This window comes from Nicotiana attenuata, chromosome 6, assembly GCF_001879085.1.
Source record: "Nicotiana attenuata strain UT chromosome 6, NIATTr2, whole genome shotgun sequence".
Taxonomy (NCBI): domain Eukaryota; kingdom Viridiplantae; phylum Streptophyta; class Magnoliopsida; order Solanales; family Solanaceae; genus Nicotiana; species Nicotiana attenuata.
This window is the reverse complement of record NC_031994.1, coordinates 65,117,814-65,189,902: the sequence shown is the minus strand read 5'-3', so window position 1 is coordinate 65,189,902 and position 72,089 is coordinate 65,117,814. Positions and strand designations below refer to the sequence as shown.

The window sequence follows — 72,089 nt, the reverse complement described above, 5'->3', positions numbered from 1 at the left end:
TTTGGAGTGGTTTTGGAGAGAATTGAGACACTTAGTCTCTTTTGAGAAGACTTAAGTTGGAAAAGTCAACTGGATGTTGACTTATGTGTGAATGATCTCGGATGTGATTTCTGATGATTCGGTTAGCTCTGTTAGGTGATTTTGGACTTGGAAGTGCGTCCGGAATGTGATTTGGAGGTCCGGGGTAGATTTAGGCTTGAATTGGCAAAATTGGAAATTTGGCTATTCTTGGTCGGCAGTGGAAATTTGATACTGGGGTCGGAATGGAGTATCAGGAATTGGAGTAGGTCCGTAGTGTTAGATGTGACGTGTGTGCAAAATTTCAGGTCATTCGGATGAGGTTTGATAGGTTTTGGCGTCGTTTGCGGAATTCGGAAGTTTAGAAGTTCTTAGGCTTGAATCCGAAGGTGATTTGGTGTTTTGATGTTGTTTTGAGTGTTCCGTAGGTTCGGCAAAGTTTGTATGTTGATATGTTACTTTTTGGTATTTTTGGTTGAGGTCCCGAGGGCCTCAAGATGATTTTGGATGGTCATCGGAGAGTTTGGAGATTTGGTAATGGAGCTGAAGCTGCTGATTTTGTATTAATCGCACCTACGGAGTGGGAACCGCAGGTGCGAGGTCCGCAGAAGTGAAAAGGGACCGCGGATGCGGGATTTGGAATCTGAGGCTGGATCGTAGGTGCGGGAGGCGGTGCATACCTACGAGACTGCAGGTGCGGGGAATTGACCGCAAACTCAAGACGTTCGGAGACCGATTCCAGAGACAAGGGCATCCCGGAGTAGGGATTTGACCTATTTGAGGCAAGTAATGATTATAAATCTAGTCCTGAGGGTATGAAACCCCGGATTGCACATCGTTTTTCTATTTTGAAGTGACACACATGCTAGGTGACGAGCGTGTGGGCGTGCACTGTTAGGGATTGTGACTTGGTCCGTCCTGTAGCAACTATAAAGTTGCGTATTTGATTGAAAACTATATGATACTTATGTGTTTTAGTAAGAATTTCTATAATTGGGCTGAATGCCATATTTTGGGCCTTGTGCCAAAGCTGTTTGAACCCTTAGGGGCCTTTTCTTATTATCCTCTCACTGTTTTGATTTAAGTTCCATACTTAGTCATGCTGTGTTTCCTGTTCTCATAATTCAGTCTTTGTTACCCCGTTTTGATGCATAAAATGATATTTTGGGCTGAGCACCCTGTTTTTACTGATCGTCCGAGTGGCTTGAGAGGTTGTGACTGAGTGAGGCCGAGGGCCTATTCTTGTGAGGATATTATGGGATCGGGCTGCGCGCTGCAGCATGTTGTTACTGATTTATGATTTTAAGAGGCCGAGAGCCTGATTGATTTATGCCACCAGGTGGCTTGTTATAGAGATTGGTCTATAGGAGCCCCTCCGAAGTTTGCACGCCCTAGTGAGCGCGTGTACCCCGAGTGAGTGATATGATGTTTTGCCCGAGGGTTTGTTCTTGATTCATGTTGTGCCCGAGGGGCTGTTTACGAGCGATTGTGAGGTTTGCCGAGGGGATGTTTATGATTCATGTTTGCTCGAGGGGCTGTTTTCGAGTAATGTTTTGCCCGAAGGGCTAATTATGTTTCCATCATTTTACTCACCATTTCATCACTTTGTTGGAAAATTGTTGAAAGATGTTTTAAACGGTTTTATTGAAACTGGATTTTTAAACGAGATGATTTGACTCACATACTGATTTATAAGCATGTGTACTTACTGAAATTTCATGATGTGAACTCTATGTGTTTCTTATTGCTACGTCTTTATTTACTTTTATTACTTACTGAGTTGGAGTACTCACATTATTCCCTGTACTTTGTGTGCAGATCCAGGGGTTGCTAGAAGTGCTAGCGATCATTAATTTTTCATCCGTCGTGGATTTGTAGAGTTAGCAGGGTAGTTTCATGGCGATCGCAGCCTTGCTCTTCTCCCACCTATATTCCCTTAGACATTATTAGTTTTTTTTTCAGATTGTATTAGTGTTAGCGTTTTCGGATAGTGTTTAGTAGATGCTCATGACTTGTGACACCCCGATGTCTGGCTTTTCAACCCGCACTTTGTTATTCAGATTTATCTTATGAAATTTTAGTAATTAAATAGTTTGATGAATTCCTTATTTTGAAATATTGGGTTGTCTTTTTAAAAGAGTCGGCGTGCCTAGTTCCACGCCAGGCTCCATCACGACATGGTAGATTTGGGTCGTGACAAGTTGGTATTAGAGCCTAGGTTACATAGGTCTCACGGGTCATGAGCGGGTTTAGTAGAGTCTTGCGGATCGGTACGGAGACATCTGTACTTATCTTTGAGAGGCTGTAGAACCTTTAGGAAAACTTCACATTCTTGAATTCTTGTCGTGTGAATCTTTTGATTTTGGTAACTAAACTTCTATTATTCTATTCTCTCACAGATGGTGAGGAACCGTGCTACCGGTCAGGACAGACGGCCACTAGTACCACCATTTGGGGCCATGAGAGGCCGAGGTCGCTGTCGAGGCCGTGGTAGGGGCAAGGTGTAGCTCGCACAACAGCTAGGGCAGCACCTACAGATCTACCAGCCGCCCCAGTTCATGATCAGGTCCCAGTTGTGGGCGCTCCAGCAGGATCAGCTCAGGCACCGGCTGTGCCTATTGTTATCCCAGGTCTTCAGGAGACCTTAGCTCAGATCTTGACCGTGTGCACCAGTCTTGCTCAGGCAGTCGCGGTTTCTACTGCAGCAGCTACTTCCCAGGCCGGGGGAGGCACTCAGACTCCCGCCACTCGTACACCCGAGCAGGTTCTTTAGGGATTGCAGACACCAGAGGCACCACCAGCCCAGCCAGTTGCACCTGTTCAGGATTATGTGGTACCAATCATGCCTGATGACGAGCAACGTAGGTTGGAGAGGTTTGGTAGACTTCAGCCTCCGACTTTCAGTGGAATAAAGGGCGAGGATGCACAGGGTTTCTTGGACAAGTGTCAGAGGATTCTTCGTACAGCGGGTATTCTGGAGATCATTGGGGTCTCATTTACTACTTTTCAGTTTTTTGGAGCTGCCTTTGCTTGGTGGGAGGCTTATGAGAGACGTAGGCCTGTTGGTGCAGCGCCTCTTACTTGGGAGCAGTTCTCCGTTCTCTTTCTAGAGAAGTATGTGCCGCAGTCTCGCAGAGAGGAGCTGCACAAGCAGTTTGAGCAGTTGCGTCAAGATGATATGACTGTGACGCAGTATGAGATAAGGTTCTCTGAGTTAGCCCATCATGCTATCTGGTTGGTTCCCACAGATAGGGAGAGGATCAGGAGGTTCGTGGATGGCCTCTCGTATCAGTTGTGGATTCTTATGACCAGGGAGAGGGTATCTGGTGCTTCTTTTGAGGAGGTTGTTGACATTTCTCGGGACATGGAGTCTATTTGCCATTAGGAGCGAGCGGAGAGGGAGGCCAAGAAGCCTCGTGGATCTAGTAGTTTTGGGGGGTGCTCCTCATGGGGGTCAGTTTCAGTACGACAGAGGCCGTTCATTCATACATGCTCAATTAGCTTGCCCAGTTCACCGTGGGGCATCATCGGGCCATGGTTCTCACAGTTTTCATCAGGGCCATTCATCACTTAGTGCCCTCCCAGCCCCGAGTTCGTCCCGTGCTCCATCAGTTCAGGGCCCATCCATGCCAGGTTCTTCTACCAGTCATCCTGGTGCTAGGGGTTCCCATCAGTCCCTGTCACCAGCACCAGGGGGTTGTTATAAGTGTGGGGAGTTTGGGCATATATGGAGGCAGTGTCCTCATCGTCATGGGGGTCCGCCTCACAACCATCAACTTCAGCACCAGTTACTTAACCACCTGCCCAACCAGCTAGGGGTGGAGGACAGTCAGCTAGGGGTCGCCCTAGAGGGGGAGGTCGATCAGGTGGTGGTTAGGCTCGTTTCTATGCACTCCCAGTTAGACCAGGTGCTATTGCTTCAGATGCGGTGATCACAGGTATTGTCTCAGTTTGCCACAGGGATGCCTCTGTGTTATTTGATCCCGGTTCCACTTTTTCATATGTGTCATCATATTTTGCTCATTATTTGGATACGCTCTGCGAGTCTCTTGTTTCATCTATTCGTGTATCTGCTCCGGTGGGTGATACTATTATTGTGGACCGCGTGTATCGGTCATGTGTGGTGATTATTGGGGGTTTGGGGACCCGAGTGGACCTTTTGTTGCTTAGCATGGTGGATTTTGATGTGATATTGGGCATGGATTGGTTGTCTCCATGTTGTGCTATTCTGGACTGTCAGGCTAAGACGGTGACGTTGGCTATGCCGGGGGTGCCACGGATTGAGTGGCAAGGTTCGACGAATTATGTTCCCAGTAGGGTGATTTCATTTTTGAAGACCCAGCGGATGGTTGGGAAGGGCTGTCTTTCTTATTTGGCCTTTGTTAGGGATCTCAGTGCAGAGACTCCTTCCATTGATTCAGTTACGATAGTGAGGGGCTTTTCGGATGTGTTTCCTGTAGACCTATCGGGCATGCCAACGGACAAGGATACTGATTTGGGTATTGATTTTGTGCCGAGAACTCAGCCCATCTCTATTCCACATATCGTATGGCACCAGCGTAGTTAAAGGAATTAAAGGAGCAACTTCAGGAACTCCTTGATAAGGGGTTTATTCGGCCTAGTGTGTCACCTTGGGGTGCGCCTATTCTATTTGGGAAGAAGAAGGATGGTACGATAAAGATGTGCATTGATTACAGGAAATTGAACAAAGTCACTATTAAGAACAAGTATCCTTTGCCTCATATTGATGATTTATTTGACCAGCTTCAGGGAGCGAGGGTGTTCTCCAAGATTGATCTTAGGTCAGGGTATCACCAGTTGAAGATCAAGGACTCGGACATTTTTAAGACAGCTTTCAGGACCCGATATGGTCATTATGAGTTCCTCTTGATGTCTTTTGGGCTGACCAATGCCCCAGCAGCGTTCATGTATTTGATGAACAGCGTGTTTCGGCCTTATCTTGACTCGTTTGTTATTGTATTCATTGATGATATTCTGGTGTACTCGCGTAGCCAGGAGGAGCACACTGAGCATTTGAGAGATGTATTGCAGCGGTTGAAGGAGGAGAAGCTTTATGCAAAGTTCTCCAAGTGTGAATTTTGGCTCAGTTCAGTGGCGTTCTTGGGGCACGTGGTGTCCAGTGAGGGTATTCAGGTCGATCCGAAGAATATAGAGGCGGTTCAGAGTTGGCCCAGACCGTCCTCAGCATAGAGATTCGTAGCTTTCTTGGTTTGGCGGGTTATTACCATTGGTTCGTTCAAGGATTCTCATCTATTGCATCACCTTTGACCAAATTGATTCAAAAGGGCGCTCCTTTTAGGTGGTTGGGTGAGTGTGAGGCGAGCTTTCAAAAGCTCAAGATTGCCTTGACAAGAGCTCCAGTGTTAGTTTTGCCATCAGCTTCGGGTTCCTATACAGTATATTATGATACTTCTAGAGTTGGTATTGGGTGTGTGTTGATGCAGGAGGATAGAGCGATTGCTTATACTTCTCGTCAGTTGAAGCCCCATGAGAAGAACTACCCTGTTTTTAATTTGGAGTTGGTTACCATTGTTCAAGCGTTGAAGATTTGGAGGCATTATCTCTATGGTGTGTCTTGTGAGGTGTTTACTGATCAACGTAGCCTCCATCACTTGTTTAAACAGAAGGATCTTAATTTGAGGCAACAGAGATGGTTGGAGCTGCTAAAGGACTATGATATCACTATTTTGTACCATCTGGGAAAGGCCAATGTGGTGGCTGATGCCTTGAGTAGGAAGGCGGTGAGTATGCGCAGTCTTGCATTTATTCCTGTTGGGGAGAGACCTCTGATAACTAGGGATTTTGACGTGTTTCATGCTCCTTCTTGCTTACGCTATGATTATAAATTCTTACAAAATAGTCCCAAAAGGCTCATAAGTTGTGCATGATTGCAGGTTTGATCAACAAAGTGACGAGATGTCAAAGATCGGCTCAAAAGGAGTGAAACCTGCACAAGTACCAAAGACAAGACAACTCACGACAAACAGGCCTAGTGCGGCCGCACTACACTTTGTGCGGTCCGCACTAGGGAGATTTAGAGACCTGGATTTTAAGGCATCAAAGCAGAGCGGCCGCAGTAGATGTTGTGCGGTCCGCACTGAAGACACCGCGGCCGCACTACCATTTTATGTAGTCCGCGGAAGCAAACTTCAGAGAGATGTCAGGTGCCAAAGTTCAAACCTGTGCGGTCCGCGGTCGTGTTTGTGCGGACTGCATTAGATTCCTTCGCGGCCGTAGTCCATTCTGTGCGGTCCGCGGAGCTTGGGTTCAGAGAGTTGATTTTTCAGAGCCAAGAGCCTAGTGCGGCCACACACTATTTTGTGCGGTCCGCACTGACCCCGCAGGGGCAATTTTGTCCAGTTTTTCCAGCTTAGTATAAATAGAACATTTTTCCATTTTTAGGGTATGAGATATTACAATATGGTAGCTGAGCTCGTGAGACGATACTTCTTAGCCATTTTTGGCATCTTTACCTAGTTTTAATCATTGAAACTTTGTATTTACTTTAGTAATTAATTAATATGTCTTTCTCTTCATCTATTTCTCTGATTTTATCTTCAAGCATGAGTAGCTAAACCCATTAGCTAGGGTTGTGGCTCAACCCTAGTATGGGTAATTGATGGGTGTTGTGAGTTAAGGTTAGATTGATTATGGGTGTTTGTTATTTGGGTCAATTTTATGGTTTAATTTATGAATTAGTGGTTGCAAACACTAGTTTGTGCTAAGTTGACCTAGGCTCTTCTTGAGAAAGAGAGCCTAAGTCTTCAAAAATTGACTCAAAAAGGAACTAGGATGGACTCAAGAGATTTGATAGTCACAATTAATGGGTTAAACCACGAGAGAGTAATTACCCGGCTTGAACCCTAGTTGCTTGGGCAAATGTGCATACCTAATTGGTCTCGAGAGAGTCAATTGGGCAAAACCACTCTTTCTACCGAGAGGTGTAGAGTGGGTAGTATCGAGCAACGGTTATAACATATTTCCCCAATCATGTCAATCGTGCCTTAGATGCAATTACCCGTCAATTAGCCACCTAGCTGAAGGTCACTACCCTAGTGCCTTTTAAACCCTTAGATACAACTTGTAGCAATTTTCTCTTAGTTTAATTTAGTTGCAATTACAATTTGTAGTTTGATCATAGTAGAATATAGAGAAAATCCCAAAAATTATGAGAAGTGCAATTAAGAACACACACGCAATCCTAAGCTAAATAGATACTCGATTCCAATCTTAGCTCTCTATGAATTTGATCCCGACCAACAAATCAGGTAAAAGCTATTGTGACCCTCTCTCGCTACTTTTTAGTGGTGCGGAGTTGGCTGTGATCACTTTTTGGCGCCGTTGCCGGGGAGCTAATGGTTTTGGCTATCTATTTAGTTAGTTTGTGTGTTGTTCTTCTTTCCTTCTTTGTTACTAATTTGTGTGTGTGATTACCACAGGTACCAAATGGCTTTAAATGCTAATGACCCTCTTGAAAATGTGCTTGCGGGGGAGGAGGTTGATGAAATTGGAGAGGATGAGGTGCCTCTTGTACCTCCCGGACCATGACGAGGCTGTCAGGCCAATGCTAATGAGAACATTCCAGACCCTCCCCCGCCACCTCCAAGAGTGGCTCCCAGAGTATTACCGTATCAAGGGTATGCGAGTGCTATTGTCCCTCCCCGAATCCGGGCAGGGAATTTTCAAATAACCAATGTGATGTTGACCTTGCTCGAGCAACGTGGGTATTTCACGGGCGCTGCGGATCAAAATGCCTACAAACACCTAAAAAGGTTCGTGGATACATGTTGGGGTAGCAAGCAGACGAATGTGTCCGAGGATGCTCTTAGGTTGAGGCTTTTCCCATTCTCACTTCGGGATAAAGCATTAGATTGGTTGGAGAGGCTCCCAACCATTCCATCACAACTTGGGATGAGTTGGCGGATAAGTTTATTGCTAAATTCTTCTCACCCGGGCACATGGCGGCACTTCGAGATGAAATATTGGCTTTCAAGCAAGAGCCCATGGATCCTTTGCATGAGATTTGGGAGCGGTTTAGAACGATGGTGAAGGAATGCCCCAATAATGATATGACCGAGGCGATGATTCAACAAACCTTCTATCGGGGCATCAATACTACAAATCAATCAATTTGCCGAGGGTAATTTCATGAAGTTGCCTTATGACGAAGCTTGCGAGATTCTTGATGAGATGGCGGATACATCCTCCGTATGGCAAAGTAGAGCCAATGTTCCTCAAGGTGACCCTACGATTATTCATTTGCATAAGGAGTTACATGACCATGGACAAGCTATAGCGGAGTTGACAACTACTATGAACCAATTAGCTAGGGCACAGTTGCAACAAGTCCAAAACCCTCGCCAAGTGAATGCTATGGAAGGTGTTAATATTCTTACCAACAAGAGGAGGCAAAGAAGGCAACAAAACTAAGGGAATTCTGAGCAATTTGGTGATGATTGTGATGGGTTTCAAAATGATAGTCCCGTATGAGCTCTCTTCTAACCAAAGGAAGAAGCTCAAGCGGGATAGTTTGGACTTTTATTGGGATGAGCCATACTTGTTCAAGATCTGCACGGATGGTGTGATTCGAAGGTGTGTCCCGGAGGAAGAGCAATTGAGTATTTTGGAGGCTTGTCATTCCTCTCCCTATGGTGGCCATCATGGCGGGGCGAGGACGGCTTCTAAAGTTCTTAGTTGTGGGTTTTATTGGCCAACCTTGTTCAAAGATGCAAGTGATCTAGTAAAAAGATGTGATCAATGTCAACGAGCGGGCGGGATTTCCAAGAAAGATGAGATGCCTCTAAACACAATTCTTGAAGTTGATATCTTTGATGTATGGGGTATCGATTTTATGGGCCCTTTTGTTAGCCCGTGTGGTAACACTTACATTCTTGTAGTGGTTGATTATGTGTCAAAATGGGTTGAGGCCGTGGCCTTGCCCAACAATGAAGCTAGGAGTGTGGTGGCATTTCTGAAGAAGAGCATTTTCACAAGGTTTGGTACACCTCGGGCAATCATTAGTGATGGAGGATCGCATTTTTGTAATAGAGCCTTTGATGCCTTGCTTTCCAAGTATGGTGTCAACCACAAAGTCTCTACGCCTTATCATCATCAAGCAAGTGGCCAGGTTGAATTGTCTAACAGGGAGATCAAGAGCATTTTGTCCAAAACTGTCAATGCCAATAGGACCGATTGGTCTAAAAAGTTAGATGATGCTCTATGGGCCTACAAGACCGCTTACAAGACCCCAATTGGTATGTCACCGTACCGGTTGGTGTTTGGGAAAGCATGTCATCTACCAGTGGAGTTGGAGCATAAGGCTATGTGTGCCTTGAGGAAGCTTAATCTTGAGTGGGATGTTGCGGCCAATCTTCGTGTTGAACAACTCAATGAACTTGATGAATTTCGGTTCCACACCTACTCGAGTTCGTCCTTGTATAAGGACAAGATGAAGTACCTTCATGATAAATATGCTCGTGGAAAGGAGTTCAAAGTTGGTGATTTGGTTCTCTTGTTCAATTCCCGGTTACGTCTTCAGGGAAAGCTTAAATCAAAATGGAGTGGATCGTTTGAAGTTGTGTTGGTGACCCCCCTTTGGTGCTCTTGATTTGAAGAAGAAAAGTGGTGAAGTTTTTAGAGTGAATGGGCACCAGGTCAAGCTTCATCTTGGGAAGTTTGATGATAGCCATGTAGTGGCTGTTGTTCATTTCAAATGATGTGATGGTAACCCGCGTCGTGCCGCGACGTTAAATCAGGCGCTTCTTAGGAGGCAACCCATGTGTTTTCTTCTTGCTTTCTTTGATTTTCTTTATAGTATAGGATTGATTTTTGGGCTGACTGGTTGTGAGATGTTGTAGGGATGGTGTTGATGCAGTGCAAAACATAATGAAGAAAATGTTCAATCTCTGAAGTTACCAGCGCGGCCGCACTACCCTTTGTGCGGTCTGCATTGGTGAAGGCCAAAATGGCACCTCTCTAAAGTTGGCCACTGCTGGCGCACTATATTTTGTGCGGTCCGCAGTGGACCACTGGGGCCGCGGTCTGTTCTGTGCGGACCATAGTGGGATAACTGGCCAAGCTTGATTATTACAGCCCAGTGAGGACCGTGGTCCATTTTGTGCGGTCTGCACTCGTGGGTGAAAATGGGCCCCAGGGGTTTGTCTATAAATAGACCCTGAGGGCCTCCTTTTACCCTTTTTTGCAAAATCGAACCTCAAAGCTATTATTTACCGTTCATCCCTTCTTTCTTGTTCGTAATTCTTGCTTGACATTGATTAGTTGCACTTCATCTCTCTATCTGGTAACATTTCACTCAATTCTTCTTTGTTTAATTGTATATTTCATTTTATTTTCTGTTTTCATAGATTATAGTTCTTCTTCTTCTTCCCGTAATTAGTTTAATTTTTAGGTTAAGTTAGTTTAAATGATGATTCATGTGGACTTAGTGAGTATAATGGACTGGATAAACATTTAGGGACATAAATTAGGGACCAAATTGACCTTAATTGCATAATCTGATGAACCCTAGTTTAGTGCCAAAAATGGGCACCCTGTGCGGACCGCGGTCACTTCTGTGAGGTCCGCGGTGCCCCAGTGCGGCCGCAGTTGCTTTTCTGCGGTCCGCACTGCTGAGATTAAGAGACTTTGTTTTTGGAACCCCCCCACATGTGCGGACCGTGGTCGTTTCTGTGCTGTCCGCGGTGGCCCCAGTGCGGCCGCAGTTGATTTTGTATGGTCCGCACTGGGTACTTCTGCAATATGTCTGCTACAATTCTTGTTCTGCTTCTGCCACTTTACTCTTAAATGATTACACTAATACTAACAAGTTGTTTTAACCATGATTGCAGATAATGGTGAGACAAAGGGATAAACAACCGGGTAGAGGAGAATCCTCCCGGGGAGGGAAAAAGAAGATGATAAAACTCACTCCCCAAGCTCGGGAAAACATAAAAAGGACCAGAAAACTAATAAAAGCTGCTGATAGAGCTGCCTCCCATTCCTCGAGGAGTGAGCACCAACCGTCAAGGGACATTTCTTCAGACTCCGTGCCGGAGTATGTTGAAGACTGGCCGGAGAGGTTCAGATTACGAGACACTCCTCCACCATCACCCACTCCCCAAGCACCAACTAATGTCATTTCTGAGTCGTCTGAGGGCTCAACAGCAGGTAGTGGGGAATACTCCACCTCTCCTACAGCTTCATTATCTGGAGAGGGTGCAGTAGGTGCGGAGGAAGAAGTTGGGGGAGATAAGGAAGTGGAAGAATGAGGAGAACCAAAGGTTGGGGGTGTAGATAGAACTAGAAACTCAGAGGTTTGGCGAGATAGGTTCGTGAGTGAGGTAGCGTACCACAAATTTAGGGAGTGGTGGCCGGTGAGAAAGTTGATACCGGAGCGGAGTTTCATTGACAGAGATTTATTATCCCACAACCCTGACGTGCAGAGACAATTCAGAACTAGAGTGGGTTGGGAGTACTTCTTAGATGATTGTTTAGATGCTAACGAACACATGGTCAAGGAATTTTACTGCAATGTAGCCCACATCAAAAAGGGCTCCAAAGTGACCAAGGTTCGTAATAAGACAGTGTTGTTTGATGGGAAATACCTCAACGAGTACTTGGGCTTTAACGGGGAGGATGAAACTTTGTACATGGCGAAGTGGAGATGGGCGAGGAGGTCCGTCCATAGCTCAGTACCTGGCAATCCCAGGTACCCTTCCTGAGTGGTTGACTGCTGGGGTAAAAATATTGCGGAGGACCTTGAACTTTGAAGCGAGGGGTTGGGAGACATTTGTTTGCAGCCGGTTGGATCCTACTACACATGAACAGACCCTTCCTCTCCACCAGGCTGTATTGGTTGCTTCAATTATGGCGGGATACCCCATAAATGTGGGGAATGTGATGTCCCGCATTATCTAGCTAGTGGGAGCAGAGCATGACCGGAACTACCCTTTCCTAAGTACCCTCACTATGTACTTTCGGGACTTGGAGGTGGACAAGAAGCCCTACGACGTTAAGGTCAAGGCAACAGCCTCGTTCTCATGGTATAGCTTAAAGGGGAATGACAACCCCAAGGACAAGAACTACAAAGCCCCTACTTCTGCCCCAACTGGCCAGTCTGAAGAGCCAGTTGTGGTAGAGGTCCCCACTGAGCCTACCTCCACTTCTGCAGCCATTCCTCCTGGCCCTTCCACATCAGCAGGCCCGGAGATCCCATCTAGCCGGGCCCATCCCATCACTGCCCACCGGCTGAGCCAGGCCCTGCTAAGTATAAACAACTGGATGCAGACTGCCTGATCCAAGTTGTCCATATTGACTACTACTGTAGCGGCTCAGTCAGCTCCACCAGCCCCACAGGTACCTCAGTCAATCGAGGATGTGCTCAAAGAGATACTTGAGGACCAGAAGAAGATCCTCAGCACTCAGGTTGCGCTCACAAAGGCAGTGGATTCATATAGCAAGGCTCTCAAGGAGCTTGCTAAGGAGCATAGGAAGATGCGGAAGACACGGGCCACCAAGGAGTCCGTGAAGGAGCTGCGGGCAGATGTTGATAGACTGAAGGCAGACCAGCTGCCTTTGGACCTGTTGCTTGATGATCCAATCCCAGCAGCTCATCCACAGCCAGAGCAGACCCAGAGGCCTCCGAAGAGGAGGAGGATGATCCCAAGAGTAGATGATGCTATCATCCAGTTGGCGGACCCACCGGAGACCTCCTCCAGTCAGCCACAGGATGTACCCGTTCCACAGTCTGTCGAGGTCCAGGCCCAGGTTCCAGTAGCGGAGGAGCAGACCACCGGGAACCAATCTGAGGTTCCTGAGCACACAGAGGACCCAGGGACCACCCATGATCCTATGCAGACAGACACGGCTTAGGGAGCCCTCTATATTCTTTTTCTATCTTTTTGGTGCTTATTTAGACTAGTTGGCATTGGGGACAATGCCAGCTTTCATTTGAGGGGGTGAGCCCTACATTTTGGATGACTGTATATACTGATACATTTTTATGCTTTATTGATTTTTCATCTTTGGTCTGTATATAATTTGATATTATCGCACTTCTTTTTCACTTTTGGTCTGTATATAAAGTTACATTTCATTGTATATATTCATCTCGTCTATTGTATATTCAAATCCCCTCTTGTATATATTTATTCTATTTCCGCAAAAAAAATTCGTTTTTAGCTTCTTATTTGTGATTCATAGCTTTTTGTTTTCGGAGTTTTTCAATAAACCTTTGGTTTTCTTAATGCCACGGTTCTTTCCAAAGGTGGAATGTTGTGTGAACCGGGTGGATCTTCCCAATGATAGATGGCGTGACAACCTTCTTAAGGGTTTGAGTCCGTTTTTCTTTTTGTTTTTAGTAGTTTGTAGTTAAGGGTACGTCAAGCAAAGCTTCACTTGGGCCTAGCACATTTGCCTTTGATCTTATGGTCAAAAACAAATTGTTGTGTTTAGGATGGTGAAAGTCGTGACCTTGAGACTCTTGTGTTGACCGATAATCGTCAAGTGGTTTTTAGGGACCATTGTGTGCTCAAATCGTATCTAAGGTCGTTGTGGGACCCCGACTCTATGTCTTTAGCAATCCCTTAGCTTGTGGGGTGAGTAATTGAATTGCGAGTCCAAGTCCCGAGCCATTGGTCTAGAACTTGCCCTGAATGTTTGTTGAGGCGAAACCCTAAGTGAATTTTGACTTGAGACGTGATTGTAGGCTCTCCTTGATCCAAATGATAGATTGAACAATTCCATAGCCTACCATTGATAATATCCCTAGTCAACCCTTTTGAGCCTTAAACCTTTTTCTTTCAAGAACCATGATACAAGCCTATACCCGTTCTAAAAGATACCCTCTCTTGGCACCCAAATCTTTCCTTTAGCACATGACAAAAGAATAAGTTTGGGGGGAGAGACGAGGATTGCAACAAAGTGGTAAAAAGGCACAAAAGTGAAGAAAAGGAAAGGCAATGAAAAAGAAAGAAAAGCAAAAAGGCAAAGAGAAAGTTCAATGTGAAAAGTAATGAAAAGGGATCCAAAGAAAAGCAAAGTATGAAAGGTGCGGAAAGTTGAAAAAGGAGAAAAAGTTTGAAATGCACAAGAAACAGTGACAGTGTGTCTCTCTAACCCCTTAGAAAGAAGTGAAATGACTCAAAGAGTCAAGTGAATTGTGCCAAATGAATCAAAAGAAGTGCTTAAGGGAAGATGGAACCCACTTAAAAACTTGTCCCACCCTTAACCAAAAGCCTTCACAGTGACTCCACAAAAGCCCTATATGATCTTAAGTTGAATGAAGCTTACATTAGTGGATACTTACATAAGGGGCAAGCATATGGTACCTAGAGCCGGACTTGTGACCTTTCCTTGAGAGAGATGAGTGAATTTCCATTAATCTAGTTTTGTGTGCCACTATTCTAAAGGTGAGGTTTGCTTAGGGAGAGTTGAGGATGTGTGAGTTTGGGTTCCACAATGACCAAAGTAATTGAAAAGAGTTCTTTGATGTATTGAGTCAATTCTTGATGCTCTTGTGTCGCACTTGATCCATGGTTTTTCATGGTTAAATATTGTTAATGACTCATGTGTGTCGAGGGCAATTGTTAGTCCCAATTGATGCTAGTTGAGGTTGTTTTAGGAAAGCTGAAAATTTCTTGGATTTTCCCTTAAGGGGTGGGTCTTTGTCACGACCCGGATTTCCCACCATCGGGATCGTGATGGCGCCTACTCGTGGTAGCTAGGCAAGCCAACTTATTTACCTTTCATTAATAAATAAATCTGTTAACAATCTTTAGCATCTAAAAGAAATGTGGAATTTAATAATAACAATAGCGGAAGTCTAATTTATAAGTCTGAATCAAAACGCGGAATAGTCAACAATAGTCTCTACCCAAGATTTGGTGTCACATTACTCACGAACCACTAAGAATAAACTAAATACAAAGGTCTGAAAGAAATATAATAGCTGTCTGTCTCGAAAAAAATGAGGCAATAGTCAAAAGGAAAACATAAAGAAGAGACGTCGGGCCTGCGGACGCCTGCAAGGCTACCTCAGTCTCGTGATATGAAAGCCTGCTCCCATACTACTGCTGCTGCTCCTCAAAATCCTGGACCTGTGCAAAAATGCACAGAAGTATAGCATCAGCACAACCGACCCCATGTGCTGGTAAGTGTCTAGCCTAACCCCGGCGAAGAAGTGACGAGGCTAGACTGGACACCACATAAATCTGTGCAGTTATAAGTATACAGCGGCAATCGAATATATAAAGCAGTAACCAACATGGGAGGGGAAACATGCTATGGGGAGTTACAACAATAACAATAATCCAGAGTAACAAACTAAAGCAACTTAGAATTTACAGCGAGCAAGAATCTAATACCAACAATAAGCACATTTGTATCAATAACTGTTGCGGCGTGCAACCCGGTCCTTAATTACCATTGTTGCGACGTGCAACCCGCTCCACAATATCATTGTTGCGGCATGCAACCCGACCCATTTCATTTATCATGTATCATTGTTGCGGCGCGCAACCCGATCCTCACATATTATTGTTGCGGCGTGCAACCCGATCCTCAATATCATTGTTGCGGCGTGCAACCCGATCCTCAATATCATGGTACAGTCCGACTCCCCAAACAACAGTCACAATCAAGGGGCACAAAATAAGCAAATATTTGCCAAACATCCCGGCAAGGGAAAGAATTCAACAAATGCAACCAAACATCCCGGCAAGTGAATAATCAACAACGCTTTCTCTTTCTTACTTTCCTTATCTTTTAATTCACTTTACTATTTTGAGCCAACGCTCCAAAGAATCAAGTCATTTCGTATACTTTCAATATTCATATCACAATTCGAGCCAATGCTCCCAGGAATCAAGTGATCATATTACCGTTCACATGTTATTCACAACAAATAGAAATCCTCCGATAAACACGGAGTTCACAATCAAGTCACGATAATCACATTATAAAGACTCACGGTCATGCTAGACACCAATGTATGGATACTCGTCACCATGCCTATTACATCGTACTCGATCACATAACAGTTAGTAACAAGACTCAACTCCTATTTCCTCAAGCTAGGGTTAAACCAAACACTTACCTCAAAGCCTTGAGATCCGCTTAATCCTCAACTATTGCTTTACCTCGTGATTCAACCTCCAATTCAGTGATATCTAGGCATAATCAATTTAATAATATCAATAAAGACTCAATGGTAACATCCCATAGCCTAGATATGAATTTCCTAGCATTATTCCAAAAATCTCAAAATTAGACACCGGGCCCACATGGTCCAAACTCGAGGCTCGGACCAAAACTCAATCACCCATAACCCCACGAGTGCAAATATATAATTTGTTTTAAGATTCGACCCCAAATTGAGGTTGAATCACCCAAAATTCTCAAAACCCTAACTCTACCCAAAACCCATAATTTCTACTTTGATTTCATGATTTAGGGCTAGGATTTTGCTAAATGATAAAGGAAATTGAAGAAAACAAGTTAGATAATACTTACCCAAGGATATTTGGTGAATAATCGCTCTACAAGTCGCCTAGGGGCTGTGGAGAAGAAGAGCTCGTGTATTTTTGTGATAGAACCCGTAGCTACTGTTTCTGTTCTTTTAAAAAAAAATTGCTGGGCAAAATTGCCCTACGCGATCGCGGAAATAGGGATGCGATCGCGAAGGGTACCACTGACTGGTCATCGCGATCGAGTGGAGGGTTACGCGATCGCGTAGAAGAACTACTGGGGGTCCAAAACTTGGTCTATGCGATCGCGACCCTACTGGTGTGAACGCATTGAAGGAAGTGCTGAGGCAGTGCGATCGCGTGATCAAGTACGCGATCGCGAAAGAGCAAAGAGCCAAAGAAACGCGATCACGGGCTGAAGATTGAGATCGCGTAAGAGGAAATCACTGAACAAAAATTGCAGAAAAATCTGCTACCATTCTAAGTGCAAAAACACCCCGAACCACCTCCAATTCACTTCCGAGCCCTCGGGGCTCCTAACCAATCACACACACTAACTCAATAACATCCTACGAACTTACTCGAGCGATCAAATTGCCAAAATAACATCAAAATCATTGAATCAAGCCTCAAACTCATCATTTCTATTTCAAACTTCATAAACTTCCAACTTTAGATAATTAGGTCCGAAACACGTCAAACGACGTCCGATTTCGACCAAACTTCACAGAAAGCACTTAAACAATATATAAGACTTGTGCCGGGCGTCGGAACCAAAATACGAGCCCGATACTACAATCTTTTAATAAATTTTCATTTCCATTTTCCTTACAAAATTTCAGAAAAATAATTTCACAGAAAAATTCATTTCTCGGGCTCTAGACCTCGGAATTCGACTCCGGGCACATGCCCGAGTCCCATATTTTTCTACGGACCTTCCGGGACCATCCAATCTCGGGTCCGGGTCCGTTTTCCAAAAATGTTGACCAAAGTCTATTGTAATCATATTAATGTCAAAATTCTTCAAATTTTTTTCCACAGAATTCACATATTTCAACATAAAAGCTTTCCGGCTATGCACCCGGACTGTGCACGCAAATCGAGGCAAGTAAAAATGAGGTTTTCAAGGCCTCGGAAGCACGGAACGGATGAGGAAACAGGTGATGACCCTTTGGGTCGTCACAGTCTTTTTTTGTTTGCTTGAAGACAAGAAAAAGCTTAAGTTTGGGGGAGTTGATAACTAGGGATTTTGACGTGTTTCATGCTCCTTCTTGCTTACGCTTCGATTATAAATTCTTACAAAATAGTCCCAAAAGGCTCATAAGTTGTGCTTGATTGCAAGTTTGATCAACAAAGTGACGAGATGTCAAAGATCGGCTCAAAAGGAGTGAAACCTGCACAAGTACCAAAGACAAGACAACTCAGGACAAACAGGCCTAGAGCGGCCGCAATACACTTTGTGCGGTCCGCACTAGGGAGATTCAGAGACCTGGATTTTAAGGCATCAAAGCAGTGCAGTAGATATTGTGCGGTCTGCACTGAAGACACCGCGGCCGCACTACCATTTTATGCGGTCCGCGGAAGCAAACTTCAGAGAGATGTCAAGTGCCAAGGTTCAAACTTGTGCGGTTCGGGGTCGTGTTTGTGCGGACCGCGCTAGATTCCTCCGCGGCCGCAGTCCATTCTGTGTGGTCCGCGGAGCTTGGGTTCAGAGAGTTGATTTTTCAGAGTTAAGAGCCTAGTGCGGCCGCACACCATTTTGTGCGGGCCGCACACCATTTTGTGCGGTCCGCACTGACCCCGTAGGGGCAATTTTGTCCAATTTTTCCAGCTTAGTATAAATAGATAATTTTTCCATTTTTAGTGTATGAGATATTACAATACGGTAGCTGAGCTTGTGAGACAATACTTCTTAGCCATTTTTGGCATCTTTACGTAGTTTTAATCATTGAAACTTTGTATTTACTTTAGTAATTAATTAATATGTCTTTCTCTCCATCTATTTCTCTAATTTTATCTTCAAGCATGAGTAGCTAAACCCATTAGCTAGGGTTGTGGCTCAACCCTAGTGTACGTAATTGATGGGTGTTGTGAGTTAAGGTTAGAGTGATTATGGGTGTTTGTTATTTGGGTCAATTTTATGGTTTAATTTATGAATTAGTGGTTGCAAACACTAGTTTGTGCTAAGTTGACCTAGGCTCTTCTTGAGAAAGAGAGCCTAAGTCTTCAAAAACTGACTCAACAAGGAATTGGGATGGACTCGAGAGATTTGGTAGTCTCAATTAAAGGGTTAAACCTCGAGAGAGTAATTACCCGACTTGAACCCTAGTTTCTTGGGCAAATGTGCATACCTAATTGGTCTCGAGAGTGCCAATTGGGCAAAACCACTCTTTCTACCGAGAGGTGTAGAGTGGGTAGTATCGAGCAACGATTATAACATATTTCCCCAATCATGTCAATCGTGCCTTAGATGCAATTACCCGTCAATTAGCCACCTAGGTGAAGGCCACTACCCTAGTGCCTTTTAAACCCTTAGATACAACTTGTAGCAATTTTCTCTTAGTTTAATTTAGTTGTAATTATAATTTGTAGTTTTATCATAGTAGAATATAGAGAAAACCCCAAAAATTCTGAGAAGTGCAATTAAGAACACACACGCAATCCTAAGCTAAATAGATACTCGATTCCAATCCTAGCTCTCTGTGGATTCGAACCCGACCTACAAATCGGGTAAAAGCAATTGCGACCTTCTCTCGCTACTTTTTAGTGGTGCGGAGTTGGCTGTGATCAACCTCTTGCAGTTGATGTTCAGGCCTTGGACAATCGGTTTGTGAGGTTGGATATTTCGGAGCCTAGACGGATTTTAGCTTGTGTGGTTTCTCGGTCTTCCTTGATTGATCGTATTAGAGAGCGCCAGTATGATGATCCTCATTTGCTTGTCCTCAAGGATAGAGTTCAGCACGGCGATGCCAGAGATGTGACTATTGGTGATGACAGGGTATTGAGGATGCAGGGCCGGATATGTATGCCCAATGTAGATGGACTTCAGGAGTTGATTCTAGAGGAGGCCCATAGCTCGCGGTATTCCATCCATCCGGGTGCCGCAAAGATGTACCAGGACTTGACGCATCACTATTGGTGGAGGAGAATGAAGAAAGATAGTGTGGGGTCTGTAGCTCGGTGTCTCAATTGTCAACAAGTGAAATATGAGCATCAGAGACCGGGTGGCTTGCTTCAGCGGATAGATATTCCAGAGTGGAAGTGGGAGCGGATCACCATAGATTTTGTAGTTGGACTCCCATGGACTTTGAGGAAGTTCGATGCGATTTGGGTGATTGTGGATCGGCTGACCAAGTCTGCCACTTCATTACTGTGTGTACTACCTAATCTTTAGAGCGGTTACCTGAGATTTGTATCCAAGAGATTGTTCGCCTGCATGGTGTCTCGGTCTCCATCAGTTCAAATAGAGGTAATCAGTTTACATCGCAGTTTTGGAGGGCCGTGCAGCGAGAGCTGGGTACTCAGGTTGAGTTGAGCACAACTTTTCACCCTCAGACGGACGGACAGTCCGAGCGCACTATTTAGATATTGGAGGACATGTTGCACGCTTGTGTCATTGATTTTGGGGGTTCGTGGGACCAGTTTCTATTACTCGCAGAGTTTGCATATAACAACAGTTATCAGTCGAGTATTCAGATGCCTCCATATGAGGCTTTATTTGGGAGACGATGTAGATCTCCAGTACGTTGGTTCAAGCCGGGCGAGGCTAGGCTTTTGGGTACAAACTTGGTACAGGATGCTTTAGACAAGGTGAAAGTGATTCAGAAGCGGCTTCGTACAACTCAATCAAGACAAAAGAGTTATGATGACAGAAAGGTTCGGGATGCGTCTTATATGGTTGGGGAGAAGGTTCCACGGAAAGTTTCACCCATGAAGGGTGTTATGAGATTTGGGGAAAAGGGAAAGTTGAGCCCTCAGTTCATTGGGCCTTTTGAGGTGCTTCGGAGGATTGGGGAAGTGGCTTATTAGCTTGATTTGACGCCTAGCTTGTCGGGTGTGCATCCGGTATTTCATGTTTCTATGCTCCGGAAGTATGTCGGCGATCCTTCTCATGTATTGGATTTCAGCACAATTCAGTTAAACGGTGATTTGACTTATGATGTGGAGCCAATGACTATTTTGGAGCGGCAAGTCCGAAAGTTGAGATCAGAGGATATAGCTTCACTGAAAGTGCAGTGGAGAGGTCGGCCCGTGGAGGAGGCTACTTGGGAGACCGAGCGGGAGATGCGAAGCAGATATTCACACCTGTTTGAGGCTTCAAGTATGTTTCTAGACTCGTTCGAGGACGAACGTTTGTTTAAAAGGGGTAGGATGTAACGACCTGGCCGGTAGTTTCATGAGTTATAGTCCCATTTCCCCTGTTTCTGCTTCTTTATGTGTTCCTCAGTTGTATTTCATCGTATCGTGTTGGTTGGTTCGGGTTCGGAGTGGTTTTGGAGTGAATTGAGACACTTAGTCTCTTTTGAGAAGGCTTAAGTTGGAAAAGTCAACTGGATGTTGACTTATGTGTGAATGATCTCGGATGTGATTTTTGATGATTCGGATTAGCTTTTCTAGGTGATTTGGCGTTTTGATGTTGTTTTGAGTGTTCCGAAGGTCGACTAAGTTTGTATGTTGATATGTGACTTGTTGGTATTTTTGGTTGAGGTCCCGAGGGCCTCGGGATGATTTCGGATCGGAGAGTTTGGAGATTTGGTAATGCAGTTGTAGCTACTGATTCTGTATTAACCGCACCTACGGAGTGGGAACCGCAGGTGCGAGGTCCGCAGAAGCGAAAGGGGACCGCGGATGCGGGATTTGGAATCTGAGGCTGGACCGCAGGTGCGGGGAATTGACCGCAGAAGCGGTTCTGGGCAGTTAAGTGAAAACCGCAGGTGCGGGTGTTTGGACCGCAGAAGCGGTTGCGCAGGTGGGAGAATAGGGCCACAGGTGCGGAAATGCCCGGGCAGAAGGTATAAATTGAACCCTTCGCGAATTTGAGTTATTTTCTACCATTCTTGTTCGGACTTGGAGCTTTTTGGAGGGTTTTGAAGAGGGAATCAAGGGGATACTCATTGTGGTAAGTTACTTGAGCTCAATACTCGCGATTATGATAATTTTCAATGGTTTAAGCATGTAACTAGTAGAAATTAGGGATGAAATTGAGGGATTAGGGCTTGGAAATTGGAGAGTTTGATTTGAATATTTGAGGGACTATTTGATGTCGGATTTTGATGATTTGTGTATGTATAGACTCGTGAGTGAAAGGAGTTTCTAGTTTTATGATTTTTGTTGGATTTCGAGACGTGGGCCCAGGGGGCCGGGGGTAAATTTAGGGATTTTATTCTAAATTGATAATTTTTCATATGGAATTGGTTCATTGGCCTATATTGATTGCATTGTATTAGTTTTGGTCAGACTCGGGACGTTCAGAGACCGATTCCAGAGGCAAGGGCATCGCGGAGTAGGGATATGACCGGTTTGAGGTAAGTAATGATTATAAATCTAGTCCTGAGGGTATGAAACCCCGGATTGCACATCGTTTTGTTATTTTGAAGTGCCGCACATGCTAGGTGACGGGTGTGTGGGCGTGCACTGTTAGGGATTGTGACTTGGTCCGTCATGTAGCAAATATAAAGTTACGTATTTGACTGAAAATTATATGATACTTATGTGTTTTAGTAAGAATTTCTATAATTGGGATGAATGCCATTTTGGGCCTTGTGCCAAAGCTGTTTGGACCCTTAGGGGCCTTTTCTTATTATCCTCTCACTGTTTCAATTTAAGTTCCATACCCAGTCATGCTGTGTTTACTGTTTGCATAATTCAGTCTTTATTACCCCGTTTTGATGCATAAAATGATATTTTGGGTTGAGCACCCTATTTTTACTGATAGCCCGAGTGGCTTGAGAGGTTGTGACTGAGTGAGGCCGGGGGCCTGTTCTTGTGAGGATATTATGGGACCGGGCTGCGAGCCACAACATGTTGTTATTGATTTATGATTTTGAGAGGCCGAGGGCCTCATTGATTTATGCCACAAGGTGGCTTGTCATAGCGCTTGGGTTGTAGGAGCCCCTCCTGAGTCTGCGCGCCCCCGATTCAACACATAACGAACTCAATCCGCTCTCATCCCGAGTGTTCTTGTATCACGAGACCATGTTGTCTCAAATCCCACAAACCATCTCATACCCTTCTTGTGCGCATGCTCGCATCCTCAATTGATACACCCATTCCGATAATTACTTTACGAATCTGAAGTCCTTTTCTCTCATTCCTCCAAATGGTACACTACAAGCCGAAGATATCATAGAACATTCCGAGCCTTTTTTCATAATCCGCTGCAAAAGCTCGATTCGCGGGCTTGAAATTCCTAGGCACCGCAATTTAACCTTTGAATTCACTAGGACCATCATTGAGAGTCACTCACTCTGGCTTGGTCCCAAATATAATCAACCCCAAGGCTCCGCTGACACATGAACACCCATCTCAATGAAGCACCCAACTGAATCACTTCCCCCGTAAATCACCTTTGTATGAAGCATAAATCCTGAATCTTCCCAAAGCCTGAACATGAGTCAATAAGGCCAACTATAGCACACCTTTATCGAATCATTTGCTCAAATTACCACTTATGTTCTTTTCCCGTAGCTGTAATAACTCACCAATACGCCGACAACCCGAAACCGCATAAGTAGATAACCATGCAACCCAATCGTAGGTGGTGGGACTCTCCCACTTAGATTGGAGATAATATTACGTAACTTTAAAACCCACCAAGATTCTTTCTTCATCGTCGAACTGATCTTGCACAACCAACTAGCCAAATTCCTCCATCCGACCTCCTACCGTATAGCTAGTACAATTCTTCTTAAAAGCTTTGTCAACACCACGCGGCCGCTAACCTGCTCATAGGAGATAACTCACATGTGGAACTTACATGCCGACACCTCCCAAATATGCTGCACTGCACAATTACTGCGAAATCAGTAACCCATCCTAAGCCCATGCTCATTCACTAGTTGCACAAGCCCATTCACTCCTCGTGACATCAACTAAATGTGCTACAATATCGTCCAATTCAAAGTTATGTTGTATCCTTCTTCATACCAAGCAACTCCTTTTCGTCGTATTCAATCTTCCTCCGCATAGCAGCCAATATTCCTAATTAAGCATGTAGACACAGTCACTGACCACCGTGAATCCCGAATCACTCTAAACTTCTCCCAAGGCGTGTGGCTATCTTACTACAGAACTCATATGTTACTCTGCCACTCTCCCACTTCGGTCAAACCCCTTTCCTTAAGTAGCTACTCGATTTTTGCTTCTTACACCTGGACTTCTAGAAATTTAACCACCGTATGACACCTCCCACATGTACTTCCTCATCCTTCGCTGCCCAGTTGTTGCATTAAATAGAAATCTATCTAGCACTTGAACCAACATATCGCCACTAACTTTAAACCTCTTAGAAGTTCATCTTTCTCGAGCCATCAATACTGGAAGTGCCAATTCGATTCCGAAATCGCTACACTACGTTGTCTCTGACATGCGCATCCCAAGCATTATTTAACAATGCCCTGCCTCAAAGGCAAATTGAAGATTACTATAACACCGGCGAATTTAACATATTCAATCAAGGACGACGATATCTCATCACAGGTGAACATTTCACCACGCTCGAAAATACCCAGTCTCGTTACTCCATCAATCCTAATCTAGACATGTATAGGCCAATTGCTTTTCCTCCGCCAGAAATAAGATACTGAATCTCGAAACCATGCTCTGAGTAAACCTCCTTTCAAGTCATCCACTGCCCCAACACGTAGGCAAACATCCTACCATCACATCAATATTGTGCGATAATCGTTCATGAGCATCATAGCAACCTGTGCATAGCCTCAAAGCTCTCAGAAGTACAGCTACTGAGCTGAAATGATAGAATATCCTTCCGCAAGGCGACGACAATAGCCCAATCAAATACGTTGGGAGAAACATCCCGCACCACATCTGTAGTACCATTACAATTCCTCAATTCCCGATCTATAATAAGCGCTTCGAGTCGCATAAGATTGAGTAGGAAAGAAACAAAGGCATAAGCCTCAGAGGAATCAAATCGCACGATGAGGAATCAAGAAAGGAATTGCTCCTAACAGCCCTATAGCCCCTCGAAGATAAGTACAGACGTCTCCGTACCGATCCGCAAGACTCTACTAGACTCGCTCATGACTCGTGAGACCTAAGGGAACTTAGTGCTCTGATACCATGTTGTCACGACCCAAAATCCATTAAGGGTCGTGATGGCGCCGGACACCACTGTCAGGCAAGCCAACACCAAGAAGTTAATTAAATTCTGATTTTAGTATTTTTGAAATCATTTTCTTTCCTTACATTAAACAATAAATAATGAACTTCACCGAGTAAATAATGATGTCTTTAACAAATTTTTAATACTGAATAATCCTATATACATCCCAGAACCCGGTATTACAACTGCATGAGCAATTTCTAGAAAATAAAATGTAATACAATAACTGTCCGGAATACAAATTGCATAGAAAAGAAAATACAATACTCTGAAAGAGACTCTGCTGGCTGCGGGTCGTCTCAAGAGATGCAGCTCACCTAAGTCTCCATATCAACCATGACGATGAGCCCAACGAGGCCACTAGAAATATATGTGCCTGTGCAACAAAAATGCATAGCAAACATAGTATGAGTACAAAAACAACGCGTACCCAATAAGTATCCAATCTAACCTCGAAGAAGTAGTGACGAGAGGTCGACTTCGACACTTACTAGTGGTCCAATAATATAATACCAATAATATGGAATGCCATGGATTTCATAAGGCGACTGCAATCTCAATAATCATGAAGCAGGTAAACAATTCTTTTGTTAATAGAAATCTTCAGACTTATTTTCATCTTTTAACAATTTAAATCTCCGGCCGATGAGGACATATCAATTATAAATACTTCCAAAACAATCAACCGAGTCATGCGCAAATGATGTCAAGGTCGTACGGCCCGATCCAACATAATATTTCAATTGTGCACTGCCAGAGGGTCGAATGGTGCGAACCATAGATGCATCTATTACCCCGCTCGCGAATCATACATGCGACGCAATCAAATATAAAGGAAAGAATTACCCCGCTCGCGAATCATACATGCGACGCGGTTACAAATAGATAAATACGTTCAAACAGTCAATCAAGAATTCATCAGGGAAACAATTACCCAAAGAAATGACAACTTCTCTTTTAACGGTCAAGAAAATGATATTTAGCCCTTTTTGAAATTCATTTACCAAGTTCGATATGATTAAGCATCTAAATCGACAATAGGGTTACAAATATCGCAAGTATAACATGCTTTTGGGTTCTAGACTACCCGGACTTAAGCATAATAGCAGCTACGCACGGACTCTCATCACCTCGTGCGTACGTAGCCCCCACAAATAGGAACACATATTTAATTAATTCACCTATGGGGATAATTTCCTCGTACAAGGTTAGAATGGAGACTCACCTTGCTCCGAAGTTCCATAACCGGCTCCGAAGTCCTTCCGACGACTCAAACCGATGCCCAATGCTCCAAAACTAGTCAATAATTATACAAGCCCATAAATATATGCTCAAACACTCATAACAATTTAATTTATATGGGCTAGTCCCTTAAGGTTTTGGACCTTTTCCCTTCTTCCTTTTAATTACTTGGACTTCTAACTTAGACCCAAACAACAAGAAGAAGAAGAAGAACAACAACAACAACAACAACAACAACAATAATAATAATAATAAATGGATAATTAAACTGTTTGACATGCCTAGCAATGAATTTTTATATTCGATAGCTTTATAGTGCTCAAGTAGAATTATTATAAATTAAAATGGCAAAATCTATTTTAATATGTAACCAATATAAAATGCGTATGCAAATAATATATAAATAACTTAAATAAATATTTTATAAATAAGAATATGATTAATTCAATAAGATAGAGACATTTGTAAATAAAATGTCATTGAATGATTAATTTTGAATAAAACAACTTGAGAAATAATTATAAATCTAAATTGCACTTAAAATATCATATTAAACATTCTTACATCATTAACGATATTAGAAGCTCAAGTAAACAATTTGGAAGAAAGGAGGGACAAAAGATGTCAACACCATTCTTCACCATATGGTGGTCATCATGGTGGAGCAAGAACGGCGACCAAAGTTCTTAGTTGTGGTTTCTATTGGCCTACTCGTTACAAGGATGCAAGTGACTTAGTGAAAATATGTGATGAATGTCAACGGGCCGGTGGAATTCCATAGAAAAATGATATGCTTCTCAGAACCTTCTTGGAGATTGATATTTTTGATGTTTGGCCATTGACTTTACGGGCTCTTTTGTGAGCTCTTGTGGAAACACTTACATCTTGGTCACAGTGGATTATGTGTCCAAATGGGGTGAGGCCATTGCCCTACCCAACAATGAGGCGAGAAGTGTAGTGGCTTTCATGAAGAAGAATATTTTTACAAGATTTGGTACTCCACGTACAATCATACGCGATGGGGGTCACACTTTTGTAACAAGACTTTTGAATCTTTACTTAGAAAGTATGTGTTACTCACAAGGACATGACTCCCTATCATCCACAAGCTAGTGGTCAAGTGGAAGTTTCTAACGGGGAGATAAAGAGTATCTTATCTAAAATGGTGAATGCTAATCGGACGGATTGGTCCAAGAAGCTTGATGATTCGTTATGGGCTTATCGAACATCTTACAAAACACCTATCGAAATGTCTCCATACAGGATAGTGTTCGGGAAAGCTTGTCATCTTTCGGTGAAACTAGAGCACAAGGTAATGTGGGCTTTAAAGAAATTGAATCTTGATTGGGATGTAGCCGCTAACTTATGGGTTGCACACTTGAATGAATTGGATGAGTTCTAGTACCATGCATATGAGAGTTCTTACTTGTACAAAGAAAGGATGAAATATCTTCATGATAAATACATTTGGAACAAAGAGTTCAAGGTGGGTGATCTTGTATTGTTGTTTAACTCAAGGTTTAGGATGTTTCCCGAGAAGCTAAAATCCAAGTGGAGTGGTCCGCTTGAAATTGTTGGTGTGACTCCGTTCGGTGCATTAGATTTGAAGAACAAGTATAATGAAGTATTTTCGAGTCAATGGTCACTGGGTGAAGCACTACTTGGGTAAAGTTGGAGAGATCCACGTGGTGGCGGTCATTTACTTTACTTGAAGATGCTTTGACATTGCGTCGTGCTGCGATGTTAAATCAGGCGCTTCTTGGGAGGAAACCCAAGTTCTTTTCTTTCTTTTTTTTCTTTTGTAGCTAGGTGTTATTTGTTGTTTCTAACTTGATTTGAAGTGTGTTACAGGATTGAGTGTTACATGCAAGAATGGTGGACAAAAATGGCTAAGTGATGAAGAAAATGTGGATCGCACATTCTAATTGTGCGGCCACATAATTAATTATGCCATAGCAGAAGAGCTTGTGCGGCCGCACATTTCACATACATACCGCACTTCTGGAAGCTCTACAAAGTGATAAATTGCAAACTCTCTGAAGTTTGAGCCTGTTAGTACGGGGCTATTATGCGGCCGCGAGAGGAATTGTGCGACCGCACTTAAAATTGTGCGGACTGCACAAGTTACACAAAACACTGCTGCCCAGTTGAAGGAGTGCGGACCGCTCTTGGAATTGTGCGGCCGCACTCAACCATTTTCTCTTTCAAAAAGTCTAAGTATGTTCTTCCTTCATTTTAAACTTTTCACCCACCATAGAATCATTGTTGCTCTACAAGCTTTACTGAGAGATTTTCACTGCCAACCACACACACCTACTTGTGCTCACACATCTAGTGCACTCATCTCATCTAGTATGCTTCACTTCATGTTAGTCTTTTATGTTAGTTTTAATTTTAGTATTTTTTGGTATCTTTTTAGGCCATCTGTTATTAGAGTTCGTCCATGTGTCCATGTGGGGTAGATATGTGTTGGGTAGTCATTGATACATGTTAAAATGGGTTGGGTTAACTAGATTTGATGTGTATACTATGTTGCCATATCAATTTGTACAAGTAATTGCAAAAATATAAAGTGAAGAAAATATGACTATTCGTTAATTTTGAAACTAGCGACCGCACTTGAATTTGTGCGGTCCGCAATTTGGTTATTCTGGGTAACTGGTAAAGGCAAGTGCTTATGCGGCCGCACTTTAATTGTGCGGACCGCAAAATTCTTAGAATGGCCGCACTTCGGTCCGCACTATCTATCAGAGACTTGTCTCTTACGAGAGCAAATGTGCGGATCACACTTAAAAATTCGCGGACCGCAGATGAATGCTACGGCGGTACTTTGCCATCGAACTGTCTTCATATAGGAGGCAACTAAGCCTCTAAACTTTCTTGTCAAAAGTGCGGCCGCACATGAAAATTTGCAGTCTGCACTCCTATTATGCGGCCACACATCAGAAAAGTACGGACCGCAGATCCCATATTCTACAAGCATGTCATTCTGTTGAGACCTTACTATGTCCACAATGTTCTCCCTTGCTTACATAAGTCCTAAATGTGTTGAATGATGACGTGCAACTAACAATCCTCTTTGTTTTGACACAGACAATGGTTCGATCACGAGGCCATGACGAAACTGCCAAGGGTAGAGGAGACTCTTCTAGGGGTCGAGGTAGAGGTGTCTTGCCCCTCAGTGTACCCAAGACTATTCGGAAGAAGGTCACATCAGGCAGAGGGATGGGTGCAGACCTCTCCAAGTCTAGTTCTTATGCCCCGTCTATGGAAGCTTCCGAGGGAAACTCCGTGTCTATTCCGGAGGAGTAGGCAACTGCACAGTCCAGGCCACAAGGGCGATCTGAGCCTCTGGATGTGGCTTCATCATCTCACAGCAGTTCCGAGGATTCGGAAAGTGATAGCTAGTCTTCCGAGCCAGCTGCTCCAAAGCCTGGTTCACAAGATGTTACAGATTATGGGAAAGGAGGAGAAGGCATCCGGGGTTGAGCGGACAAAGAAGAAGCAAGCATGGGAAGACAAATTTGTGAGTTTAGCTGCTTTCACTAATTTCTGGATATGGTGGCCGGCGAGATCATTGACACATGAGAGACAGTTTCTGTTAAGAGATCTTGATAGATACAACCCTATTGTGTTGGACCAGTTCAGATAGAGAAAGAGACGGATGTTGATTACTGAGAAGGTCGTGGATGTCAAGGAGCACCTTGTCCGCGAGTTCTATGTCAACATTTCACACGTTAGCAAGGGGATAAAGGTGACCAAAGTAGGCAACCTTAAGGTGAAGTTTGATCAGCACATGTTGAACGCGTACTTGGGTTTTGAGGACGTAGAGCCAAAGGAGTAACTAGAGAAGTTGGTCTTGAAAGAAGAGGCCCGACTGTGGCTTTCTGAGATCTTAGCACCGGGACCACCTCCACTATGGATCATTACTGGGTACCTGTCACGATCCAATATCCTTTAAAGGTCGTGATGGCGCCGGACACAACTATCAGGCAAGCCAACACTAAGTAGTTTATTAAATTCTCATCTTAATGTTTTCGAAATCATAAATTTTCCTTCAATTTAACTAGTAAAAAGATAAACTTTACAGAATAATTAATAATATTTACAAATCTTAATACTGAATATCCCATAACCATTCCAGAACCCGGTGTCACAAGTGCATGAGCATTAACTAAGAATTTAAAAATACAATACAATAACTGTCCGGAATACAAATTTGGACTGAAAAGAATATACAAGTACTCTAAAGGAGACTCTGCTGGCTGCGGATTGTCTCATAAGATGAAGCTCACCTAAGTCCTCATATCAACCGCGTCGCTGCGCCCATAGAGCCACTACATATGTATATGCCTATACAACAAAATGTACAGCAAGTGTAGTATGAGTATGAAAACAATGCGTATCCAGTCTAACCTCGAAGAAGTAGTAACGAGAGGTCGACTTCGACACTTATTAGTGGTCCAGTAATATGATAATAAAAAATTCTAATTAAGTATGATATGCAATAATAAGACTCAGAACAAGAAATAACTGAACAAGTCTTCACCATATTTAATGACCTAAATCACTTCCTTCCTTTAAAACATATGGTACCAATTATAAAAGGGACTTCCAGTTCTATAATCACACACAAATTCCACCGAGGATGTTCGGCCCAACAACAACAATCCAGTAAAATCCCACTAGTAGGGTCTAGGGAGGGTACTCTGTACGCAGACCTTACCCCTACCCCGAAGGAGTTGAGAGACTGTTTCTGAAAGACCCTCGGCTCAAGAAAACAAAAAGACAAAAGGAGACAATACTAGTATCACCACGGAAATCATAGGAAATTGTGCACTGCCGAGGGTCGAACGGCGCGAACCATAGATGCATCTATTACCCCGCTTGTGAATCATACATGCAACGCAGTCAAATGTAAATTCAAGGATTTTCCCCAATCGTGAATCATACCTGCGACGCGGTGAAATATACAATATAAATTTAAGGAATTACCCCGCTCGTGAATGATACCTGCGACGCGGTCAAATATAAATTTAACATTTAAATCATAAGCCTTTCTTTATTCCTATAAATATAAAGACAATTCAACTTGAAGCTTTTAAGGAAATTACCCCGCTCGCGGAGCATATGTGCGACGCGAAGGTTACACACAGATCTCTTAAGTTATTATAATATTCCTCAGTCCTTTTTCAAAAATACGAAGTTCAATGAAAACTCTTAACATCTTAACTTCCTCAATTTAAATTCCTTTCAACACAATTATTATGCAACCTTGATCTTGTTTCTTCTCAAGGCAAAAATAACCGTAAACCAAATAGCAAGGACAACGAGGCATTATGTAAACCTAAACTACCCGGACATAGGCATAGCTAATAGCTATGTACGGACTCTCGTCACCTCGTGTGTACGTAGCTCCCCATAAATAGAAGCACATATTGAATCATTTCACCTATGGGGTAAATTCCCTCTTACAAGGTTAATAGGAGACTTACCTCACTCTGAAGTTCCATAACCGTCTGCCAAGCCTTTCCAAAATCACCCTCGAGCCCACGTGGCCAGATTCTGAAATATTTTGAAGATAAAAATTACCCATAACATTACGAACTAAATATATAATTTATTCCCAATTTCATGTCCAAAATCGTGGTCAAAATCTAAGAATATAAATTTCTAGATTTTTCTTCAAAGCCCCAAATTTCTCCAATTTCCATGCTTAAATCCGTATATAAATCATGTATTTTAACTTGCAATATGTGGGAACAACTTACCTTGTGATGCTTGAAGAAAATCTCCCCTTGAAGCTCTCCAAAATCGCCCAAACCAATTGAAAATGGGAGGAAAATAGGCCAAGTCCTGTTTATAAAAATCCTCCTCTGCCCAGCGATCCTCGCACCTGCGGTCACTTGACCGCTTCTGCGATTACGCAGGTGCGCAAATGTTCTGCTTCTGCGGTCATCCCCCAGCTGCCCACTTCCGCTTCTGCGCCTTCCTTTTCGCATGTGCAGTCTCGCTTCTGCGGCGAGATGACCGCATCTACGGTCTCAGCACTTCCCCACAAAAATCGCGTTTGCGCCCCTTTGGCCGCTTCTACGACTCCGCACCTGCGGCCAAAACCTCGCAGGTGCGGTTACACCAGATGACAGCAAGCTTAGCAAATCTTCACAAGGCCGAATTCAATCCGTTAACCATCCGGAATCCATCCGAAGCCCTCGGGACCTCAACCAATTATACCAACACGTCCCAAAGCACATTACGAACTTAGTCGAGCCTTCAAATCACATCAAACAACATCGAAATCACGAATCGCAACCTGATTCAAGCTTAATGAACTTTAAAACTTCAAACTTCTATGTTCGATGCTGAAACCTATCAAATCCCGATTGACCTCAAATTTTACACACAAGTCTCATTCGATATTACGGACCTACTCCAACTTCCGAAATTAGAATCCGACCCCGATATCAAAAAGTCCACTTCTGGTCAAACTTCTCAAAAACCTTCAAATTTCTAACTTTCGCCAAATGACTCCAAAATGAACTACGGGCCTCCAAATCCACTTCCGGATGCGCTCCCAATACCAGAATCACCATACAGAGCTATTCCCAGACTCGGAATCTCAAACGGACATTGATAACATTAAAATGCACTTCAACCCAAATTTTATGAAATTCCTCCAAAATTCCAACTTCCACAATAGGCGCCAAAACGCTCCCGGGTCATCTAAAACCCGATCCAGACATACGCCCAAGTCCAAAATCATCACATGAACCTATTGGAACTTCCAAATCCCGATTCTGAGGTCGTTTACTCAAAAATCCAACCTTAGTCAATTCTTCCAACTTAAAGCTTTCGAAATGAGAATTTTCTTTCCACACCAACTCTGAACTTCTGAAATTCCAATTCCGACCTCGCATACAAGTCATAATACCCGAAGTGAAGATGTTTGTGGCCTCAAACTGCCGAACGACGTGCTAGTGCTCAAAACTATCGGTCGGGTCGTTACATTCTCTCCACTTAAACATACGTTCGTCCTCGGACTTGCTAAGAATTGCTCTGGAGTTGTCAGAAATCACTGGTTAACACCTTGTACACCCACCCGTGCTATCACCACTCAGTTGAGCACATTAGCTCTAGCTAATCTGAAGATTTTCCCTTTTACTTAGCCAAATAGGCATTAGAGCTCAATCCCAACATCCAGAATTCTCTGCCAGGCCTGCTTCCATCATACGAACACTGTATCAATCTCTATGTGATGCACCAATACATGTTTGCATACCTTTGATGAATCCACACTATGCGCTGCATAACTCACATAACCATAATCACATCCTCCGATAACAATAGCCGAAATCTCACGAATCCGATGCTCAAAATGCACCTCATGACGCATATAGTCCTGTTCCAACTCTTGCAATACTGCCACGACGGAAGAGATGCGTAGAAACTCATAACCAACTGCCGAGTCAACAAATCATTGAGTCTCTCCTCTTGACTAGAATCATCACCCCATTATGAACCAGATAATGGTATTTGCTCTTTAATATGCTTCATATAATCCGATCGCACTGATCCCAGATCCAATAATCTCATCTTGCCCAGTACGAGTTGCTCAGGCAATAAGCCACCTCATACGCTGCCGAAAGTCTCATATGATGCAATAATGTGCCAATAAGCTACCAACTCGAATGTGATACATAAGGAAAATGAACTATGGAAGGGACTACTCAACCTACGTAACTAATTAGACAACCGACAAGGTGTTATGAACTTTTTCTTAGAAAATGGGAAACAAAACACACAAAATAGATATAGGGGACTGTACTCAACATCACACTATTGCGGCGTGCAATCCGATCCAAACAACATACCAGTGGCGGCATGCCACCCGATCCACACGTAAAATCTATATAAGCAGATACTTACCGAGCTAGAATGCTCATTTCTACAAAATATCTGAATATCCGCCACAAGCACACTAAGTGCATAATTCTATCCCTAGGGAGACAGATAGCGCCATACGCTAAAGTAATCGAGCACAACTAAGGTGCAATATATGATTTGTATCTGGAGAGCCATCCTGCTCACATAAAACCATCGCTACGCGGAACCTCAACTCATAAAAAATTTATCAAGCCGTTTCACAACTCACACGACACAATATAGTATTACATGAAATAGGCGACGACGAAATAACATCCAACGTCCGAATACTCCTCCATAAGGAGCGCTATGCTGAAATGAATACATCCGGCCTGATATAGAGCCCACGTTCACATTTAGATTCATCCACATACCTCAAGCTGATTCTGATCGTACCGCACTAGGCTGGTAACCTTTCAAGGATCCATAATACCCCTTCTTCCCATGACATACAAGAGCAACCGTCGATCTGGAACAACCTCCACAGCCCACGACATAATGAATCGAGCACCCTTCAGGCATAAATTCTCACATCCAAGATAGTACCAAAAATCTCCACACTTGGTTCTAAATCTCCAATCAATCAAGTGACTACATGTCACACATATACAATCTTCCCGTGGGATACGCTCCCACGACCTTCCGCACCAGGTAACAAGTCTGCACATCCTTACCGCCCGCCATATTAATGCGGTAAAGCAAATTAAGAATCCGCAACTAGTATGCAGAGCCTCTTACACAAGACACCGATCTCGGGTGACGCTGAAGACAATACAAGCCTACTCTAAACATCTAAATTCTTTTCCTGCTCGTCCGAGCTCGTGACATCCTTGTCAATATCGAACCGCAACCTCGATCCTCAAATTTCAAATTTCATGCCGCTCACTACACCTAACATGCCCATACGCGATAGTACAAGAATTTTACTATGACTCCTGAACCACTAATAGGGTAAACACTTCATCATGTAGAAACCTTTCACTTAACTTATTTCAGGAGAATCATTGGAACGCGTGACTGAATTCTCATATCCTTAGAAAATACCAACCTCAAGTAGTGGTCTAAACTACCATAACTCTTCCGGTATCCATCTACACATAACATGCCATAATACTCAAAAGCCTCCAAATAAAATCAATTACGGCGACCGTCAAACCTCTTACGTACCGTCACGGATCACATGAGTAACTTATCACGCTGAAGGAACTGCTCATTGCCACCATCGTGCTGATTCAACCATTGCTAACCGATCTGACTTCTTCTTATTTACCCTGGACTTGCCTTAGGAATAATAATAGCTCCATTCAAAACATAGCGAACTCAATCTGCACTTGTCCTGAGTGACCTCATTTCACAAGACCACATTGTCTCAAAACCCACGAACCATTCCATACCCTCATTGTGCACATAATCGCGTCTTCAACTGGTATACCCATTCTGATAATTCTTCTATAAATCCAAAGTTATTTCCTCTCATTCCTCTTATACTACACCGCAGACATGAGATAACATAAAACACCCCAAGCTCATTTATCATAATCCGCTGCAAAAGCTCGATACTCAACCATACTATGGACTCGAAATCCTTAGGCACCGCACTTTAACCCGCCAAATCCCTCGAAATTATTTCTGTTAGCATTTCACGAACACTCTGAATCACTAGCCATATGTACATATTCGACCTCTTACCAGTTGACCAGTAGAATTCTTCGTAGAAGCTTCATCAACACCATGCGATCGTTAGCCTGCTCACAGGAGATAACCCACATGTGGAAATTACATGTCGACATCCTCCAACATCGCTGCACTGGGTACAAATACTACAAAATCAGTAACCCATCCTGAGCCCATGCTCATTCATCAGCCGTACAAGTCCGTTCACCCATCATGGACATCAACCAGAGGTGCGCCAATATCTTCCGATCCAAGGTCATTTTGTATCTTACTTCATATCTAGCAAACTCCTTTTGGTCGTATCCTATCTCCCGTCGTATAATAGCCAATGTTCCAAATTAAGCCCGTAGACCTAGTCACTGTCCACCATGAATCCCAAATTACTCTAAATCACTGCTCGTGGCCTCAAACCGTCGAACGATGCGCTAGTGCTCAAAACGAGCGGTTGGGTCGTTATAGTACCCATTAAGCGGAGTACATTGAGCTTTGAGGCAAAATGTTGGCAGACCTTTGTGTGCAACATGCTTGACTCATGCCAGAATGAGAACAACTTGCATGTTCCGCGTGCAGTTCTAGTGGCTTCTATTATGGCCGGGTAGCCTACCAATGTGGGTGCCCTGATGTCGGCCAATATCTCTTTATTGGGGGAGGGGGGAGGTGTGGAGTTTATTTGAGTAAGCATTATCCCTAATGTTTAACAAAATAAGAGTGAAAGGAGAGAGGGCTTAGAAACTCCCTAAGCATCCTTGAACATCTCAGTGTCCCTAATAAAAGTAAGCATTGTCCCCAATGCTTAACAAAATAAGAGTGAAAGGAGAGCGGGCGAAGAAACTCCCTAAACATCCTTGGACATCTTAGTGTCCCCAGCAGCATCAACTCCTGTTGTCTCAGCCAACTGTATATCATCATCATCATCATATCTGGGAGTGGCGGGAGTGGCAAACATCGCACGCACTGCGTCAGCAAGGCATGGCTACTCAGACTGGCCAGTTGGTGCAACCTGTGCAGATGGATCTGGGGCAGACTGGTGTGGGTCAAGCAACATATCAAATGGTAAATCCCCATCTATAGCTAGTCGACTCACCTATTTCCTCAACTTATCCACTGACTTTTTGCTGGCTTAGGATTTTCCCATCTTCTTCATTTCTTTAGTCAAGTCCTCAATAACTAAACCATAATGTACTAGAGTGTCCGTGATCAACTTCTGGTTGTCCAGAATCTTGCGCAGCTTCTCATCAAGCTCAGTAGAATCATGCAGTGCCTGTGTGGAAGACTGCCCTTCAACAGTACTAGATATCTCAAACAGCTTTGAAGTAGCTGCCTCCATCCAGTTGTTGAGACTCGCCAATGTTTGGGAGACTCGCAAAGCAAAAAATGGGCATGTAGGAATGGGCACCGGCCTCAGAATCGGAGTAGGGATTGCCCTGGGAGCTGCGGGAGGAGTTGTGGACGGAGCTGAAGATGGTGGCGGAGGCATCACTGTTGCACTGGTGGAGGGCTCAACTGATGTAGATGGAATATCAGCTGTATCGGAAACTACCACTATCGGCTCATCAGACTGGCCTGTAGTAGTACAAGGTTGAGCACTCTTCTTCGGGTTGGTCGGATCCTGCAGTGAGTACCACTCATACGGCTTCTTTGGCTTCACCTTCATATCAAATGGAAAGGGCTCTACCTTTGCATCAGTGAGGTACTTTGTAATAGTGATGGGGTAGGGGTAAGTTGTGTTAATCTGCTACGCTACCAAAGAGATGTTGGCCGACATCAGGGCACCCACATTGATCATAAATTGCCCAAAGTAGTAAAGTATAACGGTTACAACACTAAAAACTATAAAACTTGCCCTATAAAAGTGTTTCCCATCTATTTATAGTGGCCCAAAATTTGCTGACAAAAAATGTTCTTCGGGAGGTTCTATGGACGCACAATTCTATGTACGGTCCGCACTTTCCTTAGCTCTGTAGGTGGAGGATTTCTACAATCGCATAATTCAGTTTGCGGTTGCAATTCAGCTTCTGCGGCCGCACTTTTCCTTCTGCGGCTGCACTTTTGGAAAATGCTTCACATTTGGTCATTTTGCACACTCTATGAACTTTTTAAATTCTTGTCAGTGCGGCCATATCTTGCGGCCACACAAATTGTGTGCGGTCCGTGCTTTTCCAATCCTCCTCATAGCTTCAGGTAGTCGATTTGCGTTCGCATAAGTAATTCTTCGGTCCGCACTTTCTTTTACGGACCGCACTTTTGGCTTGCTGCACACCTTCCTGCCTTATGAGCCGAAACACTCCTTCTGGAGTTAGATTTCTTCGTTGTTCAATTATCCAATATTTCAGCAATTTACGTAATTTCATTAGTTTTGGGAACAAAAATCAACACTTTTGGACTAAAACTAAAGCAAGAAGCTACTAATAATTGGTTAAAATCCACACTTATCATAAAGACAATTTTTTTTCTTGGTCTACAAATTGAGGATATGAAAGATAAAATTTTGTCCATCATTCAACATCCACTCAAAATATCTTAAAGAGATTCTATATGGATAAAACACATCGATTGAGTACCCCGGTGGTTGTGAGATCACTTAACATAAATAAAGATCCATTCTGACCTCATAAAAATGATGAAGAGCTTCTTGGTGCTGAAATACCATATTTTAATGCAATTGGGATATTAGTGTATCTTGCCAATAATTCTCGACCAAATATAACTTTCTCAGTAAGCTTGTTAGCAAGATTTAGTTCTTTCCCAACACAAAGACACTGGAATGACATTAAGCATATATTTGCATTCCTCAAAGGGACTATTGAAGGTTTATTTTATTCAAATGAATCCAAGTCATCATTGATTAGTTATGCAGATGCAAGATATTTGTCAGATCCACAAAAAGGTCGATATCAGTTAGGCTATTTATTTATAGGTGGAGGTACAACCATATCATGGCATTCAACGAAACAAATTGTGGTTGCTACTTCTTAAAATCATGCTGAGATAATAGCAATTCATGAAGCAAGTCGAGAATGCGTTTGGTTGAGATCAATAACCCAACACATTCATGAAACATATGGTCTTTCTTCGAAAGGGAATATTCCAACAACATTGTATGAAGACAATGCTGCATGCATAACTCAACTGAAAAAGAATATATCAAAGGAGATGGAACAAAACACATTTTACCAAAATTATTTTTCACTCATTATCTTCAAAAGAATGGTGAAATAGATGTTTAATACGTTTGTTCAAGTGATAGTTTTGTGGATTTATTCACTAAGGTATTACCAACCTCAATATTTGAGAAGCTGATATACAAGATTGAAATGCTTTATATTCGAGACATTAAGTAATGTTTTCATCAGGGGAGTAACTACGCACTGCACTTTTTTCCTTAACCAAGATTTTGTCCTCCCACTGAGTTTTTCTGGTAATTTTTTTAACGAGGCAACAAGCAATGTATATTATAAATAACTATGTACTTCCCAACTGATTTTCTCCTAGTAAGTTCTTAATGAGGAATATTATTTTTACATGGGCATTCAAGGGGAGTGTTATGAATAATTTGTTGATATGGATCCCCATGTGTACGAATAACTTATTAATGGATTCTCATACTTTTATGTTCATCCCATGTACTATTTTACAATAGTAAGTCTTCATATTTTATGCCTATAAAAGGTTACGTAAATGTCAATGGAAGACACACCAGAAAAAGTAAAAAACTAATTTTTTCTATCGCTGTTTCTTATTTAGATTTTATTGCGTTTATTTCATAACATAAATGATTTTTTTTCCTCAGATTTTTTTAAGGCAAGTCCTTCAAAAACTCATTGGCGCCTCGGGAGAAAAAAAGAAAAAGAAAAAGAAATAAACTAATTGGCGCCAATAACTTGACCCGACGGTCCAAATATCAACACTGTTCATTTGTTCTTGAAATAAAATCCTAGGGTTTAAGGAAGAGTGAGAGAACTGAAGCAAAACTGAAAATGTCGGAGCCAATCTCGTTAATGGATATCGACGACGACAAAATCGACCCGAAACCAAACAAGGGTAAAAACATAATCTTTTCAGGCTCAACAGCTGACCCGAAAGCAGTTCCTTGGGTCGAAAAGTTTCGTCCTCAGTCCCTCTCCGACGTCGCTGCTCATCGCGATATAGTTGAAACCAGTACGTTACGTTTCTTAATCTCTGCGAATTATTAGTATTTTGGACTGAATGGAATTTCGTAATTGATGTTTTTTTTTGGGAAAAGTTGATAGGCTAGCGAGTGGTAATAGGTTGCCGCATTTGCTGCTATATGGACCTCCTGGAACTGGAAAGACATCTACAATTCTCGCGCTTGCGCGGAAGCTATATGGGTCTCAGATACACAATATGGTTTTGGAGCTGAATGCATCTGATGATCGTGGGATTGACGTGGTGCGCCAGCAGATTCAGGATTTTGCTAGTACTCAGAGCATCTCCTTTGGGTAAAATTCCTCTTTGATCCCTTAACTTTTTTCCTTTTGGTATTTGAATGGTGGTGCAACTTTTAGTGGTCTTTTACTTGGTTAGCAATTACTTACAGAATTTGTCCTATTAAGATTTGGTGAACAATTTAGCATTCAACTCTGAGTACCTATATACATGTATAGGCATGGGCGGATGTAGAGTAGAAATTATGAATTCATTTGAACCCTGTAATTTTAGGGCAGACCCGCATATGCATTAACAAGTTCACTAAATAAGTACAAATAATAGATTTTGGAACCCACTAAATCAAAGCGGTTGTGGTAGAATTTTGAACTATAACCCATAAGTTCAAATACTGGATCTGCCACTGTGTATAGGCACATCACGTTACCAATTTGGCCTCCACTCAGACTTGTGGTGTTATCACATTATTTCTCGTTGCATATGTGGAATTTTTGTGAGACTAAAAGATGAAAAAATGGGACATATAGCAAATGAGTTAAGGCGTCAATTTTACTTTTGAGGGAAGTAAATTTGAGCTTGATTTTTGTCTTCATTTAGTGCTAAGTCAGCAGTGAAGCTAGTACTATTGGATGAGGCAGATGCAATGACAAAGGATGCACAGTTTGCCCTGCGTCGAGGCAAGAAACAACCCCTTCCTCATGGTGAACTTAATATCTGTGTTATTCTTGCAAAGCTGATTGTTGTGGGATAATTTCCTTTGCAGTTATTGAGAAATATACAAGAAACACTAGGTTTGCACTGATATGCAACAATGTCAATAAGGTTATTCCTGCCCTACAATCACGATGTACACGGTTTAGGTTTGCTCCACTTGATGCAGTTCATGTATCTGAGCGGCTGAAACATGTTATTGAGGCTGAAAGGTGAGTTCCATTTTATCTTTGAAGTCAACTAATTGCTATAATATTCTGCGTTACTTCATGTTGCTCAGTTCCTTTGGAAAGTTGGTAATGTAAAAGTGACCTTGTATTCTTCTGTGGTGGGTGACTGCCGTAGTGATTGGAAATATTCTGAAAATAGGGCATAGATACTTTCTGCTCTATTTAGCATAGGCAACCATTTTGTTCTTTTGTTAATGTAACACATTGTCTTGTTATAGGCTTGATGTCCCTGAGGGTGGTTTAAAGGCACTTGTACGACTGAGCAATGGTGATATGCGAAAAGCTTTAAACATTCTGCAGGTCCAAACACCTCATCTTTTTTCTTGGTTATATGTAGCTTTGAATTATTGTGGCCGGAGATTTCACATTAGAAATCAGTTAATTTGTTTTCTTCTTGCAATCTTCTGGTAGAAATTTCGCTCTCCCCTAATCTTGCTTGCACCGCACTTTCCACCACATAAAGAGAAAAAAAGAAAAGAAAAGGAGTTCTGGAGCTATAGGTAAAAGGGGAAAAAAAGAGAAGGAAAGGTTGTTTGGGATGCTGTTAATCTTCATGCAGTTATAAATGAGACAAAAATTTATTAGCTTCAATTCACCAAGCCTACATTTGGGCCTGTGCCATGTGGAGAACTCTAGGGCAAAAAGTAACTCCTTGTACCTTATTCATGTATGTAAGAAGTGAGAGTTTATAGTTACTTATACCCATTACTTGAGCTTTTCCTCGAGGTCTATCTTGTAATGTTATGCTTGAGGCTAGTTTAGGATGACTTGTTAGGCCATGATAGAGTCTAGAGACTAGAGGTGACACCTGCAGTGAGCTAATTATGGTGATTGGGGGTGGGGTTCTTGCTTGTTTAATGTCCTTTTTAACATATGAAATTGTTTCCAATATACTTTTTATCAGTTGATTTCAGTGAGGAGGACGTTATGCTCTGTTAGTTGTCTGGAGGAGAACGTTCTTGGTGAAAGAAAGAAGTCGTACCTATAATATTGTTTCGGGCATGCAGGAAAATTAATATGTATCTCTAGTACTTAGATTAACTGCAACTACATCATTTACTAACGATATTGAATCAGTCTAGCTCTTGATTGGCATTGATATACCATATACACATTGGTGGAGGGGTTTGTTATACTGACTCAGAAAAATGGGAGACTGTTTTTGGAAAACTGTAAGGTGTTCGATGTGCTATTAATCCCATGCAAGAAATTTTTTAAGCAACTATTTAGTTCGTTTCTCTTCAGGCAAGTGGACTATTATTTGTTTTAGGATTCACTGTCATTAACTTTCAGCTTTATGCAGTCAACGCACATGGCTTCTCAGCAGATTACAGAAGAAGCTGTGTATCTGTGCACTGGAAACCCATTGCCAAAGGACATTGAGCAGATCTCTTACTGGCTTCTGAATGAACCCTTTGCTATCAGTTGCAAACGTATTCCAATGAGTCCATTCTATCTGTACTTTGGTCCATTTTATCTGTCTGTCGTTTGGTCCGTTGAAGCCTGTTAACTTATTTTTGTAAATAATTGTTAATAGGAATATCAGAAATCAAGACAAGAAAAGGATTGGCTCTGGTGGATATCGTGAGAGAAGTAACCATGTAAGTTCACATATTTTTTGGCTCTTCAGTAACAATTATTTGGTTTAGCTCACCTGTGCTCATATAAACATCAGGTTTGTCTTCAAAATTAAGATGCCGCCAAATGTTCGGGTTCAGCTGATCAATGAGATGGCTAATATTGAGTATGTATCCCAGGTCCTCTTTCTTTTTGATTGTTTATTGCCTTTGCCTTGTGCTAGACTAGCATTGCCGGTGGATCTATAGAATTGAAGGCTAGCTTAGGGTCAATTTTCTCATTTACTCCCACTTGTAATGTCGACCAAGTTTATCTGTGGAACTTGTAGCTAAATTATTATGCTACATAAGATGAAATTGGATATTTCTTTAACCAGGCGACCTACTATTATGGATTCTCTGGCTTCAGAATGGTGCATTGAGCCTGTCTCAACCCCCACTGGTCACTCACTCCCCTGCAGCAAAAAAAAGGAGTGAAAAAACCTGTTTGCTTTTAGAAAGAATTATCCGCCAAAAATAGTCATCATTGTCCGGGAAAAAGTAGTCTTCAGTGGTTTTATATTAAAAATTAATGGGAGTACATAATAGTTTTATAAAAGCACTGTGAACAGTTTCTATTCCTTTTAAGTAGTTATTTATTTTGACATGTTAAATATCCCCTTCTTGAAGATGGGCTTAATGTCCTTATTCTTTTCGTCCGCCGTCTTTGTTGGGAATTTAATTGAATTTCCTTGTCAAAAAAATTAATTGAATTATGTTCCTTAGGTTATCCTACAGCACTGTGTAAGTAAATGCATTTTCCGGTTCGCAGGTATAGGTTGACTTTTGGTTGCAATGATAAGTTGCAGCTTGGATCACTGATTGCTGCTTTTACACGAGCAAGATCTGCACTTGTTGCAGCTGCGAAGTAATTGTGCTGGACAACCTGGTGGTTTGCTCTATCGGCTGAAAAATTTGTGATGTTTTAAGATTTTCCCCACGCAAAATATTGAGAGCGTAGGTTTAAAGCTTCTTGAGGTAGTACGGTGGAAAAGTTCCTCCAGATGTAAAGAGCAAATGTTTTACTGGTGCTGACTGTGCAGACAAGTGCTTAGGCGTTCTTGTATGCTAGCTAATTTATTTACAAGCTTTGCTGCGTTATGAGGTTTAATTTGTTTTTCCGTTTAACTTGTATAGTCTGTGCTTGTATATTCCGTGCAATGCTGTCTAGATAATTTGTGCTTTGGGTGGAGCCTTGCTAACTTTACATGGGGAACATTTCATATTCCATTTTGTCGCTAACCCTAAAGTGGAAAATGACCATATTCCATATTGTGTGAGCGCATATAGTGATGAAAGAATATACTGTTGCTTGAAAGACTCGTACGGAAGAAAAGAGGAAAAAAATGAAACCCGTGAACCATTTTGGAAATCCAGCATATCTGTTCTAGGACCAAGCTTTGGCTCTTGCAGTAGGTTTGCTTTGGTAAATGCGATGCTGGGATGTACAATGACCATTAAAGCAATAGATTTGTGAGCCAAAACGGATGGTGCTTTCTTTTCAAGATCTCTTTTAATATTTATATACTCTGCTAAGAGCTACAAGATAATCTGTACGACGTGGAGCTCAAACAGCCAAGACTTAACATTGTGCCACGAGAACTTCTCCCTTGACTTCTTTTTCTGTCACAAATATCTGGAAGTTTTTAACACCAGGGGCAGTAATGCTTTCAGTACTACAAAACTGAACCTTCAGCAGATATCCATGTTTTCTTGCATTAGCCTGTGATGCAAAGAGATTGTTGTTCGTTATGGGATCATATAACATCTCTTAATGCTCACCATGGAATTGTACAACTTCTCTTGATGCTCTATCGAGGGGTTGCCATGTCCAGCTCTGAAACGGGGCCTTAAGTCGCATAATATCTGTCTTGGTTCACTTCACACTTTCATTAGACGTCCTATTGGACCAGGTAATCTCAACATCTAGAGTCTGGGAGGAGCCATCCTTGTCGCGGTCATGGCTGAGGCTGAAAACACCACTGTGTATGCCTTCACTCACAACTTTATCAATTTGAATCGTTACAGTGCCAAGCGTAGTCTGAAAAATAGCAATTTATGTCAAAATTGTGAGAGATTGGTTGCACTCATCTCGTCCTACTGAGAGCTGCAGAAATTTTCGTAAGAGTATTTATTTGCTGCTTTTTGCATATCTTCGTTTTCAACTATTAGTAGTAGTACAATCAGACCTTATTGCACATTGTAGTTGGAGTTGAATTGGATGTTCTAAATTTAGGACACTCCGTAAATAAAACTAAATACCTTTCCAAAAGTAGCTTTGCTTTTGCACAAGATGTGCAACTTTTGTCCCTTCGGTGGAATGTCAAAGGCCCATGTGAATCCTTCGTTCCATTCGGGGGATGTATTGCGACTCACTACCTGATAATATACCAGATTGTTAAAATGAAGTGTATCGCATTAGAATTTCAAACTGAAAAAAAACTTCTCTGTTAACACTTCAAATTTGACGAATAGCAAAAACCTTTTATTTCAACAACAATTACAATGCTGACTCATTACCTTGGTTTGTCGTGCTGGACAATTGCCGATAGTCAATCGACAAAAAGCATTTGTTCCTCCCATGACATGTCTTAGATTGCTTGCACGCTTGATGGTGACGGTCAAACAACCTGGTAAGCAATGTAGCAGGCTGTCTGCTCTTTCATGGAAACCGTGTGGGCAAGTTTTTATCATCATTTGTAGGATGGGAATCGCTTCAGCTGCAACCATTGCTTGAGATTTTGACACATCAATTGGCATGGTTGACCAGGATTGTTTGAGTAAGCATAATGTGGTCAACACTGAATCCTGAGCAGCCTCACTACCAGATTTCAATGCTGCCACCAGATGAGGGATACAAAGGGTCGCAGCTTCAGAAATTTGGAGCTTGGGAAAATTAGAAAATATATTATAAATGCTCGTCAAGATCTCTTCATTAGTAGTTGCTGTGGCACAGGCTTCCTTCTCTAGCGCAGCTGCATACCAATGTATTGCAAATGTTTTAGGCGGTAAGCTGGCAAAGAAACACTTGTACAGCTGTCCATGACTGAACTAGAACATAAGGAATGATAAGAACAGAACAAAAAGTGTAGGTTGAGTTATCTGGACAATTAAACTTGGAAATTGATGTGTCATTCATGAATCAGACTGATTTACTGTGTCAGTTGAAATGTTAGATGTAAAAGTATAGCATGGGAACAAATACAACGCCTAGAAAACATCATACATCTAGTTATTTTCATAGATTGGTTTATTTTGTCCTGTAGCTCTCGGTTTCAGGTCTATTTTCTCCTGTTCTTAAATTTTTTTTGGCAGTTGTGCTGTCCTTTGAAGTAGTAAAAAGGGTTAAGCAGACTGAGTAGCATTATTAGTTTCACGCTCCGACAATCTCATGATGGTCCTCGATCTTGGAAAGCCAACTTATAAATGGCCTATTGATCACTTCCTAGGTGATGCTGAGAAGCTTTAACTTTTTGTATGGGCTTGAATGGAACTCCAACTTGAAGGGACACTTGAATCAAAAGATATAAAAAGTTTCACATCCTTGGGAAAAATATGGTTACACAGGATTAGATTTATAGACTCTTTCTGGTGTTAAGCAGTCGCATATGATGTTCATCTCAAGTAGGTCCTGATAAGTTTCCTGTGCAATTCTATTTGCTACTCATGTTAATGTATTCGACACAACTGGTGACATGTATACATGCTTCAAAGAATCATTGAATGAAAAAAGGAAATAAATAGTTTATTTAATAAGCAAAGTACCTGTCAAAGATCTGATGAGTTCATTTGATGCATAGTCCTTAAGTGTGTGATTTGAGAACAAAAATCTTATGAGCAGAGCTGCCTGCCCTGAAATTTCTGAATTAGGGGATTGAAGCAGTTCTTGAACTACTAATATTCCACCCGCTTCTGCCACAGCTCTCCTGTTGGTTCGACTGTGCATGACAAAATTTTGCAATGCACAAATTGCCACCATTTTCATTTCTTCCGTTGGTTGATCTTTAAGCAAACTTATTAGTGCTCGACAGGCAGAGACAGAATCGCTTGCTCTAGCAAGTCCTTCATGCTGGGAGAGATCACCAAGTGACAGAGCAGCAAGAAGCCTTCCGGATTGCGATTCAGTCTGTGGATCTAGCAAATATTGTGACAGAGGTGCTATTGCATACTTAGATACCTTCAATTCCCGTATTCGGACGTTGTTGAATAGAGCTTCAAGCAGTCCTGCTGATGCTTCTTCAAACTGGTGAGATCTTAGCAGATCTAGAAGAGCATCTACAGCACCAGCTTCAGCCATGAGTTCACCACTTGATAACTCATTCTTTTCATGAACTATCAGAGCATTAAGTGCAAGAGTAACAGTGCTCTCAGCTGTTGAATACAGCATCTTTACAAGAACCACCAGGGGAACCTTGAAGTAGTAATCAGAGTTAGACCGTAGGACATTGCAGAGAATCATAGCTGCTGACTCCCATAATGTATCAGGAGGTTGTGGGTCATCTTGAACGATAATCTTTGCAAGCTCAAAAATGCCACCTGCATCAGCAACTTCCTTTGGCCAGCTTAACGAGATACTTTCCAAAGCACTAATTGCTGTCTGCTGTAAATTCAAAATGCCAATGCCTGCGAGCTGCACAAGGGGCACTACTGCATTTTTTGTTGTTATATCTTGCTTAAAATGCTCTTGGGCAAGGAGATGGGATAGCAATTCAGTCCCAAGCTGCTGGATGGCTTGAGCTGGGGATTCAAGAAAGGAAATCAGAGGTTCAATGACCTGGCTGGGAGTAAGTTTTAGAGTTGCAAGACACTGTGGCTTCTCTAGAATATTTACTAGAGTTTGCAAAGCGCTGTGCTGTCCCCACAATCCAAAATCCGACCGCTGCAAAACCGTAAAGAGAGGTTCTATGATTTTTGCGGCAGATGGACTTCTCGAAATAGCACTACTATTTGTCAAGACACGGAAGAGTTCTGCAATTGTGGAGCACAAGGAACTGGATGAAGTAGGGAGTAGCTCAAGACAATTTTCAATTATTCCTGCTTTCACCATATCCAACTTGCGTGGAGTTCGGTCTTTTCCCAGCTTAATAAGTGCAAAAATACTCGCTTCAATGAGCCGATGGTTCGATCTGGAAATCAGATGAACCAGAATATCAACAAGCTCATACGTTGATGCAAGCTCCACCTGATGCTCATCTTCCAACAACCTCTCGAAAGCACAAACAGCTGATTCCACTGCTCTTTCTACATCTGATTGCATAAGCAGTACAAGGGGCTCTAAGCATTCAGAAGCAATAGGCAATGCTCTGATTTTTGGATCACCAAAAAGTACAAAGCATAATTCAGCAGCATCACTTTTCAATTCCATTGGAGAAGACGAAGACAGAATTTTGTATAAACTCTCAAGAGGATTCCCATTTACATCAGCCATCGCTGCTGCCTTTGATTCATTTCCTGAAGTCAACTTGATCAAGGAACTAAGGGCAGCATATTGTTCACTTTCTGATGCAGTATCAAGCATGTCAGCCAAAGGCTGAATTGCTTGAATTGATGCTTCAGAATCTCTAATGTTCTCATTATCAAAAAGTTCATCTAAAGCCCTCGCAGCACTCAGCCTTGCACTCCTTGACCCCAAACGTAGGACAGCAATCAGTTGAACAGAACAACTAACTGCTGCTTCATATTGAATAAGATCAGAATTGCTAAATATAATCCTCAGTAGTTCAGAGATAGTTGCCTCAGTCAAGTCCTGAGGGCTCAAAGATAGGTACTTCGCTAGAGCATCCAGTGCGCCAGCTTCTGCCATGATTGATTTATTTGCATCATTACCATCGGCAATTTGGGTCAAGAGACGAACAGCTAATGGGGGCGCACCTGGTCTATCTGGAAGTGGTTTTAACAGATCTACCAATAAAGGGATGGTTTTGCGTGCAGCGGAACCAACTCTCACTTCTTCAATTTCAAAGAGGACTTCCAGAGAAACCTGATCGGGTTGTCTTACTAATGAAAATTCTTCAGATAGAGCAACAAGATTTGGCATATCAATTTCAATGTGACCAATCAAGCTTATTAGACCAGTGATTGCACCTGAATTTGCAACAGTAAGATTTATTCCCTTGTTTCGATGACAAACAAGACTGGCTATTGCCTGAGCAGCAAAGAATCGGTCAATCATTTCATCTGATTTCAGAAGAAGTGCAAGGGAAGGTATAATGCGCATGGTTGTTGGAGAGGATATAATGTTCGCATTCTGGAATAATATAGCTAATAGCAGTGCACTGATCCACATGCCTTCTGCATCTTCATACTCTGCCTGCCATGAGAAATATCTCTTCAGTACGGTGAACAAATATAAACTTTAAGCGAATCATGAGAACCAACATTACTTCCAAAAGACTAAATTGAATAAAGGAGACACTCAAAGAAATGTCCTTTATTATCCATCTTTTATTGATTTTATTAGCTGAACTTTCATTGATATCTCTCTGTGCCGGAAGAGAGGGTAACTTAAACATTCAAGGTTGCTAGGAAAAGTTTTCCATTTTACCAACTCCAGTGGCGTTATTAATGATAAGCACACATCAAGAGTATATTGACTATGCGGTGATCCAATGTAATATGAAAACAGGAAAAGGACAGAGAAGCTAATAGAAAGAAGAAGAAAATCTGCATTTCAAATATTTTTGCTCTTATAATGATTTACAAAAAAGGAACTCGGCTTAGCCAGTACTACTTCCTTCGTGTACATTTCTTATATGAATAATATGGCAGGTGATTAGAAGTAGTGAAATAAAATTTTGTTTTTTGAGAAAATTCCAGAAGTAATGAAATAAATGAATTATTGACTTCTTTAAACAGTTTCATCGTGCTGACCGCATAGGCGCAGACAGCCAAAGAGTCTGTTATCAAAAGCCAACCTATAGAAGAAGTAACAGGCCCAAAGCTCAAAAATTGGAAGGACAAAAATAGTTGACGCTAAACAACTTATATTTCCCAAAGTGGAAAACCAACTCTAGTTATCTTAAAGAAGAGGCATTCACACAGCACAAATGGGCCAAAAGGAATGAAAAAACAAACACCAAGAACACCAAAATGGTATAAAATCTACCTGTGGATTGGAACTATGTCTTGCAAGCTTGTCAGCAAGGGCCTCAAGTCCGCCAGCTTCCACTACACTGGATTTGTTCTTCACTTGAAATGATGAAATTATTGAGAGCAACCAAAGGGCAACCGTACCTCCCAAAACCGTTGCTGGATCAGGAACCTCAAACTCATTTCCTTCTCCAAATGGAGTTCTTTCTGTGAAGCCCCTAGGGGTTCTGACTTCAATTTCTAGGGAAGAACAAGTAGAGTTCTGCTTCATCATGTCAACTAATGCATATATAAGAGGTTTCAGGTATCCAGATGCATCAAGCGCATTCATTGACTGAAGTTTGTGCTCCTTGGCAGCACAAATGACCAATGCGGTTCCACCAACTCTTACTTCTAAAGTGCAAGAATTCATTATTCTATCAGCCAATGCACCTATAGACCTTGATTTTGATACTAACAGGTCACCCAGAGAAACCGGTTGATCTCCACAAAGCCTTGATAGAATTTCTATTGCCTTATCTTGGACAAGGGGAGATCCCTCACAAAGGCAATGTACAAGAGGCTCTAAACTAGATGGAACTTCAGCAAGGGCAGTGCATGGACGGTAAGTGGAATCTGTGCTTTGTTTTGTCCTAGCCAAAAGTGCAATAACGTCTAAAGCATTTGCAGCATCAGTGCCATCAACATTCATCTCCTTTAATGATTCCACCATAGCAAGAACAGCAAATCGACATTGAGCACTTCCGTTGAATACATCTTCCACCGGAAAATGGCTCAACAGCTGATGAAGGGCACGTGCCGCATTTCTCCTACCTTCTGATGATCCTTCTCCTAAAACTCTTGTCAAAGCTGAAACAACCTCTTCATCCAGTGCTTGCGCAGCTGTCTCTGGATCAGACAACAGATTGGCTAAAGCAGCCATTGCGGTAGCTGCAGAATCAATGGATGCTGTTTTGGCTAGCTTGATTAATGTTTTTATATGCCCTTCAGCAATATAAGGCATCTTGTTTGTAGATTTTGCTTTTGATGGATGGGATAAAGCACGCAAGGCTCGAGCTGATTGTGTTGCAACAGCTGGAGAATTGCTACCCAGAAGTTTCATGCAAGGATTAACCACTTCATCTGTTGCTAGACTATCACAAATATCATGTCGAGAGCTAAATACATCTGCCAGGACAGAGGCAGCATATACTTGAGTCTTCTCATTTGAGGAATTAAGAACCTGGACAAGCGACATTAGCCCTTGGTTAGCAGCAGCACCTTTATTCACAAGGTCACTATGAGATGCCAAGGTAAGCACATGTCCTAACACCTTAGTTACATGGACCTTTGAGCTTGGTGAATCTCCCAGGAGCAACACTAACAAATGATTAGTGGTAGCTGAATCAGCCTCTGTGATTAGCTTTGTTAAAGCCCTAGCTGATGCTTCTTGCCCCTTTGATTCACCATTTTTGAGAAGCCACAATAACGCCTGTATAGCTCCAGCACTTCCAACACAGGCACGAATGTCTTCACTATGACAGCAAAGGTTATGAATAATATGTGCTGCGTCTTCCCTAGCCTTCTGAGACCCCATTTCTAGTAACTTGACCAGTGGTGGAATCCCACCAGCAGCAGTAATTGCCCACTTGCTCTCGTCAATTTGGTCAGTTAGTATTGCAAGCATTTCAACAGCATACTCTTGATGCTGTTCACTGGATAACCCCAGCAGTGATATCAGTAACTGAATTCCTTCCCTCTTTCCGATTGCTTCCCAAACAGTCACTCCATCACAACATAAACGTAATAGGGATAGTATTAAATACTCTAGTGCATCACCACTTGCCATTGTCGTGAGCCCAATAAGAGCCTTCTTAGATTGTGATTGGTGGACCATTTTTGACAGATAAGCGTTGCCATAAAGGCTTGCCATAGCCTCAAGAAGACGTTCCTGAACCAACTTATTATCCCGTGGCTTTAGGAGCATTGCAAGAATATTCTCAATTTTTGTCGCAACAAACGGTTCTTGTTCTGCGTTGTGCTCAATGACCATAAGAGCATAAGCAAGTGCTCCAATTATATCAGCCACTGGAGCAGCTAACCTTGGAGACTGAGCAAGCTCACCCAGATATAGTAACAGAGGAGACATTCCGCCAGATATATTGGCTAAAGCTTGTATTGCATGCCGCTGAAGTTTCTCTCCTCCCTCACCTTTCATTCTTTCTTTAGAAGGAGAAATAACAGCTCCTATAAGTACTGGGACACCCTGTGAGTCAACAACAACTTTCTTTGCTTTGGCTGATTTTGAAGTAAGAATCTCTAAAGCCTCAGCTGCGCTGGCACGTACAGAAACATCATTTTGCTGAGCTAATAGGCTAAAGAGAGTTTTGATTGCTCCAGAATCAATTACTTTTGGGATGCTATCACTGAATGCGTGCATCATACGGGCCAATAAAGAAGCTGCATTTGATTGAGTGGAAACACTATTAGAAGAAAGAAGTCTAACAATAATGTCCACTCCACCAGCCTCTAATGTTGTCCTCCAATGTCCATCTTTATCACCACAAAGATTTCTCAAAGCCCCAATAAGAAATCCTTCCACTGCTTTGTCCTGCTTCTGTTTTGGATTCAGCTGCTCCCACAAAGTTGGTACAACACCTTCGGTAATGAATATACTCATGCCAATATGATCATCTGAAACTCCACTAGATGACACCGTAAAAATTGCTTCTGCAGCTGCTTTCCTTGCTTCAGCTGAATCTGACTTCAAAAGTGAAAGTAGAGGCGGAATACATCCACCTAGAAGCACCTTCAACCGTATGTCTTCATCTTTACACAATACAGTTAAGGTTGAAGCTACATTGACTTTTGCCAAAGGAGTTCCATTTCTGAGAATTGATAAGAATAGTGGCATTGCTTGGCCATGTGAACCAATAAGATATCGTGCTTCTTTTCTTGCTTTGGCTATGCCTAGAAGACGTGCTGTAGTAAGTTCTTTTTCGTGTTCGGATGATTGATTCACATGCAGCTGATCAATAAGTTGAGTAACCCTTGACAGTGTCTTTTCCGGATCATCCATTTCTGCAGTTTCATTGGACTCCCTGAAAGTAAATAACACCCTTGAATTATCTGGATAACTCATATTTTTCAATAGGTTCTAAAATAATTCATATTATGCCTCATAAATTCATGGAAAAGGATAAAAAACCAAGTTATGTGGAAGTGAAATTTTCTTTGAGAAATTAACTGAGAGGTCATAAAATTTTGTCACCTATATATGCCAGATGCTCAAAGTGTCTCTACCCTAGGTGTCTCTAAGGCAGAGGCGGATCCAAGATTTAAGCTCTATGAGTTTAATCTTTAAGGTTCTTTGCACCGAACCCATTGTATGTTTAAATTTATGGGTTTATAATTACTATTTTTTTTGCAATTTTAATGGATTTTTACACATAAATCTATGTTCCGTGCCGAAAGTACTCTATATCTACCTCTGCTCTAAGCTCCATACAAGGGAACAAAAGATGAATTTAGAAAGCCCAGCTGCGAGATACTGATACGTTCTATCTCTCCAGGTAAAATATAGAAATTGATTTTAACAAATCTATAACCACAAGAACTACAAAAGTGCAGCTAGAAACACAGTAAAGAGAGGAAGAAACCTGCTCTTCTGAGAAGAGGATGAAAATTTCTTGTCCCTTAATTCAGGGAATGAAAACTTTGACATTAGCAACAAGCCTCCACCTTGATACTTTGGTGGTTTCCTACAAAGTGTAACTACATTGTGTTAGTGAAGCGTTTTGTTTAGCTTGGTTACTATATGCACAAAATATGAAAAGTGTCGATACATCATCTCAAAAGTTCTTCATTGGAAACAGAAAGTAGAAGAGCTATTTCTTAATCATTTCTTACCCCAAAAATTTCATAATCACTCTTTCTCTTTAGAAGCATTAAATTTCCATTTTTGTTGCTGCATGCAGAAATATTCTAATTTCACACTCCTATTATAATGAAAATGATTAATTTCCAAATTCCCACATAGTCCAGTTAGTCCACAAAAATACCATTTCACTAGCATAAAATTCAAGAAATCTACTTAATTAAAAACACAAACAGCCACGCTTAAATAAAAATTCCAGGAAATGCTAGGTAAAAGAAAAAAAAATATGAGAAAGAATTTTGCATATTTACCTCACCTCCAAAATTTGTTATAATGCTGCCAAATTCAGCTCCGCTGTTGCTCGCTCTCCAGGGTTGAAAACGAGGAAAGAACCGAAATTTCCCCTCAATTTAAGAAGTACATATAAATAATATGTACGTATATGCACAAAATATATGTATACAGAGAAATATTTATTTACATATACGTATGGTGTTGTACAGGTGAACCAATGGTACAACAACGCTTTAGCCAGAAAATCTGCATTGCATAACCCAAAACAAAATTGTAGAAAGCATCAACAGCAATTCAAACAAAATATATATACATGCAATTGCAGGTAATGAATATATAAATATTCAATGAACTCACATATATTAATGTTTATAATGCATATAATTTGGTCATGTTGTGGTAATTATAGAGATTGAAACCGAATTATGAAAACATTTGAAAAAAAGAAGAAGAAAGATATGGATGATAGAATGAGAAGAAGAGCTTCTGTAGAATCTACAATCTAGCAAATGAGAATTCTTCTAGCAAATGAAATGGAAAAGAAATTGTATTTAATGAATTCTCCTCAAGACATGAAATAATAATTAAAAAAATAAAATATTCGAGAAAAAAGTGGTAAAAAAACTACCTTGGGAAATTCTAGTGTTGAAGAAGAACATCGACAATGGAGTGAGATAGGAAGGTGTAGAGAGAGAAAATAGGAGAGAGAGAGAGACTCTGTATTCTGTTTTTCTTCTCTCTCCGTGTCTTTCACTTTCCTGAGGTGATTTATTTACGCCTATATTTTTCCCTCATTTTTAACTTACTAGCTACCAATTAATTATACATATATTATCTCAAAATTTTAAGGAAATTAATGAGATAAGTTAACATATTATACATAGATGTCTGGTAAATAACTGAATATATGTAGAACAACTCTCTTTGACAATCAAACCTTTTCTCCTTTTGATACTCGCTATAGTTAACTGTATTTTTTTTTAATCTCAAAATTTGCTTCATTTCTTTCATGGTATGTATTTCGAAATAGTTTTATGTAATTTATAGACATTTTAGTCTTCTTTTGTTGTTCAATTACACTTAATATTTAGGTATATGACGAGTACAAGGCATTGAATTTGGCATAAAAAAAATAGATAGAAAAATAGCAATAAAATGTTATATCCTTGATGTACATATTAGTAATCTTTTTTTTTTTTGGCAATAATTTGTGAATATTACCATAACAAACCAAACGATTTACAACCTAGTAGCAGCCAACTGTTCCAATCCACTAGGATCAGACTCTCTCCAGCTCTCAGAAAAGTAAACAATGACAAGGAATATTTAACTATTCTAACTACATATCCTCCACATCAAAATTGGACAGTTTCTAGCTCTTCTAGATCCTACTAGCATGCTAATCCTCTCCCTAAGTTTCTTCTTAATCTGTATCTCTATAAATGCATTATTTACATTGATCTTCCTGAAATGCTTCCAATTCCGAGCTTGCCAAGTGTAGTATATTATCGCCCCAATGATTGCTGCATTTACTTTGCTGAATTGCCTACAGGGCCTGTTCTTTATCCACTGCAAACTCCTGCTAACAGTATAGGATGTGATAGTTATTCCTGACCAACAAAGCAATGTCACCCTTATATTTTGGGTTCAGGTACAGTCCACAAATAGATGTTGGTGAGTCTCAGGTTCTCCACAATCACATAGTATGCAATTTATGCCCCCATTGATAGGAATGTTCAACCTCATCAGTCTTTCTTTAGTCATTAGCTTATATTGAAATGCCAGCTAAGTACTCACTCTATGTCTCGGCAACATTGCAACATTTCATATAAGCTCTGCTTCCCTCAACCTGGTTATGTTTCCCTTCAGTGCTATGTAGCGTCAATGAATACAAACCACTAATGGTTAGTTGGTAAGCTCCACTATTATACCATTGTGCCATAATCTCCTTTAGAGCATTTAGTTTTTTCCAATACCAACTACAATCCTGTGGGGGTTGGTGCTCCCAGATGTTGTGATTGGACTTCATATAGACTTCATTGACCCATTTCACCCATATTACATCCTTTTTAGTAGCTACATGCCATAGTAACTTGCCAACAGAAGCTATATTCCACTGTTTACGTTCCTTGATGTTTAATCCTCCATACTTTTGAGGTATACATGCCTTTTTCCATGCTACCAATGATACCTTCCTATGGCCTATGGAATTTCCCCCATAAGTAATCTCTACATATTCTGTCAATGCTTTTAACTACACTTTGTGGCAAGATGAATACTGCTCCCCAAAAATTAAAAATGGAGAAGAGAACATCATTAATAATTTGTATTCTTCAAGCATATGAGAGTAATTTGGAATAACCATTGAGAACTCTTTTTGTAATCTTTTCAACCAAAATATGACATTCCACTTTGCTCCATTTCTTGGAGGAGAGAGGCAATCTAAGGTATCTTATAGGCAGTGAACCCAAAGAAAATCCTGTGGAATTAAGAATCTCCTGCTTGCATTCCTCATCCATCCCTGCCAGGAAAATATTGGATTTGTCTAAGTTAGCCAGCAACCTAGATACTGCACTAAAGTGGTTGAGTACTTCCATCATCCTGTTAATTGAGGTAACATCTCCTTTAAAAAATATCAAATAATCATCAAAAATTAGATGTGTCAGTTTAGTCGCTTTGCACATTGGATGAAAATGAAAATCTGGTAGCTCACTCATTTTACCAAGTCCTCTTGTCAAGTAATCCATTACTAGAACAAACAGCAGGGGAGACATAGGGTCTCCCTGTCTGAGTCCTCTTTGTCCTTGAAAGTATCCATATCCCTTTCCATTGACCTTGACAATGTAACTAGGAGTTGTAACACAACACATCACCAATTGGACAAATGGTACAGGAAAACCATAGCCTATTAGGACCTCCTTCAAGAACTCCCAACTAACCATTTCATATGCTTTCCTTAAATCTATCTTCATGAGGCATCTTGGAGTATTTTTTCTATTATAATGTCTTAATATATCATGGCATATCAGAACATTATGAATTAATGACCTGCCTTCTACAAAAGCTGCTTGGTTTCCCGCTACTATAGTTGGCAGTACTCCCTTCAATCTATGACAAATGAGTTTTGAAATGCACTTATATATGGTATTACACCTTGAGATAGGTCTGTATTGGCTGGCATTTTTTCGATCTTCAATTTTTGGAATTAAAGCTATGATAGTTGAGTTCAGCTGCTTCAACAGCTCACCATTGTCAAAGAATTCCAGGATTGCATTTGTTATTTCTTCTCCAACCACAGACCAAAAAGCCTTGAAGAAATCACTTCCAAATCCATCTGGCCTAGGGCTCTTATTCACATTTATCTGAAATATTGCAGCTTTGACCTCTGCATTAGTATATGGTTTCAACAATCCAACCTGCTGTTCTACTGATAAACATTTGCCATTCCTCATAAAGCTCTTGAAAGCATACTGCATCCTTCTACTTGTTGATCCCACCCTTCCTTTACTACATCAAGAAAGGATGAGTGAGTAGCCCAAACATTGCAGTACTTAAAAGTAGCTCTATCTCTTCTAGGACCATCAGTTAGCACTAACTTCATAGGACAATGATCACTTATTCCTTTAGGTAAGAATTGAGCTTTGAAACTTGGCAGGTTATTCAGCCACTCTGTATTAATAAACACCCAATCTATTTTGGACATCACTCTTTCATCTCCATGTCTATCATTCCAGGTGTATTTACTTCCACATCTAGGCAGTTCAATCAAACCACAAACATCCACACAACTTTGAAATTCTACTATTTCTAACATGCTAATGGGGTTTCCTCCAATTCTGTCATCTGGTTGAAGTACAGAATAGAAATCTCCCATCACTATTCATGGCATATTGAGTCCTGCACTGATAGACTCCAAATATGGCCATAATTGTCTCCTCTCCTCTCTTGTATTAAAGGCATACACTACTATTGACAAGTATGTAAGCCTTAAACTAAGATGATTAACCGCGCATATGACTACTTGAGTAGTTTTACTGATTAGATCAATTTTGAAAGCAATTTGGTCTACATGTTAGCCATATTCTTCCATTGTAATGTTTCTCTAGATTAGTAATATATCCCCAACCTCCAAATAATCTGTTTGCCAGTTGATCCATCCAATTGACTTTAACTTTTGTTTCTAAAATTCCAATCATACTATATTTTCTTTTGTACAAAGGAGCTTTGCCTTCTTTTGTTTGTTAGGGGCATTAATTCCCCTAACATTCCAACAAAGAATACTATCCATGGGATTAACTATCCCACCCCCATTCTTTACTTGACTTTGTATTCCTTGAGCACTTTGGTCTACTACCTCACTAGGAGCATGAGTTAGTGGTTTGAAAGTGTTCTGTTGATTGATCTGAACTCCTCTATTTTCTTGTTGTTTGCTCATTGTGTTCCTTGCAGTATTAATAGGTGTTACCCATCCTGCTGAGTTTATCTCTTGTCTACCTGCTGGCCCTTTCCTTGTACTCACACCTTGTGTCTCCTCTGCAGCCTTTGTCACTGGTTTTTCCTGTTTCTGAGCTGGTTCTTGTTGTTTTTGCACAGGTGCAGGTTGCTGCACCTTCTTTGCTCGACATTCCTTTTCCTCACGACCATATTTCTTACAAAACTTACATAAAGTAGGTTTCCAATCATATTGTACCTTTTGTTCCATAAGCATTCCTTTTTCATTTTTAAAGAAGACCTTTTCTGGTAGCTTGGCTCCATACCTACTTCAATAAGTAATCGCGCAAAGCTAAGCCCCATCTTTTTTTTGTGTGATTGTCTACCATCAATGGTTTACCAATTAAACTCCCTATTTTGCTTAGCCCCTTTGAGCTCCAGTATTTGAAATCTAAACCTGGTAATTTCACCCAAATTGGAACCGTATAGAGCTTTTCCCTGGTAAATTCCATATCTGGATGCCATGCTTTCATAATAAGAGGTTTGTTATCAAATGGTATATACCTCCTTGAACAACTTCATTCTTCCCTACTACATCATCAAATCTCACTAGGACTATCCTATTCTTCATTATAGAAATCTTATTAATGCCATGTTTGCCCCATATTTTCTAGATATAGCTGTTCAAAACTAAGAAGGGAGGGTGAACCCCCAAAACATAACATATTACAGCAGGTTTCCATTATTCTAATTCTGTACTGATATCCTCTATTTCAATTTCACATACAGGGGTCTCTGCATGCACCTATAGAACTACGTATTCTAGTTTAAAACCAGTATTTGTTACCTTTGTGATATCGAAATTGTCCTAGATAAAACTCTTACTAGTGACTTTATCCATTAGTTTTGACTCATGTGCCCATGAGAGCTTGCTTTGACTCTTTGACGAGATTCATGGAGCTTCTTTTGAGGTGGATGTGACCTCCAATTGCTGAGGTTCCATAGCTGTTGAAGGTCCCCCAATTTCCTCTGAGTTTGCATCCCTCAAGAAGAAGAAAAGAAACCACTACTCTGTGATTTCACTTTGAGATGTTAAATTTAGCTAACTATCAAAAGGTAATTCAAGGCGCACAATGAAAATATATAAGTAATCTAATAAAGAGAAATAGAAATTTTTAAATATAAAAAAAGTATAATACTTAAATGAAAATATGTGAAAAAATATATAAAAAGCATTTTAATTAAGAATAAAGGAATTTCACCCATTCCATATCATATTATGGTTGGTAGTCCCACTCGTAAACTTATTGAGGGTATAAATTCATACTATACTCAAATAGGTCCTATTGTATGTGATGTACTTATTATAACTAGAATATTAATATATTAATTTTTCTCTATTGCAATAATTACATAATGTCTTAATTTTGCTAAAGCAGTTATTAGTTCTTAACCGCTACAAATATTGATTACAACTTAGTTTGGTGCTATCATTATCATTTACTGATTGTCGTGGTTGCTAATTGTACTTTGTAAGTTCGAATCTAACACGAGTACTATTTTATCATTTCAATGACAAGATAAAAGAAATGGCTTGCAACAAAACACACAGAAACATATCAATGAGAGGGAAACAGAAGATTTTCAAGCTAGGAAAATGGGTATCTGATGGTAGTTATCTGCATTATATTAAAATTTTATGCTTAATTTAAAATTATAGTTTACTACTAGTATTTAAGTAAATCAGACAACCGTATACCTGTCAATTAATTTAGCACAGAATTTGTCGTTTTTCTTGGGGCCATGTGATTTTTATATTAATCTGAGTTGCTGATATAAGATTTTTGTCTTAGGGATGTTACGACGATTACTCTGCAACACTATAAGTTTAGTTACATATTTTGAAAGAATTATTTTTTCAATGATCAGCTTTAAAAGAAGTGTATACGGGTAAAGTCGAGCTTATGGTGCACCTGGCCTTCGACAAAGATAAGTCAGGCTCGAGACATGGTGACAAGGGACCGAAATCGAGGCAAAAGTCCCGTCGAGTCAGAATTCGGGGGCATGACGCATGCCCTCGAGAATATGGGGGTCAGGGTTCCGAATCGGTCCTAGCCTCGAACGACTTCAAAGAACATTATCGGACAATCAACCATAGCCAACAGAAGGCCGAAATATCCGTGACCGGCCGGATATCACAGCGGGGATCTCGGCACGTATCGATAAGGGGCCGACAATCAGTTAATCAGAAGATTTTTTACCTTTTATAGAGTTGTACCTAAAATAGGACTCCCCTACTATATAAAGGGGGTATGATAATTCATGACACACATATTGTAACACGCATTCCAAAGAAATATATTATTATTTTCTCTGTTATTAACTCTTCTCTTGTTCATCAGTGCTGGCCATTGAGATCCCGGATCGAGGGTGAATATTTCACTAAGGCTGAAACTATCCTACTCGTGTGGTTTGAATCCGTTTTATCTTTGTTTGTTCAATATTGACTTAATTTATCGTTTTGTATCAAATTAATCCTCGTATCCTTAAAACCACTTACAAATTTAACTGTTATCCTTTTTGAGGGTAAACAGTTTGGCGCCCACCGTGGGGCTGCATAATAGTGGCTATTTGATACAAGCTTCTATAACACACCCTATTTTGCACTTATTCTTTGAAGTGTCTCTAATCTCAGGCCAAAGTCCAAAATGTCGAACTCCCAGCCAGCCCCTCTAAATGTGGATGCTGAGTCCGGTCACCACGGCGAGAACAACAATGCAGCACCCGGTAATGAAGTGCCCCCTGTCGATCTCAGCGGAGTTCCGGCTGCGGACCCAATCAACGCCAGCTCGCGTGTGGCCATCAATGCCAATTTGCCTACCGATCCGGAGAACAACGTTCGCGGGGGAGCTTGATCAATTGCCCAAAATACGCACAACGGTGAAGGTGACAGGATCAATTTGTGGGTGATCTTCGAAATGTTAGAGGCTCAACAGGCAGTAATAGCCTAGTTGCAGAACCAAAGCCGCGCGCCGAGCAGAATTGAGCCCGAGCCATCCCGGTAAGTCACCCGCAGAAATTAACCGGTCACGGAGAGGGCCAACCCCGAGATCATAAAGATGCTCGAGGAGCTGACAAAACGGGTAAAATTGGAGAGAAGAAAATCGAAGCCAATGACAAAAAGGTGGAAAACTACAATTCTAGGGTTGATCAAATACCAGGAGCACCGCCGATATTAAAAGGCCTGGATTCCAAGAAGTTTGTTGAAAAACCTTTCGGTGCGAGCGCAGCTCCGAGGTCGATCCCTAAGAAGTTCCGCATGCCCGAGATTCCTAAGTACAATGGAACGACTGACCCAAATGAGCTTGTGACCTCCTACACATGCGCCATTAAAGGGAACAACTTGGAGGATGATGAGATCGAGTCAGTCCTACTGAAAAAGTTCGGGGAAACTCTGTTAACGGGAGCTATGATATGGTATCACAACCTGCCTCATAATTCTATTGACTCGGTTGCTATGCTTGCAGATTCCTTCATGAAAGCACAAGCCGGGGCTATCAAGGTCGAGACCAGGAAGTCAGACCTTTTCAAAGTGAAATAGAAGGATAACAAATACTCAGAGAATTCGTGTCTCGGTTTCAAATGGAACGGATGGACCTGCCTCCGGTCACGATTGGGCTATTCAGGCCTTCACCTGGGGAATCAATGTTCGAAGCTCGTTAGCTTTACAGCAGTTGAAACAAAATCTGGTAGAATATCCGGTTGTTACTTGGGCCGACATGCATAACCGGTATCAATCAAAAATCAGGGTCGAAGATGATCAACTTGATCGTGAACCAAGATCGAACAGGGATCGGTATCAGCCATACAATGGAGACCGAAGAGGTAATGGGTCTGGGCAAAACTCTGTGAGAAGTGAAAGGAGGAGTGATCGTGGTAAAAACAACCAGGGACTCATGAGCAAAAATAGTTTTGACAGGCCCGTCGGGCCTAAGGAAGCGCCAAGGCTATCGGAGTACAACTTTAACATCGCCGCCCCCGCCATCGGACGCATCAAAGACACCAAATGGCCTCGACCCCTACAGTCCGATCAAGCCCAAAGGTATCCTAACCTAATGTGCAAATATCATGGCACTCACGGCCACAGAACTGAGGATTGTCGACAATTAAGAGAGGAAGTAGCCCGGTTATTCAACAACGGACATCTCCGAGAGTTCCTGAGCAATCGAGCCAAGAATCATTTCAGAAATAGAGACTCCAATAAACATATCGAGCAAGAGAAACCTCGGCACGTCATTAACATGATCATCGGTGGGGTCGATGTTCCCTAGGGGCCGATGCTAAAGCGCACCAAAGTATTCATCATAAGGGAAAATCTAACTCGGGATTACGTGCCGGAAGGAACCTTGTCTTTCAACAACGAGGACGCTGAAGGGATCATGCAGCCCCATAACGATGCACTGGTAATGTTTGTACTCATAAATAAATCTCGAGTTAAGCGTGTGTTGATTGGTCCAGGTAGCTCGGCCAACATCATCAAATCGAGGGTCGTAGAACATTTCGGTCTACAAGATCAAATCGTGCCTGCAGTCCGAGTACTAAACAGACTCAACATGGCATGTGAGACCACTAAAGGGGAAATAACATTACCGGTGAATGTCGCCAGGAACATTGAGGAAGCCAAGTTCTATGTGAAGGAGATATGAGGTACAATGCTCTGTTCGAGAGGCCGTGGATCCATAACATGAGGGCAGTACCCTCGACTACTCTACACCAAGTGTTGGAATTCCCAACGCCAGGAGCGATTAAAATAATCTACGGAGAACAACCAGCCGCAAAGGAAATGTTCGCGATCGAAGAGGTGATCCCGGTATCCGCACTTACAACGATAAAAGGTTCGGGTTCGGTCGCCAAGGAATAAGCCAAATAGCATACCAAAAGTGGCCCCGACCCAACCGGAGAAGCAGGGGACCAATGAAGACGATGACTACGGGGTTCCCAGGTCTTTTATAGCCCCTAATGATTCTGACGCCACAAAATCGACGGTCGGAGAACTAGAACAGGTCATATTGATCGAGCATTTGCCTGATCGAAAGGTATACCTGCGCACGGGGTTAAGTCCCGAGCTCAGGAAAAAACTCGTTAAATTCCTTATAGCTAATGTAAACTATTTCGCTTGGTCCCACCTTGATATGATAGGGATCCCCTTGGAAATAACCACACACAAGCTGAGCCTTGACCCGAAGTTTTATCCATTCAAACAGAAAAGGAGACCTCAATCCGAAGTCAAGCATGCATTCATCAAAGACGTATCTAAACTCCTTAAAATAGGGTCCATTCGGGAGGTTAAATACCCGGAGTGGTTAGCAAACGTAGTGGCAGTCCCTAAAAAAAGGAATAAATTATGAATGTATGTGGACTATAAAGACTTGAATAAGGCATGCCCCAAGGACCCTTTCCGTTTGCTCAACATCGATCGCATGATCGATGCGATGGCCGGCCACGAGATCCTCAGTTTTCTTGACGCCTATTTCGGGTACAACCAAATTCGGATGGACCCGGACGATCAAGAAAAAACCTCCTTCATCACTAAGTACGGTACCTACTATTATAACGTAATGCCATTCGGACTAAAGAACTCCGGTGCCACTTACCAACGCCTAGTAAATTGGATGTTCGAAGAACAAATTGGAAAATCAATGGAGGTTTACACTGACGACATGTTAGTTAAGTCCCTGCGAGCATAGGACCATTTAAAGCATTTGCAGGAAATCTTCAACATATTGAAGAAGTACAATATGAAGCTGAACCCGGAGAAATGCACGTTCGGAGTCGGGTCCAGGAAATTCCTCAGATTCATGGTGTCCAATCGGGGAATCGAGATTAATCCCAATAAGATCAAGGCCATCGAATATATCACTATTGTGGACAACGTTAAGGCTGTTCAAAGGTTAATCGTACGCATAACTGCCTTGGGGCGATTCATCTCAACGTCCTACGACAAGAGCCACCGACTCTTCTCACTGTTGAAGAAAAAGAATAACTTCTTATGGACCCCGGAGTGCTAACAAGCCCTAGAAGAACTCAAGCGGTATCTCTCGAGCCCACCTCTGCTTCATACTCCAAAGACAGACGAAAAACTGTACTTGTACTTAGCAGTATCCGAAGTAGCGGTAAGTGGAGTCCTGGATCCGGAAGAGGAAGTTACGGAATTTCCAATCTATTATGTTAGCAGGACTATAGGCGAGGCCGAAACTAGGTATCCTCACGTAGAAAAATTGGCGCTCGCTTTGCTAAGCTCCTCTGGAAAGCTGAAACCGTACTTTCAATGCCACCCCATATGTGTTGTAACTTCTTACCCATTGAGAAACATAATGCATAAACCCAATCTCTCGGGACGATTGGCCAAATGGGCCGTGGAAATCAGCAGGTATGATATCGAGTATGGACCCCGAACTGCCTTTAAGTCTCAAATTTTAGCAAACTTCATGGCTGACTTTATGTCGTCCCTAATAGCTGAGGTCGAAAGAGAGTTGTTGTTGAACTCGGAGACTTCTTCGAAAATTTGGACCCTCTTTACGGATGGTGCCTCGAACGCGAAGGGGTCCGGACTTTGCATAGTAATGAAGCCACCAACAGGTAGTGTAGTTAGACAATCTATTAGGACTGTAAAATTGACTAACAACGAGGCCGAGTATGAGGCTAAGGTCTCAAACTGGCCAAAAGCTTGGGGGAAGAGGTGATCGAAGCTAAGTGCGACTTCTTCCTTGTGGTAAACCAAGTTAATGGGATGTTCGAAGTCAGGAAGGAACGAATGCAAAGATACCTGGATAAACTGCAGGTAACATTACATCGGTTCAAGGAGTGGACTCTACAACATGTACCTCGGGATAAAAACAGCGAGGCCGATGCTCTCGCTAACTTAGGATCGTCGGTTGATGACGATGAGTTCAACTCGGGGGCAGTCGTATAAATCATGAGATCGTAGTGGAAGAAGGTCACACCGAGATAAACTCAACAAGCCTAACTTGGGACTGGAGAAACAAATATATAAAGTATCTGAAGACCAAAAAACTGCCCTTGGATCCTAAGGAATCGAGGGCTCTGCGTACGAAGGCGGCTTGATTCAGCTTGTCCGAAGACGGTACCCTGTTCCAGAGAATGTTTGATGGCCCACTTGCAATATGTCTAGGACCAGGAGACACCGAGTATGTTCTGAGGGAAGTCTACAAAAGAACCTGCGAAAATTATTCGGGTGCCGAATCATTAGTTCGGAAAATAATCAGAGCCGGCTACTACTGGATCGACATGGAAAAGGACGCGAAGGAGTTCGTACAAAAATGCAACGGATGTCAAAGGCATACTCTGATGATTCATCAGCCGGCGAAGCTGCTGCATTTGATCTTGTCATCCTGGCCGTTCATAAAATAGGGGATGGACATCATCTGCCCCCTTCCATGGGCACCCGGTAAGGCTCAATTTATATTGTTTATGACTGATTATTTTTCTAAATGGCTGGAAGCCCAGGCGTTTGAGAAAGTCAGGGAGAAGGAAGTCATTGATTTCATCTGGGACCACATAATATGCCGGTTCGGAATGCCGGCTGAGATCGTGTGCGACAACGGGAAGCAGTTCATCGGTAGCAAAGTAAGTAAGTTTTTCGAAGATCATAAGATCAAAAGGATCCTATAAACACCCTATCACTCTAGTGGGAATGGGTAAGCGGACTCCACGAACAAAACTGTACTCCAAAACCTCAGAAAGAGATTGACCGACGCCAAAGGAAAATGGAAACAAATCTTGCCAGAAGTCCTATGGGCATACCGTACGACCTCGAAGTCCAGTACCGGGGCCACCCCATTCTCGTTAGTTTATAGCGCCGAAGCTCTAATACCGGTCGAAGTAGGAGAAACGAGTCTCAGGTTCTGATATGCGATCGAAGAGTCAAACGATGAGGCTATGAGTACGATCCTAGAACTGTTAGATGAAAGGCGCGAGGCCACCCTCGTCCGGTTGGCCGCCTAAAAACAACGGATAAAAAGGTATTACAATCGAAGAGCCAACCTTCGACACTTCAATGTCGGGGACTTAGTGTTAAGGAAGGTCACACTAAGCATCTGGAACCCGAACGAAATGAAGCTGGGGCCGAATTGGAAGGGTCCGTATCAAATTATCGAGATCACCAGAAAATGATCGTACAAACTCGGAGTAATGAACAATGAGAAACTACCGAACAACTGGAATGTAAATCACTTGAAACGATACTACTGCTAAGGTACGGCCCCATTCATTTCTTTTATTTATATATTGGACTAACACTTGCAGGTAACCGTCAAGGAACGATACAATTTTTTAGGCCTGAAAGCACGCGTTGCACTGTTTTTCCCTTGAACCGATTTTGTCCAAATGGGTTTTTCGGCAAGGTTTTTAACGAGGCAACAGTGGATTGTGCTAACCTAGAATTGAAGACCGACTATGAACCGGTGTCAAAGATCACGTCAGCAATATCCGAGGCGTCTATAAAGTTCGACCTCAGGTACTGGGGGCCATCACCCTCGGATAATGATTTTGGCAAGGAAAGAAATTTTATGCTCAAACGACCTAGGGTCAGTGAATAGGATTTGTTGTAAGGGCCAAACGGTCAGATGAACCGTGCCCACATAGACCACCCAAGCCCTGACACAAAGCTTGTACGCATTTGTAACTTTGTATACTACGCACAAAAATGAAAAAAATAATCTACCTTGCGGATAAATATTTGGTCCCTTAAAAATTTATACATTCAGTCCCCTAAAGATATCGAGCCCAAGGGACACATCAGTTTAGATCCAAGAGATCACCCTCACCTGGGGACTGTTGTCCGAGGTAGGCTCGGGCGACCCAGGGTATCGAAGCCCGAGGGCACAAAGCTTATTAGCAATGCCTGAACTCTCAAGGCTACAGCCACCCCCATTCGGGAACTGTTGTCCTGGGCGAGCCAGGACGACTTGGAATAACAAGCCCATTGGGCAACGCCCGAACTTAAAAGGCTATGGCCGTCCTAAAATGGCTCGGAGACGTCCGAGACCCGTAACCAAAAACATAAGGACTTCAAAATTTCTAAACCAGTTCAAAGGCTACCTTTGGCAAAATTATGATTTAAAAAATTTTCTAAGAAAATACTTCGGGGAAAGATCCCGGTCATACCGAGCCCCCACGTATCTTGAGCAAGAAATATCGAGAACGAGCCTTGTTCAAACCGTCGAACAAGACATAATTATTTCGTGCTAAGGCATTCAGAATCTTTGCAATCGTAAAGGAAAAAGCAAAAAGCTTGAAATTTGTTGAAGGAAAAAAGCCTTGTATATATATATTAAAAGATTTTTACGAAGTCCAAACGGCCTCAACAAAAAATAAAAAAAGCAAAAACATCTACAAGGCATCTAAGCAGCCTGGTCCTCGCCGGAGCCCGCTTAATCACCGGGACCATTGGGGTCTTCTCCTTCCCCGGATCCGCCGGAACCCTCGGAGTCTTCTTCGTCCTCGGTGTATGCCAACTTCTTGGCCTCGGACTCAATCCCCTTAGCACTTCCGATCTTGGCTGATAAATCAAAACCCCGAGCATGAACCTCCTCGAGGGCCTCCCTTCGGGACTGCTGCTTCACATACTCAACAATATCTTTCAGGCGGTCCTGCGCTGCCTCATCATCGGCTTTATACTGCGCCACCATCTTATCGGCGTCGTCCTTGGTTATTTCAGCCACTGACTTGGCCTCTTTAAGCTCCTTGGAGAGGGTCTCCCGATCGGAAACAACCGAGCTCAGTTGAGATTGGAGCTCCTCAATTTTCTAGGATTATGCCTCAGCCTTCTCCCTCATCGCTCAAAGTTGAGCCTCCGCCGAGGCCAATTGCACCCGGGCACTCTCCTTTTCTGAAGCCAAGCGATCCATCTTGCCTTTCCACTCTTCGGCCTCGACCTTGATTACATCCATCTCGGCCCGGAGTTGGTCGATCCGATCAATCTTCTGTTGGACCTGCGAGTTCTGACCATTAGTCACTGTGTCTAGCTCATCGTCACTAACTTCAAAGATTTTTACCTGTTCCACCAGGTCAGCGTGTTCTTTCTGAGCCGCGTCCAACTCGGCTCGAAGGCTCTTGGCCTCTCCTTCACGTTGCTCGCTGAGAAGTTTGTACATATCTCTCTTCTCAGCAAGCTCTTTGACCTCGGCTTTGAGTTGGCTCAACTCATCCCGATCCGGAGGAAGGTTTTGTGGTTAAGCACCTAGGCCTACAAATATGAGAAAAAAATATTAGGATCATTAAGAAACTAAAGCTGAAAAATGGAAAAATTTGGTAACACCTAACCCGGTTCAGCACCTGTTGTGCTTCACTGAACAGGCACGAGGCATCCACCTCATTCATTTTTGCCTGGTCTTCTTCAGGTTACCAGGCACCGGAGGTAACTAGCTACCTCAACAGGAGCGGAAAGAACCCGAGCATCCTCCAGGAAAGTGATGATAATTGACCGCTTCTGACCAAGATCCGCACTCGGGGCAGGGAATCGGTTGACCAATCTCGGGCTTGAGTTAGGCCCACCTGCCTCGGAGGACGAACTTTTCCTCGGCACCTCTAAGTCACCTAACCCGGTGGCATCCTCTATGGCGATGGGTCCACGCCGTAAAAAAAGCAGTGGAGGGGACCGTCTGCCCCATGGACCCCCTCTTTTGGTTGTTCTTTCACTGTTTGGGCTTCGTTGTAAGTAGACTCGGTAAACGAGGGTGACTCGGTGATGTCTATCACACCGAGTGACTCCTTCAGAGCACTTCCCGCATCCCGGGAAGCCTCAACCCAGGCCTCCTCATCGACCTCCCTAGTTTGAGGAAGATCGGCCTCGCGGGTCTCAAGTTCAACGGCCCCCTCCTCTCTGAGAGGCGACGGCTCGCGGGCCACAATAGGCTCTTCCCCCTCGGACTCGTCCCTAAGCCAATAGAGCAAGTTCAAAGCTGGTGCTCGAGAGCTGGTGTTTTCCTTCGGCTTGCGCACCAGCCTTCTCCTTGATTTCTTTTTCTCCAAGCTCGGGGAACTCAGAGCCCTCCTCCTTTTCCTTTCTCCGCCCTGCCCCAGAGCAAGAGACTAAACAGGCAAGTCCTCGCTATCGGCTAGAGGCCTAAGCTCGACATCCTTAGGCTAACCTGCAAAAGAAAGTAAAGGAAATAAGGACTTGATGTTAAAAGAAGAAGCCTAACACAACCTACTCAGGAAAGGAATCTTACCATGGGAACGATCCTCCTAACGACCCTTTGAAAGTTTGCGCCACGAGTGCTCGGAGTAGGGAATCTGTGAAACGATACCTTCGACCCACTCCTTGAGTCGAGGGACAACATTTGGGACTCAAGCGACGGCTGCACCACCACGAATACCAATAAGGAAAAGAGAATTTAAACATAAAATCAACATTCAAAGGAAAGTTTTACTTATGTGATGTATTCCACTTTTCGGGGAATGGCCTGCATTCAGCCGGAATCAAGTCCGAAGTCCTCCCTCAAACAAAATGGCCTTGCCAGCCTCAATCCCAGTCCTCATAGATACTTGAGAATGGGGCTTTACTAGCGCGGCGCACAAGCTTTATCAGCCCCCAACGGAATATTCGGGGACTGTACAAACGGAGTAGGTGATCCACAGTAAACCAACATGAGTCGATTTTGTTCAAAAAAACCGAAGGAGGATCACAATCCTCTAAAGTGAAGGATGAATCTAACCGAGGAATACCTCGTATCTCTTACAGAAATCTATAATGACTGGGTCCACTAGTCCCAATATAAAGGGATACGTGTAAACACTCAGATATCCCTCGACATGGGTGGTAATGGCCTCCTCGGGGTCGGGGACCACTATGTTTTATCGGCCTAGTTGTAGTCTTTTCGAACCGCGGGGAGGACCTCTTTGGTAATCGAGCAGACGTAGCTCAAGACCTCCTCACACCGACCCCTGTACGGAGGAGGGCTTCTCAACCTTGAAGTCGTCGGCCACCGAGTAACCCCTGGGAATGAACACTTTCAAGAGGGGCTCCTCTGTCGGTTCATCAACAGACACCTCAGGGGCGGTCTCTTCGACCTCAGTGGTCGGCCGCGAAGAAGAAGGTGCATCCTTCTGAGGAACAAATTTTGAAATTTTTGCCATTGTTAGGGAAGAAAAGGCTTGGAAAAGATGAAGAAAGATTGGAAGTTGAAGGGTCTGACTTGTTGGCTTGAGTAGGAGATGAGTAAAAGTTTTGCAAAACACTAAAGAACCTTGGGTAACGGAGGTAAAAATGCTAGAGAATATTGAAACGCTGAAGGGACGAAGGTAGAAGATTTGGTGTAAGCAAAAAATGAACAAAGAAGGGGTATTTATAGTAGTTTAGCGACGTTTCACGTCCAGGGACAGCCAGTCGGCGCCGAACATCCATTTAATGCCATTATGACGTGACTGAAGAGACGTTTTGGGTTTTTTGTCGTTTCTGCCACGATGTGTTGAAGTAGAAATCAGGAGCTCATGTCGTTTCTCCTTATTTACTCTTCGAGAAATGAGAGGACTATTTGTATACGGGTAAAACCGAGCTCATGGTGCGTCCCGACCTAAGACAAAGATAAGCTAGGCTCGAGACATGGTGACAAGGGACCGAAATCGAGGCAAAAGTCCCGTCGAGTCAGAATCCGGGGGCATGACGCCTGCCCTCGAGAATATCGGGGTCATGGTTCCCTATCGATCCTAGCCTCGAACGACTTCGAAGAACATTATCAGACAATCAAGTATAGCCAATAGAAAGCCGAAATATCTGTGACCGGCCGGATATCACAGTGGGGAATCTCGGCACGTATCGATAAGGAGCCAGCAATCAGTTAATCAGAAGATTTTTTTACCTTTTATAGAGTTGTACCAAAATTAGGACTCCCCTACTATATAAAGGGGGTCTGATAATTCATGACAGACATATTATATAGTCAAACCTCTCTATAACAACATCGTTTGTTCCGAAATTTTTCGACTTTTATAGTGAATGGCTTTTATACACCTATAACAGCATTTGGCATTTAAATATACTTTGGTTATTATAGACAAAAATTATCCAAAAATTAATTATTTTTCTTTTATAATACTATATATAAAAGATTAATAAAATATTTAAATTCAAAATCTCAAAGGATATAAATATTTCACGAATTAAATGCTAAAGAAATCTAATACATTATTAAAAAATTCTTAACTAAACGCACAAATATTTAAACTCTAAGGAATACAATTAAAAAGTACGAATAGATTACTTTTACATATTATTGGTAATTGTCCAATATAAGATATATCATCTGTACATCTTCAAATAAAAAAAGAATGATATGCATATCTTCAAAAAGTATAAATAGATTTTTTAAGTATCTTTTGGCATTTTTCTATTGCAAGATATATCATTTGTAGATCATTCATTATAAAAATATTTGATGTGCATTTGTTCATGGAACATACTGCTATCCTTAAGATAATATATATAGCTATTATAAGTTGTACATTAAAGTTATAAAATATTTGCTTAAATATTTAGAATTATTATTAGTAATAATCTTAGAAAATCTGCATGGCTGTTATAGAGGGGTAATATTACAAAGAGCGCACTGTCATAAAGATGACTATTGCTGTTATAGGCAGAATGCTGCTATAGAGAGGTAAAATATAACACAAAAAATCAGTTCTGAGAAAAATTATGCTTTTATAGTGAATGATTGTTATATAGGGATACTGTTATAGAGAGGCATG

At 42.1% G+C, this 72,089-nt stretch overlaps 2 protein-coding genes across 4 annotated transcripts; one reads left to right on the top strand and one right to left on the bottom strand.

The window, feature by feature from the left end:
- LOC109227116 (replication factor C subunit 5) lies at window positions 39,584–43,777 on the top strand. Its single transcript, XM_019392144.1, has 9 exons — window positions 39,584–39,843; window positions 39,929–40,145; window positions 40,690–40,769; window positions 40,856–41,015; window positions 41,252–41,333; window positions 42,337–42,466; window positions 42,571–42,634; window positions 42,709–42,777; window positions 43,422–43,777. Exons 1-9 carry the CDS (start codon window positions 39,663–39,665, stop codon window positions 43,519–43,521), a joined length of 1,083 nt encoding a protein of 360 aa, XP_019247689.1. The 5' UTR covers window positions 39,584–39,662; the 3' UTR covers window positions 43,522–43,777.
- On the bottom strand, window positions 43,940–54,615 carry LOC109227115. 3 transcript variants are annotated; one of them, XM_019392140.1, is made up of 8 exons: window positions 54,517–54,615; window positions 53,906–54,134; window positions 53,377–53,478; window positions 49,755–52,818; window positions 46,415–48,959; window positions 45,170–45,624; window positions 44,912–45,028; window positions 43,940–44,690 (listed from the first exon to the last, which is right to left on the bottom strand). In XM_019392140.1, exons 3-8 carry the CDS (start codon window positions 53,439–53,441, stop codon window positions 44,526–44,528), a joined length of 6,411 nt encoding a protein of 2,136 aa, XP_019247685.1. In that variant the 5' UTR covers window positions 53,442–53,478; window positions 53,906–54,134; window positions 54,517–54,615; the 3' UTR covers window positions 43,940–44,525. The 3 variants fall into 3 exon arrangements, with proteins under 3 accessions (XP_019247685.1, XP_019247686.1, XP_019247688.1); XM_019392141.1 differs by having other exon boundaries at window positions 53,911–54,134; XM_019392143.1 differs by lacking the exon at window positions 53,377–53,478.

Bases quoted from the DNA above. Each gene is read 5' to 3' on its own strand.
- LOC109227115 (XM_019392140.1), bottom strand. From the start codon at position 53,441: ATGTCAAAGTTTTCATTCCCTGAATTAAGGGACAAGAAATTTTCATCC. The intron at 48,960-49,754 runs GTAGATTTTATA...TTCTCATGGCAG, and splicing joins GACATAGTTCCAATCCACAG to GCAGAGTATGAAGATGCAGA. The intron at 44,691-44,911 runs GTATTTAGTTTT...GCTATTTTTCAG, and splicing joins GCAAAGCTACTTTTGGAAAG to ACTACGCTTGGCACTGTAAC.
- LOC109227116 (XM_019392144.1), top strand. From the start codon at position 39,663: ATGTCGGAGCCAATCTCGTTAATGGATATCGACGACGACAAAATCGAC. The intron at 41,016-41,251 runs GTGAGTTCCATT...GTCTTGTTATAG, and splicing joins CATGTTATTGAGGCTGAAAG to GCTTGATGTCCCTGAGGGTG. The intron at 41,334-42,336 runs GTCCAAACACCT...AGCTTTATGCAG, and splicing joins AAGCTTTAAACATTCTGCAG to TCAACGCACATGGCTTCTCA.